We start from the raw sequence: 68,655 nt of genomic DNA, 5'->3' as shown, positions 1-68,655 counted from the left end.
ATCTTCTTGCCCTTTCTGGAAGAATTTACACTTAGACTCCTTGCATTTTGGTCCAGGGAGATGTTTTCAAACAGCTACACTCCTGGGTCATGGCATCAAAAAACCACTTCCTTGTCTGGGGAAGAAAACAGTGTTCAGGCTGGTGTCCTTAAACTTCGTCTCTGCCTCCAGTGTTCCAGCGTGTTCCAGAAAGCTGCTGCTCCTTGGCTCTGCCAGCCCCGCCCCCGATCTTTCTCTCTCTCCTAACTTCTCTCCTCTGAGCAGTTCCGATGCAGAGTTTGGTCCAGGGCCACAGTGGCGGGGCTGTGTCCCCACTGACTGCGCTGCCCGTGGAGTGGGCTCTGTGGCATCACTCAGGATGCCCTGAGGATTAAGGAACTGTGGGGGGCCCTGCGCCCCCTCCTCCCCCGCACCCTCCCACCTCGGTGGCCTGGAGCAGCTCTGTTGCTACTCTCCCTCTGTCCCTCTCTGCTTTCATCCCTGCTGTGATAGGATCTGCCCCGAGCGGGCAGTGCCCAGCCAGCTCGCGGGGCCCATTCTAATGAAGGTAACTGAATGCCCAGGCAGCTGAAACCGGCCGTTTGCAGAACCACATGGGGGGTGGGGGCGGCACTGCCCTGGAGAGTGAGCGTGCCAGCTCTTGTTTGCCCTCGCCTGGCGTGAGAGCTGGTCTGAGCCATGCAGTCCCAAAGGAGGGGCCCAGGAAGGGAAGGGGACAGAGAGCAGGTTTATTTGGGGTGAGCTGGGTGGCCCGTTGCAGTTTGCACTTGGTTCTTTCAGGAGCTAGAAAAGGCAGACGATAGATTTGGGTCACGAGAGGCGGTGGGGTGGGGGAGGGGGCAGACTTAGCATGTTTCTGATGCCAAGTGGCTGGTGCTCGTGGCACCAGACTCTGGACGTGGGACCCTCCTGACCACGGCTTCTCTTTCCTTCCTCTCTCCCTGACTGTTCGGAGTCCACACAGCTGCAGAGCTGCTGGGGCCAGCCACGTGCCACCACTGCCCTAGGCTTCTTTCCCACGATTTGGGAGGCCTAAGCAGGTGGAAGGGGCATTGGAGAGAGGCACACCTGCACCTAAATCCTGGCTCTGAGTGTGCTTGGGCGGTGTTGCCCAGTGAGCACCAAACACGGAGCTGGCAGGTGCCGCACACTTGATACGTTCATTCGTTAGATCCCCTAATGCTCAGTGGATGCGATGGGCCAGGTGCCGTTCCGAGCTAAAGCTCCCAGTCTGGGAGGGAGGTGCAGACAACCAGGGTGGGACAAGTAGGCCATCCCTGGTGGAACAATGACCAGCGCTGTGAGACAGCGAGGCAGTGTCCAGGCAAGAAAAACAAGATCAGTGTGATTTGGGGTGTAAGGAAAGGCCTCCCTGAGACAGTAAGAAAGGGCATGAAAGACTTCTTAGTATTCTAATCTCTGTTCCTGCAGTTGCTGTGTGCCTACCAGTGAGGCAGTTTGGCACAATTATATTAATAGCAATAAATACTTAAAAAAAAATTTATGTACTTATTTGAGAGCCAGACTGACAGAGAAAGGGAGAGAGAGAGCAAGAGCAAGAGTGAGAGCGAGGGACGGAGGGAGGGAGGGAGCTGGTTCAATCTCCAAATGCCTGTAACAGTCAGGCTGGACCAGGCCCAAGCCAGGAGCCAGGAACTCCATCCAGGTCTCCCGCATGGGTGCTAGGAGCCCAGGTAATCGGACCATTCTCTGCTACCTTCTCAGGTGTGTTAGCAGGAAATTGGATCAGAAGCAGAAAACTGGACTCAGCGGCATCCTGATGAAGGATACTGGGGTCACAAGTGGCAGCCTACCCTGCTGTGCCACAATGCCAGCCTTAGTTTTAGTTTTTTAAACCCAGAAATTTCTCATGTTTCTATTAGCCCTTGTTAAAATGGAAGCAAACGCCTTAAAATCCTGTGTAATGAAAGTACGTCTGGGAAATAGCAGCTTAAAAAACATCCAGGGTTCCAGTGGTGGCTCAGGTGGCTCAGTGCTGAGCTGGTAGTACCAGGAGACATAGACTGAGGTCACAGGAGACACTAGCCCACCTAGGACCCCCAGAACCTGGGGGGAGAGTGCTTCACAGATCACAGAACCGAGGCTCGGCTGTTCAACAGGTTGCCCAGGTTCACCCCACTAGTGAGTGGCAGAGCTCAGCTTCCAAGCTGGGTGTGTGGGAGGAGAAGGTGGCCATGTCCTCAGTGCCCCTCGGGCAGGCCTCAGCAGGAGCTGGCGAGCCAGGCTGGAGGCGCTCGGTGACAGCTGGTGCTGACAGACGCAAGCTCCAGCGCCAGGCGTGAACAAACTCCCCAGCTCCACTGCCGTCCACCTGGCGCCCAAGCTGATGGCAAGCTCCAGACTGGGCTGGGACTGGTGTGGGAAAGCAAGGGGCACTGTCAAGGCATCATGGGAGTGGACGGTAGGAAGGCGAGGACCAGGGACAGGTTCTTGTGAGCATCAGCCAATGAATTGGACGAAGCTCACACAGGCGATCAGTAGATCAGCAAGAGCTTATAACAGGAGAAGGGACTTTCTTAGGAGGGTAGCAGCAGGCCAAGAATCCGAGCTCAGACTGAGCTGAGACTCGAGGCCCCAAATGTGAAAAACCCTGTATTTTTCTACAGGCGAGGGGCCCTTGGAGTGGCTGTGAGGACGCCCGGGGTATAGGTCCTCTGGCTGTCATCATATTTACACGCAGCCTCTAAGCGAAGGTATTTCAAGCGTGCAATTCCTTTTGCTCATCTTCATCAGCCCTTTTTGTCTCCTGCCTCAAGGTCTTGGATCAGGGAGGCAGAGACCGAGAGAAAGAGACAAACTATGACAGAGTTCTGGAATTTGCTTTTCTCAGCTTCCCCAGTTAACCCTTAGCTGGCTCCAGCCTCAAGGGGGTGAGGCAGTTTGGCTTCAGGCCCCAAACATCATCACGAGGCAGGAAAGGTCGACTCCCCCAACCTCAGCTGAGCACTCCCCGGGGCAGGCCAGAGCCTGTACCACCCCGCGATGTGCATTCCCGGGGTACCTGATGAGGGAGCAGCAGGCACCCTGGGCGTCGAAAGCTCGGTCGTGGTCGTCATTTGTTCAGAAAGGTGACCTCACGTGGATGTGGAACCTAAAGTCAGGCCTGGTGCAGAATAAAGCAGGCATTACCAGGGCCAAGGTCAGGCTGTGGGGAGGGGAGGCTGGGTGGGGTGAGGTGTACCGAAGGATGCAAAGTTGTAAATGGGGTGAACAAGTAGAAGGAGCCGGTGCACACCACGGGGACCACGGTGAGTAGCACTGCCCTGTACTCAGGACTTGCGCTAAATGAGTTGCTACAGCTGCTCTTGGCCACGGTGGGGAGAAAACCGGCTAAGTGTGTGAGATGGTGGACAGGTTCACTTGTTGCACTGTAGCCCTTTTACAGTGCGTCTCCATCTTACAAGGCCGTGTTGTGTACCTTAAATACATGCGATTCCGTTTACTAAATCCAAAACACTCATTCACCAACACCTCCTGGGTGGCTTTCCTTGTGCTGCTTCTGCCTAATGCTTGTGTCCAGCACTTGTCATCTCGGGTCCTTAGGAGCAGCCGGGACAGGTGCCAGGCCCTCGCTGTCCAAGCACAGGTTGGGCACACCTGCCAAGGGAAAGACAAGGTCCCTTCCTTCAAAGAACTGGTGTCCCAGAGAGGAGGGCAAGACCATGATGAGGCAAGCAAGTTAGCACTGTGCGTGAGTGAGACAAAGAGACAAAGCACAGTGCAGGGCAGACCGCGACGGAGTTGGCTCCTCCACAGGAGGAGGTGACCCGAGCCTGGCAGGAGGTGAGGGTCGGAGGTGGGGAGGAGCGTGGCTGGTTTGAGAATTGGCAGGAAGGCCGCTGTGGCTGAGGGAGGGGACGGGAGGCACGGAGGGAGGGGCGGGGCAGAGATGCCTGCGGGCACAGGTGAGGAGCTGCAGTGTGTTCCAGGTGTCCGGAAAGCCAGGTGAGGCTTTGTGCCAGGAAGAGACAAGACCTGCTTAGTGTTCTAAAGTGATCCCTGTCACATGTCCCGGGAGACAGGGCCTGGCTCAAAGGCTGCAGGTGTCCTGGTAAAAGGAAGTAGCTTGGTCTAGGATGGTGGCAGGGATGAGAGGCTGTCGGCTGGGCTGGAGTGGGTGCGACCCGCACACATGGGGTGCAGGAGTCCTGAGGGGCTGCTCCCAGGCTCTCAGTGTTGGTGCTGCTTGCTGGGGGGTGTAGGGGGAGGAACAGCAGGCCTTGGAGGCATACTTGGTGTTCATTCTAGATGCCTCCTGAGCATTCATCTGGAGCCGTCCCCAGGCTGCGGTGTTTAGGGCCCAGGCCCTTGTTCTCCTGCTTGTAGTACTTTGAAGTATTTTCTTTTCTTTCTTTCTTTTTTTTTAAGATTTATTTGTTTATATGAGAGGCAGAGTTATAGACAGAGAGAGGGAGAGACAGAGAGGGTGGTCTTCTATCCATGGTTCACTCCCCAAATGGCTGCAATGGTCAGAGCTGAGCTGATCCAAAGCCAGGAGCCAGGAGCTTCTTCTGGGTGTCCCACATGGGTGCAGGGGCCTAAGTACTTGGGTCATCCTCCACTACTTTCCCAGGCCATTAGCAGGGAGCTGGAACTTGAACCAGCAGCCCATATGGGATGCCGGTGCCACAGGTGGAGGCTTAACCTGTTATGCCACAGCGCCGGCCCCTTACTGGAGTATTAGCTGTAGCACAGCCTTCGCCGGAGCCAAGGGGAACGCCTCGCCCAGGATTGCAGGCCCTTCCTGGGGCAGTCTGCATCTCAGAGTTGATCCACGAGGGAACAGAGGGTTTTGCCCCCGGCCTCCTTCGAGGACACCTTTGAAAGACACAGCCTTGGAGCCTCGGTGGAATCAGCACTTCTCCCACCTCTGCCCCATCCCACCCCCATCGCGTACTACATTTCGTCCTTCAGATTCTCCGCAGCCCGCTTCCTCCTGGGCAGCTGCATACAGTGGTCTGGAGCTCGGGGAGGAGGCCAGCTGGACAGGAGCATGGGGGAGGCATCAGCAAGTCATGGAAGTGAGAGCGAGCTGGGAGACCCAGGGAGGAGGAGAAGAGGGGATGCTTGAAGCACAGGGCAGGCCAACTTCCCGAGCTGGGGTGTGCGGGGAGGCAGGTGCGGCAGCACTAAGGAAGTGCTTATAGGAGAGCCCCACTGCGTGCTGCCCTGGCTGCCACTCAGGTGAGATAACGTTCTGCGCCACTCGAGTTCATTCATCTCAGCTGCTGGGGTGTTTAGGGAGGGAGATGTTTTTATACTGTCAGCTAGTTTACAAGGTAGAGACAGAGAGAGATTGCTTTCTGTCCCTGGTTGACTCTCCAAATGTCCACAATAGCCAGGGCCGGAGCCAGGAACTTAATTCCAGTCTTCCACATGGGTGGCAGGAACCCCATTTCTTGAACCATCACTACTGCCCCCCAGGGTGTGCATTAGCAGGACGCTGGAATTGGGAGCAAAGCCAGAACTCACACCCAGGCACTCCAATGTGGGATGCAAGTGTCTTAACCCATATTCTCTAAATGCCCACCCTAAAGGAGGGATTTTTTTTTTTAAGCCAGACACTTCAAGGAGAGGTAACAGCAAAGGTGTAGAGACATGATAATAGCAACATGAAAATATGTGTTGAGCTGCTGCCATGCTGGGTGAGCTTCATGCACTGTCACTTTAACAACTCCCCCCACCCATCCCTCCATAACCCCGTGACAAACACGGGCCATCCTCATTATTTTCACGTTCTGTATCATCTGCCTACTTGCTGTGTCTGTTTCTGATGCCAAAAATCAAGACTCCCGGCCCTGTCAACATCATCTGTGGACGTGCTCACCGTGGGGAATGTTTGAGTTGCTGTTGAATAAGGTGGCCTTGCTGGCTTGCTTTTTTTTTTTTTTTTCTTTTTTTTAAGATTAATTCATTTGAAAGGCAGAGTTACAGAGAGAGCGCAAGACAGAGAGAAATATCTTCCCCAAATGGCCTCAATGGATAAGGCTGGGCCAGGCGAAAGCCAGAAGCCTGGTACTCCATCCAGATCTCCCACATGGGTGGCAGGGACCTAAGCACTTGAGCCATCCTCTGCTGCTTTCCCAGGCCATTAAGAGGGAGCTGGATCAGAAGTGGAGCAGCCAGGACTGGAACTGGCTAGTGTCACAGGCGATAGCTTAACTCGCTGTGCCACAACATGCCAGCCACAGTCTTATTTCAGCTCTCATACTGCGAACAGGTGTCCCCTTGGTGTTTGATTTGCTGTCACATGTTCTGCATTTTTACGTTTTTCCTTGGTGCAAAACAGCTATGATGGTGCCTTATGGAGAAGATGATGGTGTTAGATAAACTTCACTCAGGCGTGAGTAAGTTACAGTGCAATTGATCGTGTGTTCAGTGTTAGCAAATCAATAACAGGTGTCGGATGTGATGTCTTTAAACAGAGGTACACATCAAACAAACCAGGCTGTGTAGTGATCAGTTGACAAAAATGTGATGATAGGCTCGTGGGACCTGGACCCTGTCTTCCTCCAGGAGCGGTGGTTCAGTATTCACTGGTGCAGTGTTTGTGGCCAAACTATAGACCACAATCCCTGCAGACCGTGAGAGAGGACTGTGCTATTGTTAACCCTGCTGTTCACATGAGAAACTGAGGCCTGGGGGACCAGGCAAAGCTGCAGCTGGGAAGTAGCGAGCAGGGGCTGGAGCCCGGGCTGGCCGGGCGCCAGAGGACTTTGCCCCATGCGCGTGGCCTTGTGGTCTGGTGGGGCTGCCAGGGGACTTGGCCTGGAAGAAAGGTTTCTTTCTGAGGGCACCCGTGAGCAGCCCGTCTCTCCCCCTGCACTGGCCTTCTCTGGCTCCGGCCTCTCCAGTTTCTACCTGAACACAGTGGCTCTTTCAGGCCACCCCAGAGCTGTTGCCAGGCTGTGGTTTGCTTCTAAGCTGGAGGAGCACTGGCTCAGGGTCCCGGGGCCGGCGCCTTTGGTTTTCCTTTGCTGAGCCCAGGGACAGCCGCTGTGTGTGCCAGTCTCCTGCAGAGCCCATCCCATCTGCCCTGGCAGCCTCCTGTTTACCCAGGGAATAAACTTAGGCAGGCCCCAGTGAGCTTGTGGCCTGGGAGCCGCCGCAGGCCCAACTGCACAGCCAGTATCCCTGCCCTCCCCCCCCCCCCCCCGTCTTCCCTACAGGGAAGGCCTGTGGCCTGTGGCCTCACCCGTATTGTTTTTGGGGTGACTTGTTCGTTGTGGGTTGGGTGGCTTTTTTGTTTTGTTCCAGCACCACTAAGGTAACTTGGGAGACAGTTGTGGGGACCACATCTGTATTCGAGGTGGGATTATGAACCCTTCTGTTCGAGTCCTCCTGATATCCACATTCTTTTTGCTGTGAAGTCCCCGGTGCTCGCCATTCTCTTTGCCAAGAGCCGTTCTCCTCTGCACAGTGGCTGAAGCCCCGGAAGTAGTGACCACCTCCCTCAAGTGCAGCCCCCGGAGGGCCCACCTGGGAGCGGAGAACAGAAGTAGGGAAAGGCCCGTGGCAAGGGGTGCCAGAGGGAAGGAGGGTTGCTAGGGAGGGCTTGGGGCTGTCCCAGCCAGAACACGGCCTCAGTGCCCAGCCGTGGGGCTAGGAAGGAGCCTGGGCTTGGAGTGAGAAGAGTGGGGTGCAGGACACCCCTCACCCCGGCCCATTGTACATAGAAGGAGACCGTGGCTGGGCGCACACAAAGCTGGTGGGGGCAGCTGAGGCGGCAGCTGGTGAGCTCACATCCCAGCCACTACACACGTACACGTGCCCAGTGACAGTATATGCACCTGCTGACAGCACAGCACTAGGGGATGCTGCTTGGAGAAGGACAGAGCTCTGGGGCCCTAGAGGCCTGGACAGGGGCTGCAGGTCCACTGAGGCCAGTTCTCGTTCTTTGTCTCCAGGGGCTAGCCCAGTGCCTGATATGCAGGTTCTGCCCAGGGAAGGTTGTCTGAGTAAGTGAATGAACTAGTGAATGAATGAATGGATGGCCTCAGCTCCCCTGTCGATACTTTGGGGGAGTTATTTTACAACTGTGAGCCCCCTCCCCTCTTTTTTCAAGTATAATGGTAAAGTGCACAGCCTTTGGAGTCGGGCTGCCTGGGTTCGAATGCTGGCTTTCTACTTCCTGCCTGTGTGTCCTTGAGTGACCTCTCTCAGCCTCAGTTTCCCCATCTGTGCAGAAGGAATACCGGCCTCTACAACCAGTTGTCAGACTTGGAGGGAGCTCACATCCTGGGGAGTGTTTAGAGCCACGCCGGTGCGTTTGCAGTCCTGTCTCTGGGATACCAGTTGCTTGCATGTGACAGAGGCCTGGGAGCGTGTGCCTCACAGGACACTGAGCCCTTGTGTCGTGGACTGTCACCCAAGGAGGGTCCCGTCCAAAGCCCGCGTGCCTGACAAAACCTGGGGGAATCAAAGTGAGGCAGGCGTCTCCCCTCCGAGGTGTCCCATGACATCCCTGGGGCCATGGAGAATTTCCTCTGAGGTTTCACAGGGGCCTGGGGGTGTCCCTCAGCACAGTTTTGGGATCAACTGACACTGCTTCCCTGGACCCCTGGCCTCACCCAGTGGCACCCTGGGAAAGACAGGATGCATCACCCTGGGCTTGGAACTGGGGCAAAAGACAGCAGCCAAGTCGATAGCTGGGGTGCCCAGCAGGCCAGTCTCACCCCGTCACCTGGGCAGGACGCGCCCCAGGTGGTGTCGCGGAGGTGTGTGTGGGTGGATCACAGAGCCCTGGTGTGGGCTGCGGCTGACTGAGACAACGCCGAGCTAGACAGTGGGCACCTGCGCCCCAAGGATGATGAGCAAGAGCTTGAGGCCCTTAATAGCTCCCAGTGTTTGTCATCCTTATTAACGAGTTTCGGCGGCTTCTCAGTCCGGTTGCTGTCAATAAGCTGACTGTGCAAGCAGAGGGAGTCCTGGGTGCAGACCGCGCCCTCCTGGACTATGCCTGTAGTAACATCTACCACCCCCCCCAAGACTATTGGATTAAAATAAACGAGAAGAGATGAAGTGACAGGTACACAGGTATTCAACAGTTGGCTGCTGCTGTTAATAACAAGTACGGGGAGGTGATCTGTCTCGGCTTTGGGGGCCCCCATCCAGGGCTCCCGTTGGGCAGAGGGGAGTCTGTTCTGTGTGCTGAGAGGGGGAGGGGTGGCTGGATCTCCCAGGAGGCCTTTCTCCCACCCTGGTTGCTCTCCTTTGCCCTGCACATCTCAGGAGAAAAGGACCCTGCTGATTCACAGCTGATCAGGCTGTGAGTGGTGCTTGGCCCCAGCCAGGGCCCCAGACATGCCCAAGTGGGACTGCGAGTCAGACACGCTGGGACCATGGTGGGGCACCTGGCAGGGGCCCATCCTGACAGCACCAGTGTTCCTCTCAGTAGCAGAACTTGTGTTTGGGGCATGGAGATCATGAAACCACAGGATAGTCTGTGATCACCAGAGGAGATGAGGAGGTTGCACCAGAGTGGAGTTTTGAAAGATGAATAGGAGTCTGCCCAGTGGCAAAACAGTTGGTGCTCAAATAGCCTTCCCCAGCCACGCACAGCCGCCTCCCCCTCCTGGGTCACGTGGCTCCTTCTGCACTTAGCTTTGTGACTGTGGGTGGTCATTTCTTTCCTCTACCCGTTCCTACGATGGGATCCCTCTCAGCTTTAGTGCCCTTCGGTGTCATATCTGTACAGGCTGAGATCATCATTTCTAACAAAACACTTTCCAGATGTCCTTGATGTCTCCTCTTCTGATGCATAGCCCCACCTACAGCGTTGGCCGTATCCTGTCCACTGGACCAGCGGGGAAACTGAGGCACAATGCACTGAGGCAGGTGGGGAGGGTGGGGCGAGGGTTTGAGGGAAAGGAGCGTTATTGATGCTCTCAGGCTGCAGTCCCCTGATGTGGCCAAGAGGAAAGAGAAAGGACGTTTGTCTTCCTTGCCCTCACCCAGTCCAAGTCAAAGGGGACCCTGCTCGACTTCCTCCGCTGCTGCCCCTCGTGGGTGACGGGATGAGTCAGAGGAGACGCTTGTTGGGGAGGAGATGGGGTTTCTCACCATCTTCCCCCTCTCCGTGGGTCTCAGTGAGTAAGAAAACCCATTGCTCACGTGTGCACAGGTTACAAAAATAGAGCTTGGCACCGCGGAGGACTCAGCCTGGGCTCCAGAGTCAGCAAGACCTGGCCCCGCCCTGTCTTCATAGCAACCAGCCAGCCTGGGTTGCCAGGGAACCCAGCCCTGGAGACAGACTGCTCCGAGGGCATCCTCAGTCACCTACAGCGAGCTGTCCCACCCACAGCTCCTCCAGGGAAGCAGTCTGGGGCCCAGGGAGCTGGGAGAGCCCCAAACCCAAGCTGCCCACGCCTTCCCAGGGGCGGAGGTGCAGTACAGGCCCAGGACAGGCCCCATGGACGGGTCCCAGCTGGAGAGGGAGTGCTCTGGAACCCGAGCGTCTCTCCTGGTGTTTTAAGTGGGAGGTCAGGATCACTTTCTCCCAGAGGGTCCAGAGGCCTTTGCCGTGCAGGGTTCCCGCCCCTGGCTTAGTGACTGTTCCCCTTTCCTCCACTCCTGCTTAAGTGGTCACACATCCGATTTGTTGCCTGGGGCTGCAAGCTGAGATTGAAGAGTCAGCTGGTACCCTGTGTGAGTGGAGTCACAGGACCATAGCGAGAGAGGACAGGTGTCAAGGCCAAGTCCAGGCCAGCCCCACAGAGGGCTTTTCCATATGGATGTGGGGTGGGCCGGGATACTGCCCAGTGCGTGTGTTGACCACGTTTGCCTGGTGTTGACAGCCAAGGTTAATAACTGATGTCCTCTTTGGAGAGCACTCCACAGAGAGTCACGAGACCTGGCTCCCCCACTCACTGACTGTGCCCTGTGAGGAGAGCAGCCGAGTCCCACATCTGGGGCTCCTTTCCCCGTTGGGGTGACGATCGATTACTCTGGCCTAGTGATTTTGTGCATTTTTAAAACCATAGAACCCTTTGTGGCATGAGTCCCCTGTGGCAGAGTTCCCACAGGCGGAAGTGGGGCAACTTTCCCGTTGGCCTGGGGTGCCCCTTCCCTTTTGCAGGGCCCCACAGAATGCTAAGCACACAAGGAATTCAATTTGAGAGCCCCTGAACCTGATTCTTCCTTGGTTAGCTCGATACCCTTTGTGCTGTCCTCTGTTCCCTTGGCTGCTGCCAATGCCGGGTAACGTTCAGAAGAGCTCTTTTCCCGCCGTGACACTGAAGATGTCACACGTGTTCAGCCAGCCCTTCCACGCAGCCCTGAGCGTGTACAAACACCGCCTCTGTACCATGTGATGCTGAGCTGACTCCGGCAGGGTCACGGAGAGGGGAAGTAGACCGCGGAGCAGGGTGGCACCGACAGAGCTCGCCGTCCCCTCCCCTCAGCCGGGTCACTGCGAGATGTGTTTCCTGCCTCCCGTCATTTTCTGGCGGCTGTGACACCTGCTTCTGTCTGACAGGCGTCTGACACCATGGGAGTGCAGTGTTCTCATATCAGTGGGCAGCTTCCTGACATAACAAGAATTCATTGGAGTGGCGCAGTCTGAAATTTTCTTGGACACAGTCTCTCCAAGGGGCTTTGCATTTTATTATTATTTGAGGGACAGAGCTCCTTTTCCTCTGGCTCACTCCCCAGGTAGCTGCAAGGGCCTGGGCCAGGTGGAAGCTCCCACCTGGGTGGAAGGCCTCCCATGTGGATGGTATGAACACAACTCCTTGAACTGTTACGTGTTGCCTCCCAGGTAAGCTGGAATCAGGTCTGGAGCTATTCAAACCCGGGCACTCTGATGCGGGGTGTGAGCATCTTAACCACCGGCCAAATGCCTGCCCCAGGTTTCGGGGTGGTTCTTTATTTACTTATTTTTAAATGAGATTGTCCTTCCTGTTCTTTCTCCTGAAAGGGCGAGGCAGACCCCTCAGGAGTCTCAAGGCCCTGGACAAGGAGGGTGGAAGGTCAGCTCCCTGCCACTGCTGTCCCCTGCCTCTCTCTGCCCGTCGTCCGTCGTCCTAACCACAGCAGGAAGGAGAGGACCCCGCGCTGGCAGACAGGAGCCTGGGTTTTGGTGCTTGCTCGGCAGACGTCTCGCTGTGTGGCGCTGGGCTAGTTGCCAGCCCTCCCTGGGTCTTGGAGTCCATCTGTGGGTGGGGAGGAGAGGAGCACACGAGATGCGACCTCCTGGGTTTCATTGCAGGACTTCTAAGGCGCAGCTCTGCGAGGAGACCGGGGCGGCTCGCTCCAGCCTCAGAGAGGGCCGTGCTCAGGAGGCTCACTCTGCCTCACTCTGGGCTCCCTCTCGAACCACGCGCACTGAGTCCTAGCCTGAGCTGGTGCCTCCGGTTCCCACAGCCTGTGCAGTGCTAATCCTGGCGACGGTTCTCTCCACCGCCCATTCCCAGCCCCACAACTGTCACTGCTCCAATGACCCCCACTGGAAGATGTCAGGTCCTCCCCAAGGCTAGCACCCTGTTTCTCCGCCAGACCCCTCTAGCTTCTGCCCCTCGCCTCTGTGGCTCCCAGCCTCTCGCCTTGGTGATCAGTGGCTGCTGTCACCTGAGCAGCACCCTGCCTGGCTCTGCGTGTTTCCTGGGCCCTGATTACCTCACTGCTCACAGCCATCCTACAGGGCACACTACTGTCCTCTGCAGTTTGAGATGAGGACACTGGGACTCTGGGAATTAAACTTGCCCGTGGCCATGGAGCGACAAGGTGGAGACCCAGGAAGTGGCGGCCCCCACACACGTAACCGCTGAGTCCGCTGGAGGCTTGTCGATGCTTTTGGAAGGAGCTAGGAGCTGCTGTGTGTGGAGCCCATGCCTGGGCGTTGTACTGGACCCTCATTTGATCATTTCATTTAAGCCGCATAACTAAAAGAGGAAATGTTTTGTTTCTGTTTTATAGAGGTTATGAGTAAGGCTCCAAAACATTAAATGACCTCCTTATGGTAAGCAGGACAGGTCAGGCTCCCAATCCGGGCATGTCCAGTGCATCCGTGGCCGTCCCTCTGCTTTTAGGACAAAACCTGGAGATGCTCCCAACTCCTCTGCTTGTGGGAAAAGTAAAGAGGGGCCTGCTAGCACCACAGCCTCCTTTTTTAATATAAGACTTATTTATTCGAAAAGTCGGGGGGGGGGTAGATCTTCCAGCCACTGGTTCACTCCCCACATGGCCACAATGGCTGAGGCTAGGTCAGGCTGAACTCCATCCAGGTCTCCCCTGTGGGTGACAGGAGCCCAAGGACTGGGGCCATCGTCTGCTTTCCCCAGGCACCTTAGCAGGGAGCTGGATGGAAGCAGAGCAGCTGGGACTCTGGGTCTCTGACAGAGCTTCTGAAATGTTGACCTGGGCAGGGAGGGGCTTAGCAGGTCTGACTTTCTCCTGACCTTGGCTGAGGGAAGCCAGGACCCAGAGTACACATCACCGTAGGTTCCTGTTTCTTCGCCCCAGTTCTGGGCGATCCTGCCGTGCGCCCTGCATTCTGGAGCCCAGTAGTCTTTGGGGACAACATGGGACTTTGAAAAGAAGGGAAACCAAGATAGAACCCCTGGACTCAGCCACACCCTAAGACCTCAGGGAGGCTGTGGGGCTCTGGTCTCAGGGTGGGGCTGGGAAGGCCACGGAGCAGGCCGAGGGTGCGTGGGCTTACTCACATACCACACGAGGTGTTCTCACTGTGCTAGCTACACAAGAGCCCAGGAGGCACGTGCCGATCCATGTCACAGGTGAAGACATCGGGTCTCAGAGAGGTGATACCACTTGTCCCAGATGGACAGCTGGCAGATAGGACTCAGACGCAGGTCTGCCTGGTTGCAAGGCCAGTGCTCCTGTGCTGGGACTGTGGAGTGGACACAAACCAGGGTGCGAATCAGTCTGCAGCCTCTGCACACAGATCTCTGAACTCGGAGCTTCCACCTCATACAGCCCCTGCCCTTCTGGGTAATGTTGTCCCTTCTGAAGAGTTCCTCGCCAGTCTGAGAGCCCCAGTGGGCTGCTCTGCCTAAGAGATGGGCCCTGGGAACCAGAGGGGCTGCTGGGGAGAAGGTAGGGAGCAGACCAGAGAGAGTGTGTGTGGGTGCGTGGGTGTGTGGGTGTGTGTGCATGGGTGTGGGTGTGTGTGGTGGTGCTGGTCCTGCCCATCCTGATGGTGCCACCTTGTTGACTGGTGAGCACTCAGGGGAGGCAAGGGTGGCTTCCAGGGGGACAGTTAGGAAGGCGTCTGCACCCCTCAGGTCAAAGGGAAGCCACATTCACAACATTTGCTCTTTCACACTCATCACATCATTTTTGCCTCTTCTAAAAAAAAAAAAAAAAGACTTTTTATTTGAGAAGCAGAGTTACACATAGAGAGGCAGAGGCAGAAAGAGACAGAGAGAGAGGTCTTCCATCCACTGGTTCGCTCCCCAAATGGCGGCAATGGCCAGGGCTGGGCTAAATGAAGCCAGAAACCAGGAGTGCCCTCTGGGTCTCCCATGCCAGTTTAGGGACCCAAACACGTGGGCCATCTTCTGCTTTCCCAGGCCACTAGCAGGAGCTGGATCGGAAGTGGAGCAGCCGGGACACACAGCGCCGACCCCTTGCTTATTTTTAAAACAGTCCACGGTGAAGACTTATGAGAGGAGCACATAATTGTTTCTTACTATAATTCAGCAGAAGGGATCCTCGTCCTTGTTTGTGTTATTGCGTATCTGTTGCCACTCGCTTCTGTGTGTAGCTGGTCTGGTTACAGGGCTCTGATTTTACATCGAAAAGGCTGGAAGGGTTGTGGGTAGCACACAGGATAAAACTCAGTTCAGCAGCCGCCGGAGGATGGACAAGCAGGTGTGTGTTGCGAGGGGACGTGGAGGGTGGCAGGTCTGGGATCGGGCCCGCGAATGCCAGCCAGGAAATGCCAGCTGGTATACCGCAACGAGTGCGGTGGATGCAAAACAGCGAGGGTCGCGTGGACTTGGCGGCAGCGCGCGCTTCCAATAAGCGGTCCCCTTGGGTCCCAGGGCCAGGCCGGCAGCAGCAACTCTGAGCGCGGGCCCGCCCAAGCGAGCTCCGCCCCCCGAGCACCCGCGCTGCCATTGGTCGGCGCGGCCCGGCCACCTGCCCCTACCTTGGAGGGGCGGGGTTACCTGCGCCCCGCCCCCGCGGCTCGGATTCCCCTGCCGCGCTTCCTCCCCGACCCCGCCCCCGGACGAGGCCCCGCCCCCCGAGTCCCTGAGCCCAGGCGCCTCGTGATGTCACCGCAGCTTTGATACAAAGAGCCCTTCGGCCCACGCGGGTCTCCCGGCAACGGGCGCGGGCGGGGGCGGGGCCGGCGCCTTCAACTGGTGCCGCACGGTGCGCGCGGCGGCGGCGCGGCCGGGGGATTGTTCTGCGCGCGCTGGGCGGCCGGAGCCCGGGTCCCGCCCGCCCGCCCCTCTGCAGCGCGGCCACCCGCAGCTGGGCAGGAGATGCGCACTCCGCCGGCTCCTGGGAGCCAGGTAAGCGGCCGCCGAGGGCCAGACTCGCGGGGCGCACCTGGCCGCGGCGCGCGGCCCCGGGACAAGGAAGTTGGCGGAGCGCGGAACTGTGCCCGCTCCGGCCCCGGAGTGTCCACCCTGGGGCCTGGCCTGGGAGGTCGGGTTACCTGCGCTGGCTCGCTTGGCCGGGCAGGAGAAGCCGCTGTCCCCATGCCCTCTGCGGCCCCCTGGCCAAGTGCGAGGTGGGCAGCAGCAGCTCGGGGCGCCGGCAGGGGTGGCCGCTGTGTCCTCCGCTCAGTTCCACAAAGTATTTTGGTGGGACCTAGTCGATTGGGAAGTTGGTTTACCCGGACACTTCCCCTGGGGCCGGCCCTGCGCCCCACCTCCTCCCCTAGCCGTGTCGCCTAGAGGGCTGTGCGCGGCGAAGTTTTTCCGTAGCTCTTGGCGGCCGGTCCGAGCCGGCTCCCCGGCTTCCCTCGTGCCTCCGCGGGGCTACGCGCAGCCAGCAGAGAGAGCCAGCCCAGTGCGGGCTTTGGGGACAGAGCCTGTCCCGTTCGCGATGTTGCTGTGGGAGGAGCTGTGTGGGTGCCCCCAGCCTCTCGCCCTCGGCTCTGGCCGGGAGGAGGGGGGGAGTTGTTTCTGGCTCTGCGGTTCTCTGCCAGGGACTAGTGGTGCCGGTGGCTCTCGGCCTTCGCACAGCCGTCCGCACTGTGGGGAGCCTGGTCCCTCTTCTCGCCCTTCCCGGTTTCCCCTTCTCCCTGGACCTGCCGTCCCCAGAGGCCTGGCACACACACCAGGGCACTGTATGTGGGTTTCCTCCACTGACTCACTGATAGGCCTCCTTCTCAGGGGAGTGTGGTGGCCTGGGTTCCTGTCTCCACTCAGCCTGCAGGTCTGGCTGGGCTGGCTCCTTCCTGGTGATCTGGGAACCTCTGCCCTTCCAGGAGGCAGGTGGCTTGGCAAGCACAGCCCCTGGGGCAGCCCCTGTTCCTCTCAGGTGAAAGACGGTTACAGGGTTTGCCTGGAGAGGGAGAGAGCAATCTAGGGGGAGGAAGCATTACCACGGGTGTGCAACCAGCCCTGCCTAGGAGATCCCCCCCACACACTGCATGTGTGTAGTGTGTGTCCACCCATGTCCCAACAGCCATCTAACGCATCTTCCTGGAGAGCCTGAGTCACGCTGTTGGCCGAGGTCTGGCTGCCCACCGCCAGCTTCCCCAGATTCCGGCCCTGTGCTACTGGCCAGTCCGGCTGCCCTGCTTAGCTGCCATTGAGGAACTGTGGGTTCCGTGCCCGGGGAATACCAGACCTGGGACGTTTGCTTGTCCCCAGGTATCTGCAGGCTCCACGGAGGCTTTGAATACCTGGTCTCATCTGGCCTTCCGACTCCTCCGAACACTTGGGCAAGTTTATCTCGGCCATCTCGGAGTGCCCTGGCCCGGTGGGGGGGGGGGGCAGCGGAGAGCTTGGCTTTGAGGAGGTCCGTGCAGCTGCACAGCTGGGCAAATGCTTTGGAATTTGGGGAAGGTGGGCTTTGCTGAAGGGGGTGGGGTAAATAGCTAAGGCCAGCGGGAGAGATAAGACCAGGGCCGGCCACCGCGGGGGAGGGGCTGGTTGACTGCCAGGTCAGGTGAGCCTGCTGGGAGGCATGACCTTTGCCCCCAGGGAGATCTCTAAGAGAGACTGCCTGGAGCCTGTCCTTGGAAGGGACTTTCAGGCCAGGGAGGGAAGAAAGTCAGAGTTGGAGGTGCTCCCCTCAAGGGTCCAAGCCATCTCCCCGCCACACTGACACATAGCCTGTGCCCCCGGGAGGGGGTGGGGGCTCCAGACCATGTGTGTTCCTCCCTGGAGCATGCTGGGGCCTGCTAGCTTCCCAGCCCCTTCCCTTGATGGTGGGACCAGCTGCACCACACCCTGGGCTTCTTCGTGGGTGGTGGGCTGTTCACCCAGGGCCCTCACAACTCACCCTTCTCCATTCTCACGCCCACCCCTGGCTGACCTGTTGGGCCGTGGGACTTTGCCCCCCCCCCCATCCTCCTGCTTTGAGGGCCTTTACAGTTTATTTCACTTCCTGTCTCTTGGGGAAGGCTAAGGAGGAGGTGAGGGGGGCAGGGAGAGGCTCCCAGTGAAATAGCAGGTGAGCAGTTCTGGGAAGGCAAGTGGCTCGCGGACAGGGAGGGACAGCCTGGACAGAGGCCCTCCATGCCCCTGTCTGTCTCTGTGGGGCTCCCCGACACGGGGCTGACTGTGGATGAAAAGGAAGCGTCTTTATGTGGCCCTGGTGTTGGCAGAGGGGTGCAGTGCCCTGGCCTTGGCAGGTGTAGGACCCCTCAGGTTGGGCTCCCTTTTCCTCTGGGTCAGCTCTGCTAGCTCTGGACTTGGTAGCCCGGTGTTTATGGCACTGGATCACCGGCCTGGCAAACGCGGAGGACCACTGAGGTCGTGTGTGGCTGAGTGGGTAGTCCTGTCCATGCCAGACAGGCACACTGGCTTGGCAGGCCCACATGGCGTCTGACCGGACACTGTGATCTTTCCTGGACGCTGTGACAGATGGCACCTCGGGGCACCGGCCCTTCGCCTTTCTGTCTGCCCAGCCCCTAGTGTGTGGCCAGCACACGGTGGGAAAGGGACGTGGAGACAAGCTCTGAGAGACAGGGCCGGGGTGGGAGGACACCTTTGCTGTCAGACAGCAGCCAAAAACCCCAAGAAGCTGACAGTAGTGCCGAGGCTGGAAACCACAGACACACAGTGTGCTCGTTGCGCCGCTGTCCCCAGACCCTGGCCGCAAGCATTCATTTCTGGGAGCACAGGTGTCCTGGCCACAGCTGCTATGGACGTCCCTGCTCTCGGCTTGGGTCGGGTCTAACTCGCCTGCCCGTGTGAATGCGCAGACAGCTCTGGGCACACTCTTCTTCCCAGCACACAAATGCCAGTTGGTGAAGCCAGCGCCGTTGTGCACTCTGCACCTCTGAGCAGACAGCGCGCTGGGCCTGTAGGTCAGCTCCTGCCCTAGGGTGACGGCAGTCTGCACTCCCACACACACCTCGGGCCTTGCTTCTTCCTCCTTCCTGACTTTCATGGGCTCCCTGGCCTCCTGTGGCCCCAGTGTGCCCAGGCCCCCACTGCCCTCCCTCTGCACGGGCAGTCGGCTGCGGGGCTCTGTGCTCTGGTCTCCTAAGGGCTGCCCAGGGGGCACTCAGTACCTGGAAGGCAGCCTCGGGTTTCCTCAGTGCAGCTTGGGCCCCAGCTTATCCGTGTGTGCCTGTGCACAAGAGCTGTGCATGTGTGTCAGGTGGACATCCATCCGTCCCTGCTCCGTGGGGTGCGAGCTGAGAGTCAAGGCTGGATGGGGAGTCACTGAGGTGAGTTTGGCCACCTCTCCTAGCCAGCACATGTCCCTTGAGGGCACTTAGCTTTGAGCCTGGCCATAGTCCCAAGCAGGGCGATCTGGAGCCCACACTGGTGGCCGGCAGTCCAGTGTCCCCAAAGCCAGGCAAGACCTGTGTCATGTGTTTCATTCGGAGCTGTCATTTTCCCATGCCAGGTGTCCGACTACACGAGACTGGTGTCCTTGCCCAAGTGTTTGGGGCTCACCCCATTAACTAAATGGAATTTGGCACTGGCCAGTTCACACAGGCCCCGTTCAAGGCTAGATGGGCTCTGGCAGTGCCTGGCCGACCTTGCTCCAAGGCCTCCTGGCTGGATCAGCTTTTAGAGGAGCCGAGCCCTTCACAAAGGCATTTGTGACCCAAAGCTCGGATTCTGGGAACCTTCCTGAGCCCTCAGAGGTTTTGCTGGTCATTTCCTCCTTTTCCCAGTGGCATGGGAGGGAGGAGAGATTGGGCAACCAGGATTATGTGCCTTCCGGAAAGTGGGATGAAGGTGGGGGTGGGTGGCCATGGAGGTCCAGGGCTGTGGGGTCTGGGTCTGCTCCAGCCCCACATCCTGTGGCAGGCAGGTCCCAGTAATGCCCGCATTTCTAACCCCTCCTCTTGACTTCCTTTAAGAAATGGGCGGTTTTCCAGCTAGTGTGCCTATTTTAATTGATTCCACCTGTTTCAGCGTCCAGACAAGTGGGTCCTGTCTCCACAAGGTAAACCTCATTCAGGTGCAGAAGTTCTCATTGGTGTCTGTGGCTCTGCTCACGGGGAGCCTCTCTCTCTTCTCGGGGACCCAAAGAGGAAGGCCTAAGGAGAAGTGGAACGTGGGTGTGGGGTGGGAGCACCCTCTCTGGAGTCCTCTGTGGCTGGCCCCATCCTCTGCACTTGCCCCGAGAGCCTGAGACCATAAGAAGAAGCCACGCTTCAAGTAGCCGGTGCCGTCTGCATGAACTTGGGATACGAGAGCTGAGGGGTGTCTGCTCCCTGCACCAGACCGCACTCCCCCAAGGCCCGATTTCTTAAGGGAGAAAAAAATGTTTTGGAACCTTCTAGAAAACATCTGGATCTAGATCCCGGCTCTGCTGCTTGCTACCTGTGGAATTTTGGACAAGCGACTGCCCCTTTCTGAGCCTCAGTTTCTCCCCCTGCAGAATGGGTTCGATAATGGTCTCTGCCTCACAGGGTGATGATGCAAAGAAAGTGATTCGCTGTGATTTAAAGTACCTGGAGTAGCTTCTGACTTTTAATCGTCGACACGCGTGGGGAGAGATTAGCGGGGCAGGGAGTGTAGTGCCCCAGAGCCGGGACTCCAGCGTCCGGCTGTCTGGGGTCGGATCCTGGCTCTGCCACTTGCTGTTTGTTTCCTCATCTGTAAGACAGGGTGGTTATGTGGGGCCAACGAATAACTGTGTGGAAAGCAGTAAAAACGGTGCCTGTCTGAGTGTGTCTGTCAGTTCCTGCGTCTACAGCTCTGATTCTCCTGACAACCTCAGCACCTAGCAGAACTCGGCACAGGGGGTGTCGGTGCTGAAACAGAAGCTTCCTGGGCTTAACCCCCGTGGCCTCTGCAGATGCACACTGAGTGGGACCAGGTGAAGGCACTGGCGCCTGCGTGGCAAGCCGAGAATGAGATACAGAGCGCATCTCGGGGTGACAGCCTTCTTCCCAGCCTGGGGCGACGCTGCACCTGCTGTGATCTCCCATAGGCTGCCTGCTCTGTCGGGCTGGGGTCGTCTGCCTACCTGCCCTCCATCTCCACCTGTCCGTCCCCCTGTGCCCAGCTGGAAGAGCTGGCTTGGAGCAGCGTAGCCCGTCCACCCTGCTATTGGGCAGTAACGCCTTATTAAGACCTGCAGCTCTGGCTAGCTGTGGGCCGCAGGAGATCTGGAGGAGGGCCAGACAGAAGGTGCAGGCTGTGCAGCCACCCAGCCACGTCAGTGACCGCCCTTGGTAGTTTTCCAAGGAGCAAACCTACCTGCTCTTTCAGCTTGGCTGTGCAGAGGTCTGTAGTCCACTGAGGTGAGCCAGCCGGCCTGGCCTGACCTGGCTGGCTGGGAGGGCGGTGGTCGGGGATGGTCTTGGTGTTAAGTAACCTAAACAATGGCCTCCTGGCGAAATGAGGATTCTTGGTGGCAAGGCAGCTCTGGCCAGCACGTGTCTGTGTGCTTGTCCACCTGCTTGCCCAGAAGGATCTTGCAACAGCAGGTGCATGGACACGTGCAGGTGCAAGCGTGGAGTTGACTGCGCTTCCTGGGGCACTCACACAGCCCAAAGAGCGACGTGGCTGCATCCCACTCCCCATTTTCCTCACACCTTGCAGTGCCGTGCCGCACCATGCCGTACAGCCTTGGGCCCCTCTCTTTCTCCTTCACATCACATTGGGACGTGTTATATGCTTGCTATGACTGCGCCTTCTCTTTCTTGGTGTCCTTGAAACAATGGTGCATCTTCAAATCAGAGGCGTCTTGGATTGAAAGAAACACAGGTAGAAGGTAACCTCTTGAGTATTTCAGAACTAGCCCAGTTGCTTCATGGAAGGCGATCGGGCCACCTTGTAGTGGTGGCAGCGTTCTAGGAGGGGACACTGTGGTGTGGTTCAAGGGGACAGGCGTGGACACTGGGCACACGGGGCCCAGAGTCCCACTTTATGGCTCACCAGCAGTGTGGCCTCGGGAAAGCAGAGCGGCCCCTGTGGACCTCGGGTTGTTTCCCCATTGCCTGTGGCTGTGGCGGGTGTGCAGCGCACCTTTCCCTGTTTCTGTCTCGCTGGGTGTTGTCCAAGGTCACTTGGGCTTGCTCCACCTGGCTTAGGGCAGATGAGGGCAGGCAGAGGTCGTTGGCCTTCCCGAGGGGAACGGGTGTCGCCAGAGCCTCTAGACTCCGGTTTTAATCCTCGGACATCGCTCTTCCTTCTCTCTTCCTCCGATTTTGCCTGTTTTCGTTTTCACATGTGTTTCCCTTTACCAGTTTTCTTCCCAGTCTCTCTCCTTTCCCTTTCTGTAAAATCTTCCCACATGTAGCCTCTTTGAAGCTCCCTGTTGTGGTGGGAAAGAGGAGGAGGGTTACATCCCAGGGCTCGTCTGGCCCAGAACTCAGAAGCCCAGTGTGCAGGGTCCCCGCACCCTTCAGCTCCCTAGGAGTTCCGGTGCCACCAGCATTGCTGACTGCTCTGCGCGGACCTGCAGGGCTCAGCCAGCCCGAGGCTGCCCCCGTGCAGCGCTGGCTCTCCAGGAAGCGCTGGACGTTGCATCACCGAGAGGGAGCGTTTGGTGTTCTCTGCACTCTGCCTGGGGCATTAAAGTCACACCTGGTCCAGCCCCAGCCCTGCCAGCTCTGTGGCCCTTGCTGATGGACCTTTGTGATCTGAGTTTTCTCACTGAAACACTGGCGGCTGCACCGGAGCATCTGGTGCGTGATAGGAGCTGGATCCGTGTGCTTTTTCTCAATCCTCCTCAGTGGTTGCGGCCGAGGGCCCGTGGATCTCAGGGCGTGGCTGTCAGTGCTGATGCTCCAGGTGGATGCCCTGAGACAGGTGGAGGAGCTCTGGGCAGGGAGCAGCAGTGTGAGCAGGAGGTGCCGGGCGCCGTCACTCAGGGTGGCTGGGCTGCAGGGCAGAGGGTCAGGACAGAGAGCAGAGAGGAGAATGGTGGCGAGGGTGACCCATGGGCACCGACGGAGCAAGGGTGACGCGGTTGCCTTGCGTCTGGCTTCAACAGTGCAGAGATTTGGGCGAGGGCTGCCCACGGAGGCAGGAGCAGGACTGCGCCCTGGGAGACAGCCCCATGGGGATGTCCAGCTGTTCCTAGGCCACACCAAGTAGGGCCTCGGCCTGAGCCGCTGGCTGGAGGGAGACTTCAGCAGGTGGCGGCGTCACACCTTGTCCCTGCCCCCTCCCTCGAGTGTCTGATGAAAGCTGGGCTTCCCCAATTTTCTCTACGCGGCCCTCCCTTTAATAAGGAGCAGTGTGCGCTGTGGACGAACGGTTGGGGGGAGGGCAAGGATGCACAAGAGCCTGGGCTGTGGGGGAGGGGCAGCACGTCCTGAGACCCAGGCCTGGGGGAAAGGGCTTCCCGAGGGTCTGAGCGCCAGGAGCTGGCCTGCAGGCAAGCGGGGTGCTCAAGGCTCTCTGAGGGCCTTCCTGATGGCGTTCCCTGGGACTTCTACCTTCTGAGCCTGCAGCCATGGCTTGTGGTCAGACCCAGTGCCCTCTCGCCTATCCCCCGTGGGAGAGCTGGGAAGGCCCCTGGCCTGCTCTGGCCAGCTTTGCCCTCATGACCCCACCGCAAGATGGCAGCTCCTGGTTATGCAGCCTGGGTGGCTGGGCCCACTGAAGGCACTGGGCGGAAAGGGACGCTTGCGCCGAGCCTGCCCGGAGGCTGTGGGGGCTTAGGAGGTGGTGGGGTCATCAACACAGAGGCTCTGGCATGAGACTGTGGGAAGAGGAGGGTCAGTGACCCAGCCTGGTGCTGACTGTCCACTCCAGGGGACAGTTCAGATGGAGCCTTGGTCCTGGGTTGTAGGGGGGGTAGCCTTCTGGGCCCTGAGGGCGTCTGCAACCAAGGGGGACGGGGTGGGCCTGGCCCGGGTGCAAATCATGCTCACTCCAGCCAGGTGTGCACCTGGAAACTGCAGCCCCTCCCTGGGAAGCTCCAGGGGCCCCCTGTGGGGACACCCCGAGGGGATGCTGCCCAGCCCACCTGGTAGGACCCTGGGTGGGCAAGGAGCTGGCCTGAGCCTCTGCCTCCCCACCCCCACGCCTTCACCTTGAGTCCTTAAGCTCCTCTTTATCACGACGATAAAATCTGGAGCCCCCAAAGCAAGCACTGTAAGCCCTTGGCTGTGTGAATAATTAAGCCCTGGCTTCAAACAGTCACATTTAAAAGCTATAATTTGTAGCCCAAAATAGTTGCCTGCTCCAGGAGCCGGGGAGAGCCCTTGATGTGCACCCCCGTCCACTCACAGCCTGTGGGTCCTCGCCTGACACCTGGCCCAAGCTTCCTCCCGGGCACCGGCTGCCTGGGCACCGGCACCCGCGGCTGGTACTGGGAATTTGGATGGGGTCATTGAAGGTAGGGGCTCCTGATTCAAGGTCGTGTGGCTTCCACTTTTTGTGACTACAAAGGAAAGAAAAATCTCAAAGTAGCTGCAGGAAGCCACCACTTGCTCACCTCTAAGGAGGAGACAGTATTTGCGCATGGGGATTTGGGGGAAGAAAACGAGACCCCTCTGTAAGCAGGCCCCGAGGAGACCCTGGCCACGGCAGGGCCACCGGCGTGGTCACTCCCTTTCCTCTCTCGGAGGGCGGCTCCCCCAGCACTTGCTGCGGACGAGTGCTATGTGAGGGTTCAGGAAGGTGGATGGGGGACTGGGAGCCCACAGGAAGCGCCGCCCTGGACCAGCAGAGCTGGCTGGCATGCCAGGAATTCTTGGGGCTGGCTGCTGGATTTGGTTCCAGATGTGGAAGCAATTTCAGTCCTGTTTTCACAGTCCCCAACAGTGTGCCTCCAAAGTCCGCGCTCCCAATTTAAAAGCAAGGCCATCGGCTCTCTTTAGGGGGGTCGGGGCAGACCACATGGCTTCTTTGAGTCTTGTTGGTTCAGGAAATGAGTTTGCTGGGGCACTGTGATCTGGGTCGTGGGGCTTCGAAGAGATGGTCACAGCCCACCCCTGGCCTGGTCGGAAGGTGGGTTCACCCTGGGCACACCACCCCTGTGGGTTTCTTTGGAGCTGAGTCACTTAGCGCCTTCCGTCACTGTCATGGACTGGGACAGCCGTGGAGTGAGGGCGGGCACTCAGATTCTGTCCGAAGGGGCTGGGTCACAGTGGAACGGGGGGCTCCTCCTTCCCACTCTGACCACAACAGAGAACAGAAATCTGCTCTGGGTTTCAAGTAGCCAGAAATACCGTCTGGCACGGAGGACCTGGTAATATCTTGTTCAATTACTGGGCCCTCCTGGCCACAGGGGCGGCCTGCCCCAGGATTGGAGGGTCTGCGTGCAGGGCCTGCGGCTCCAAGGCTGGCCGCCCATCCCTTCTCTTGCAAGCCAGTGGCTATTTAGGTAGACTAGCTTTTACATCTGCCTTACAACTACTCTAAGTACAGCTCTGGGCAGCAGGAATTGTCCTTGCAATTCTGTCGCGGCTGAGCTGCACATGTGTTGCTCTAAAATTAAAATACAGTAGCGGTACTGTTGAGAGAAGGCAGGAAAATGGAGCTAACCTTGTTAGAGCCTTATACAAAAAGTGTTCACGGAACGTCTTCCTGGCCCTCAGAGAGGCAGCGGGCTTTGGGTTCCCCCGCACCGCAGGCTGTGCAGCGGCTGGGTGGGAGAGAGTTTCGTGGTTCCTTTGAGGAACTACCAATGATAAATAAGCAGATACATGGGGAGGTTCTCTTAGAAGCTGAGCTGACTGACCGTGGAGGAGTTCGCTTTTATGTCAGCAAGCTGGGCTGAAATGGCAGCCCAGGCTCTGGTGGGGGTGTCCGCGTAGGCTTCCTAAGGGGGACAGGGAAGCGACACTGGCTTGCTGGGGCTGCCATGGCAAAGCGCCACGCCGTGGGGGCCTTACACGACCGAGAGGCTTCTCGGCAGAGCGCCGGAAGCTGCAGCCTGATGTCCAGGGGCGGGCAGAGCTGGCGGCTCCTGAGGCCTCTCCGGGTCCCGGCCTTCCTGATGCGCGCTCTCCCTGTGTCTTCACTTGGTCCTCCCCCCAGGTGAGCCTGGGTCCCGACTCCTCCTCTGACGAGGGCACCGGTCGCCTTGGGTGGCAGCCCACCCTGATGACCTCATCTTAACGTAATTGATCCTATCTCTAAAAACAGGCAGCTCTGAGGTGCTGGGGGTTTTGACTTCAACATGGAAATTTGGGAGGGACATAGCTCAGCCCGTAACAGAAAAGGATCTCAGGAGGCTTCTTCCAAGGGGCAGAAGACTAGGGTGAGCAGAGCCTGGGTGGGAGGAAGGCAGCTCCACGCTGAGACCAGAGCCCGCTGCTGGTGAGGGCCCCTGGGTGGGGCTCGCGGCCAGTGGTTTACCTGGAGGTTTTCTAGCAGGGCTTGGCGCACGAGTCCTTTTGTAGAAACCAGAAGCTTCTCACAGCCTTGGCCGCCATTGCTTGTGACCTCATGGTTCGGCACCTGGGCCGCCTGGAGCTGAGTTCTCATCCCGTGGTCCCCTGGGCTCTCTGGGACCCTGCTTCTTTAAGCCTGGCTTTTCTCTTAAATGAAGCCGCACTTCTCAGGGTTTTGTGCTTCTTTTTTAATTTCCTTTTTCAGCAAGTTTAGCGCAGGCTTCTACTCATGTCGTCATACAGTGTTTACTTCTAACGGAGAAAGTGAAACCTGTGCAGATGGCTTATGGCTGTGGAGAGCGCTGTCTGCCCTGGACAGTTGGTGAGGGTAGGACCTGGCTGTCATTCTCTAGGGAGCTCCCCAAGGCTTTGCAAGAAGCACAGCTCTGTGGGGGCTCACAGGGCCCCCTCCCCAGCCCCCAGCTCCCATGCCCACCCTAGGCTTCTCCAGTAGCCATGGCTCCATCAGTCGTACCAGCTACAAAGACCCCACAGTGTTTTACCACGAACCCAAGCCAGGCCCTGGCAGCCTGGTGCTGACAGAGGGGATGCTGGTGTGGTTAGGAGCATGTCCCCATGCTCTCTCACCCCACAGCCACATTTGCATGGTCTGTCTAGGAGATTTTTTTTTCTGAGTCATTTGGAAGGAAATCAGACAAAATAGAATCAAAACTAAAGATTGTCTCTTTCTTAACTCTATGCCATTTTAAAATTAAAAAAAAAATTTAAGGATTTATTTATTTACTTGAGAGATAGAGTTACACATAGAGAGAGGGAGAGACAGAGGAAGAAGTCTTCCATCCACTGGTTCACTCCCCAAATGGCTACAGCGGCCAGAGCTGAGCCAATACGAAGCCAGGAGCCAGGAGCTTCTTCCGGGTCTCCCACGTGGGTGCAGGGGCCCAAGCACTTGGGCTGTCTTCTACTGCCTTCCCAGGCCATCAGCAGGGAGCTGGATTGGGAGTGGAACAGCTGGGACTCAAACCAGCACGGCAGGCGGATGCTTAACCTACTACACCACAGCACCAACCCCTAAAATTTATTTTAGAACTAATTTTTATTTGAAGGGCAGAAAGAGACAGAGACAGAGATCTTTCATCCAGTGGTTCACTCCCCAGATGCCTACAAACAGCCAGAGCAAGATCAGGCTGAAGCCAGGATCCTTGAACTCCATCCTGGTCTCCCCATGGGTGACTGGGACTTGAGTCATCACCTGCTGCCTCCCATTTGTAGGAAGCTGGAGTCAGCAATGGAGCCGGGACTTGAACCCAGGCAATCCAGTGTGGGATATGGGTATCTCAAGTGACATCTTCACCACTGCCACATGCCCACCCCTAATTTTGATTTGCTTACTGAGAGAGAAGTATTCCCATTTGCTGGTTCATTTCTCAGATGACTGCAACCTAATCCAGGCTCCCCATGTTGGTGGCCAGAACCCAACCCCTTGACCCATCACCCGTGCCTCCCAGGGGCCACATTAGCGAGGAACTGGAGTCAGGAGCAGAGCCAGAAACTGAATCCAGGCACTCTGATACAGGACACGAGCGGCCTATTGGGTAGCTTAACTCGGTTCGAATGCCTGCTTCAACATCCTTTTTTAAATAGAAAAAGTCAGGTGTATTTACATCATCTTCGGGTAGAACATCACACATACTTTTCTTTGCCTGATTTTTTTTTTTTTTTTTTTTTTTTTTTTTTTTTTTTTTTTTGCCCCGTGATGCTATGGAACTTGTTCCTGTATTCCCCTGAAGCTTGGATAACATTGCATTACATTTTTGTTAGGACTGCAAGATAGGTGTTGCCGTGTACCTCAAACTGTGTCATCCGGAGGCCAGTGGCTGGTTCCATCAGTTAGTGAGGCCGAGTGTGATCTCTGCACTGAAGGGCCAGTAGCCCATTTCCTCCGGGGCAGAGGCAGGCGGGGTTTATGGTGTGTGCAGGCATCCAGCTGCCGTCACCCCGGGAGCCCGCGGTTTCCATGTGCAGTTGCCGGATGTAGTGTTGTGTGTGTCAGGACAAGTCCATGTCCCTCCTGTCTTCTGTAGTTCCTTTAAGTCTCCCGTTTGCTTGTTCCATCAGTTCCTGAGTGAGACAAGCTAACTGCTCCAACTCTGCATTCTATGAAGTTTTCCTTTATGTATTTTGAGACTGTTGTTAGGTGCGTACATGTGTAGGAGTGTTTCATCTTGTTAAATTGAGCCCTTATCATTTTTAAATGTCCCTCTATCCCTTGCCTTAAAGTCTGCTTCATCCAATGTAAATGCAGCCCTACCAACTCTTTCTGGTTTAATTCTTTCGCTTTCAACCTACCCACGTTCTTATGTTTAAATTGTGCCTATTGGAAATGGCACATAGTTACTTTTCTAAATGCAGCCTAATATTTGCCTTTGAATAGAATTGTTTCTTGCATCTTCACTTAATGCATAGTTGATATGACTGCATTGTCCCTTGTTAATTTATTCGACCCATCTGATTGTTGAGCCTCTTTTCCTCTTTTTGGATGAGTCCCACATTTTTATTTATTTATTTATTTATTTTTTTGACAGGCAGAGTGGACAGTGAGAGAGAGACAGAGAGAAAGGTCTTCCTTTTTGCCGTTGGTTCACCCTCCAATGGCCGCCGCAGTAGCGTGCTGCGGCCGGCACACTGCGCTGATCCAATGGCAGGAGCCAGGTGCTTCTCCTGGTCTCCCATGGGGTGCAGGGCCCAAGGACTTGGGCCATCCTCCACCGCACTCCCTGGCCACAGCAGAGAGCTGGCCTGGAAGAGGGGCAACCGGGACAGAATCCGGTGCCCCGACCGGGACTAGAACCCGGTGTGCCGGCGCCACAAGGCAGAGGATTAGCCTAGTGAGCCACGGCGCCGGAGTCCCACATTTTTAAAATTATATTTTTAGCAATACTTTTTTTTAAGATTTATTTTATTTATTTGAAAGGCAGAGTTAGAGAGGGAGAGACAGAGAGATCTTCCATCCATGGTTCACTCCCCAATAGGCCACATTGTCTAGGGCTGGGCTAGGCTAAAGACAGCAGCCAGGAGCTTCATCTGGGTCTCCCACATAGGTGCAGGGGCCTAAGGACTTGAGCCATCCTCTACTGCTTTCCCAGGTGCATTAGCAGGGAGCTGGATTGGAAGTGGAGCAGCCGGGACTCGAACTGGTGCCCACACGGGATGCCAGCATCCACAGGCTTTACCTGCTATGCCACAACACTGGCCCCAAGCAATACATTTTTTTTCCTTTATATGCTAACTTCTGACATTCTCCTGTGTTATTGGGGCAGAAGTGGCACCGTAGGGATAGAGGGTCAGAGCCTTCCCCTGGGCCTCTCCACACCCCCAGAACTTGGGTCTGTTCACGGCCACACATTGTCCCTAGGTGGACATGCAGGACCAAAGTGCCGGTTGCTTCCTGTGCAGTGAGAAATGAGCCCTGGCTTCCAGCTGGGGCCGCCCTGCCCCCTCCCAGGGGGCCGTGAACTTAGCTGTGGGCTCGCATTGCAAGTTGTGATAGTCGTTAAGTGGTCTGCAGCCCCAGTTCCTCGGGCTGGGCCAGAGGTCCCGGGAGCTGTGCAGTACATCTCTGGCCACTGCATGGGTGGGTGCTGCCCAGGTCTGCCTGAGCCCCTCCCTCTTGATGTACCCAGGAGACCACCCAGCTCAGCCTCCACCAGGACCTGCTCCTTCAATCCCTTGACACTCCCAGCCCCCGCCCTCAGCTGTGCGTTGGGAAGCTTGCCCATCTGTGGTTTTAGTTTAGCTCCCTGGGGCTCTCTTGACATCCCTTGTGTAAAGTTTATCTGGAAGATACAGTCCGTCCCGCCCACCCCCTGACACAGCCTTCTCCGTGTTGGGGGTGGGGTTGGAGAGAGAGGCAGCTCAAGAGCAGCCATGGAAGCAGGCGTGCAGGGGTTCCTGTTGGGGTGTTCTTGAGCCATGGTGATACCTTCACTGGGGGGTGGTTCGGGAGGCAGACCTCAGGGCGCCTGACTGGGAGGGGGGAACCTGGAAGCTGGCTTGGCTGCCCTCCCCAGGAGGGAGGCCAGCTAGAGGGACGGGCCCCTGGCCCCTCTCTCCCAAGCACTCTGGACCTCTGCTCTGGCCCTGGGGTAACTGGGGACACAGGTGCTTGAGCTGTGACCTGCTGCCTCCCAGGGTGCACATTGGCAGGAAGCTGGAATTGGAGACCTTGCTGGGAGTTGAACCCAGGTGCTCCAGTACGGCATGTGGGGATGTGGGCATCTCAAGTGGCATCTTACCCACTGCACCTGTGCCCACACTTCCTTTGCAGTGAGAAGAGAAGGCGTGGCCATCTGTCCTGCCTGCCTGTCCTAGGCCTCTGCAGCCAGAGCTCAGTGTCACATGTCCAGGTTTGAGGCCGCCCCTGGCACTGGCTGAGATGTGGGACAGACCCTCCTGGCTTGGTGACTGGTGCTCTCGCAAACCCAAGCTGAGGTTATTTACCCTCCAAGGGCAAAGCTGAGGCAGCCGCCTCCTGTGGGGAGGAGCCGCCTCCTTTGTCCCACCCTGGTGCCTTGACTGGCACCCTCGTCGCTGACGGGCGGTGGATGGTCCGCCTGACTGCAGGGCCGAGTGGCAGCCCCTGTGTTAGCAGTTACAGTCTGCACGGCTTCTGGCCTCTGCCTCCACCAGCCTGGTGTGGCGAGGGCAGCCAGGCCTCGGTGGGCTGCAGGGGATCCCAGCCCAAGCGACCCCTCCCCCCTTCCCACGGACCTGTCCCTGCTCCCCTGCAGTGGAGGACTTGGCCACCAGTCCCGCCAGGCCGCAGATGAGCTTCTTCCCCACACAAGGCTCGGTTCGTGTTCACTCCCCCACCCGTGCCCTGCAGTGGTGATCCACGTGTGCCGTGCTGCGAGGGAAGCTGGGACGTGCCCACCCAGGCTATTTTTACCCAGCCTTGGCCCACAGAGCTGTTCCCTGGCTCCGAGTCACTGCCTGGGGAGCAGAGCTGCTGCCAGGACTGGGGGTGGAGGAGCCGGAGCGCAGAGCCTGCTGGACTCCCATCCCAGCACTCATTAAAGGGTGTAATTAATGAACAAGACCTTCCGCGGCTGTGGGCAGGAGAGGCACCTGGCATGCGAGGGGCAGCTGGGGAACTTGCACATTTCTGGCTTCCTGAGGTGGAGCCCAATGCACCTCCAGCCCTGCGTGTCACCCCGGGGGCTGGGGAGAAGCCAGGAGGCCCCCCTGGGTGTCTTCAACACAACGACGACATTAATAGCTCAGATGTGTTGAGCCCTTGCCGCGTGCGTTGATTGCTAAAGTGCTTAGAGCGTGTGCTAACTCCTTCAGTTCTAATCATAGTTAACTCTGCTTTATAGACGGGGAAACGGAGGCCCTGGGAGGTCCGAGGCTACAGAGCTTGGTAGTTGGGGAGCAGGGCTTGTCCCTGGGGCTGTCGGTCCCTCTGCCAAGCCTTCAGCACCCTCCAGGTGTAGGACATGCAGGACACTATCCCAGATTCTCCACGGCCATCCAGCCAGGTGGGTGCTTGTATCCCTGTTTCTAGGTGAGGCTCAGAAACCAAACAGTGCTTCAAATAGGGGCCACTGCAGGACTGGCCCCAGACTCCCACGGGCGGGCTCCTCCCAGCTCACCTGCCACAAGTGCTTGTGTGTGCCTCCCAGGTGCTCCTGCGATGCTCACCACTGGGCTCTGACACAGGAATCCCCGTGGCTACCTCTGTCGGGATGTAGAGACGCAGTCAATGGCCTCCATGTTCCCTGTGCAGCAGCTGCCCACAGAATGCTCCGTGCCTGCCTGCAGGGTTTCCGGGCAGCTCCCAGTGGGGTGGGAGGGAAGAGACCAAATGAAGCCATTGAAGTGTGGCACCAGTGCACCTGGTTCTTAACATCTTCCAATATAGAAATAAGAAAAGAATCTGAGATGTGAAGTGAGTATCAGGCGAGTGAGAGAACAAAAGAAAGCAGGACAATGGAATGGCAGAGCCGTCCAGTCGGAGACGGAGAGGGGACCCCAGAGCGGGTGTCCAGTGCTTGGTCACCTGGTGTGGCTGCAGGGACATGGGGTATGGGGTCCATCCTTTAGCTGGGAGGGAGTTGGGGCTGGAGGGGTCTAGCTGTCCTCCAGCGCACAGAAGCGGGCTCGATTGGCCGGGTCCTGGCAGGTGTGTGAAATGAGGGAGAAGGGGGATGTTTGCTGTCTCCCCAGAGCCTACCTGTCCCTGCCTGCGTCCCCCATCCCTAGACGACCTTGCATCCTCTTGCCCCTCAAGGAGGCAGGGAGCCCTGTGGACCTCCCAGCAAGCATGACACTCTAGAAGTGGGGTGAGGTTGCCCTCCCCACCCCAGGAGCTGCGACAGCCTGGATTCCTAGTGCTGGTGTCTTCCCGCAGCCTGGTGTGTGCCTGGGGAAAAGCTGGCGTCCTGCAGAAGCAGCCACAACTTTGCCTGACCGCCCCCAGGCCTTGGGGCCTCCTTGGTCCCCTGAGATTGCCTGTGTGTGCAGGCCCTGACCCACATGTGGCCCAGCTGCAGGGCTGCTCACTGCCTCGGGAAGCCGGCGTCCCCTGGCTGCCTGGAAGCTCTGTGAGGGACAGTATTTTTATCATGCACAAGTTCTCCCTCCCCTTCTGCAGCTTTATCTAAAAACACAAAACCCCTAGCTCAGATGGCTTCTCTCTCTCTCTCTCTCTCTCTCTCTCTTAAGATTTATTTATTTGAAAGGCAGAGTTACAGAGAGGCAGGGGCAGAAAGAGAGAGATCTTCCATCTGCTGGTTCACTCCCCAAATGGCCACAATTGCCCAGAGCTGGGCCATTCTGAAGCCAGGAGCTTCCTCTGGGTCTCCCACGTGAGTGCAGGGGCCCAAGGACTTGAGCCATCTTGTACTGCTTTCCCAGGCCACAGCAGAGAGCTGGATCAGAAGTGGAACAGTGGGACTTGAACCGGTGCCCATAAGGATGTCGGCACTGCAGGCACTATGCTACAGTGCTGGCCCCCTCAGTTTCTAACATGACTGTGCTCTCCCAGCCAGTGAGAATAGAGGGAGGGGTCAACGACCTGCTTTCTGGCACCTTCCAGCCACTGTCCCTGCCCTGTCTCCCCCCCCACCCCCCAGGTGTATGGGATCAGATCAGGCTGCCCACCCCACCCCAGCCCAGCCCAGCAGCTCCCCTGGACATAGTGGGAGGAGGGGCTGTTGGCTCCTCCAAGGCCCCTCCCCAGAGGGCCCGCTGGGAGGAGCAAGCGTGGTGAGAGCTGTTTTTTTCTGGACAAATACCAAACCAAGTGGGTCTAGGACAGGCCCAGACCACTGTGTCCTGGACTCCCCAAGGTGCACGGTTACCTAGCTTAGAGCTGCTTTGCACTGTTTGGACTGGGCAGGGCAGGGGCTGGGGAAGGGATACTGGGAGTGGCTTTGAATAAGTATGTATCTCGGTGTTAGTGTAGGGAGTGGCAGAGAGGAGAGATCTGCTGGTTCACTCCCCTACCTCCTGCAACAGCCAGGGCGGGGCCGGGCCAAAGCCCCGAGGCAGCGGCTCCATCATCTGGAGTCTGGATCTGTGTGAGTGGCAGGGATGCAAGTCCTTGAGCCATCGTCACCTGCTGCCTCTCAGGGTGCACGTTAGCACAAAGCTGCATCTCAACCAGGAACGAATGATTTTAGGACAAATGGTTGGAGAGGAAGGGGACGGGGTGAGGGCTGGCGAGGGAGTGGATGTGGGGCCTTGGACTTGGCGTGTCTGGGCCTGGCTGTCGGTGTCCGCCGGGCCCTCCAACCTGGGAGTTCCAGGGCAGCCACCCTCCCCCCGGCATCAGAGGAGACACGAATCCTGCATCCCACCTTGTACACCCCCTGGTGCTCTCGCAGGGCTGCTGTGAGGTTGGAGGGATCAAGTTAGACGGGACGTCTGGGCAGAGACGTCGGGCAGGCCGATGTGGACTCCGCTCAGTCAGGGGCTGACAGTCTGCCACGGAGGGGGAGGTCCGCTTCTGCTGCCGCCAGCTGACACCCGCCGCTCAGGGCCCCTCCCCCCGCCCTGCACAAGGTCAGGGGCCTTGTGCACTGCCGTGGCCGTCAGGTGAGGACACTGGTGGCCCCCACCTGCCTGCCTCAGTTGCCTGACCTGAACTCTGTGTCTCGATGTCCAGGGAACCAAAGGCGGGCTGGCTGGAGCGCAGGCCAGTCACGGGAGGAGCCCGGATGCCGGTCATTCACCAGGCACTCAGTGGGCCTTCTAGGTCACTACAACCTCCAAGGACCCGCTGCAGGGAGAGGGTGGGCATTGGCCACAGCCAGGTCCAGTCCCTATCCTGACACCAGCTCGTCCACGGCCCCAGGTGAGGCCCTCCACCTACAGAACAGGGACTGGAAACCAGGTGAGAGGGAGAAGCGCACTTGCCCCATGGCCAGGCTGTCAGTGAGCTGGCCAGGGAGGTGGAGCGGGCATGGTTCTTCCTGGCAGATGAGGGTGAGGACCGCACCACTGCCCCTCCACAAGGTTGGCTCCCTCCTTCCTTCCCCCCATGGACCCAGAGCCTGCGGTGGGCTTGGGCAGTGGTGCATGTGGGCATCATGATTTGTCTTTTGTCCCTGTGTGCTGTCCTTGTCATCATCTACGCAGTGTGGGGGCATCAGCCACAGTGGAGCCAATGTGCGGCAGCTGGATGCAGGGGGTCCCCTGCCTGTGGCTGGAGGCTCCCCCAGAACCCCACGGCTGCATTAGCAGAATGGGGGTAGCGATGGTATCGAGAAGCCAGAGCTTGGTGCTTCCTGGGTCCTGTCGCGTTCCTCCTGTCCGTGTGGGGTGCAGCTTGAGGCGTGTGGATGAAGAGCTTGCTTGGGGTGCACTATCTGACGGGCTGGGAGCCAGTGGGCTTGGATTAGTGACAATCAGCCAATTTTCATCCCAGAGCCTCTTGGTCACGGGCCTGGCTGTTCGGAACTCACTTTCTTGGTCCAACTTGTGCTCACTGATGGCCTGGGCGTCTCCTGGAGGGACCAGCCCCCTAGGCGGGCTGCTGCTCACCCATGGCTGCCCACAGCAGCATGGGTCCTGGCGCCCAGCGACTTCCTCGGCTGTCCCAGAGCCTGTTCTCATCTGAGACCTCTGGGGGCTTTCCCCTGCCCTTGTCCCCGCTCCCCTTCTTGTAGCCTGGCCGAGGGGAGAGTGCGTGCCACAGGGTGCTCTGCCAGCCCCAGCAGCTTGGGGTAGGCTGGCCCCGGGAGTGAGGCGGGTGGAAGCACCTGCATCTCACATCACAGTGCCTGGGTTCAACCTCTGGCTCCAGCTCCTGCCTGCAGCTTCACACTTGGTGCCAATGTGGATAGACCCTGGGAGACAGTGATGGCTGAAGTACCTGGGTCCCTGGCCTAGGTGGAGGGCCTGGCCCAGTCCCAGCTGTTGGGGACATTTGGGGAGCTGTTGGAGGATGGGAGCTGTCTCTGTCTCTCTCAAATAAATACTTTTTTTTTTCTTTAGGATTTTATTTATTTGAAAGGCAGAGTTACAGAGAGAGGGAGAGACAGAATGGTCCTCCATCTACTGGTTCACTCCTCAGTTGCTGGAACTGGGCTGATCCAAATTTAGGAGCCAGGAGCTTCCTCTGGGTCTCCCACATGAGTGCAGGGACCCAAGCACTTAGGCCATCTTTGGCTGCTTTCCCAGGCCATTAGCAAGAAGCTGGATCGGAAGTGGAGCAGCCGGGACTCCAAACGGCGCCCACATGGGATGCCGGTGCCACAGTGGAGGCTTAGCCTACTATGCCACAGTGCTGGCCCCTCAAATAAATACCTTTTTAAAAAGAGAAACATTTTGCAGAGAGCTTCCCCTCAGTGGAGGGTAACTCTGAACCAAGCCAGAGCTCGTTTTCAAGATGATTTTAGCAAGAGGTGCAAGCAGATGTTCACTGCACGCCAACCTTGTGCCAGGCAGCGTGCTGGGCCCTGGCCCCGGTGGGCAAGCCTGGCCCAGGGCCAGCAGTGGGCTTGCTGCCTGCAGGACTGTGGCTGGACCAAGCCAGGGCAGTTTCCTCCCAGGCTGGCATCTCACCCTGTGGCTGGGAGTTACTCACTGAGGTCCTACTGTGTGCCGGCCGCCAGCGTGAATTGGCTCGTTCTGACCACACGGCACTCCTGTGAGTTTCTGTTGCCACCCCTGATTCACAAAGGAGAGGAATGAGGCCGGGAGAGGGTCTGTGAAGCACCTGGGGTCCACGCTGTGCATACTTCCTGTTCCACACTCCATAAACCCCACTGGGGCAGGGCCAGCGTTCTTGGAGGCCACGCAGTGTGGATGCGGCCTTCGTGTGAATCACCAAGAAGCCTTCTGCACTTCCTGGGCAGGCTCCGCCGGCTAGCAGGTGCCCCCCGTGTGACGTGACCAGTCTTGGGAGGTCCAGGGACCCTCATGAATCAGCCCCCGGGCCTGATCCCCTGCTTGGCGTTCTCAGACTCGGGGTCTCGGGGTCTGGGCCTCCCACACCACGGTCCCTGTGGTCCTGGCCCTGCCGCCGGATGTGTCTGTGTGTGGTGGGAGTGTTGAGCGCCGTCGGGCTGCCTTGCTTATCCTGTCCCCCTGTACCTTCCCCAGGGCAGCGAGGTCCCAGGCCCCACCTTTGCTGATGGCGAGCTCATCCCCACGGAGCCCAGCTTCTTTCCCGAGGACGAGGAGGAGGCGATGACGCTGGCCCCTCCCGAGGGCCCTCACGAGTCGGACATGGACAGCCCCATGGAGAGCACCCAGGGCCTGGAGGGCCCCGTCGGGAGTGCCGGCGTGGAGGAGCGGGGCCGGGGGCTCGGGGGCCTGTTTCTGCCAGATGACAAGTGAGTTAACCCCACGGGAAGCTCAGTTGCTACATCGTGAATTCTGGACCCAGAAATGGCTGCGCTCCTCGGAGGGCGTGGCCAGGACGTGGGCGTGAGGCGCCCTCGCGGTGTGCTCTGCTGCCTCGCTTTCCTGAGCTGTCTGAATGGCCAGAAATCCCAAGCAGCCCGAATGCCAGCAGCAGGGATGGTTCACATTGGGAATTTTAGGCAGCTGTGCAAAGTCAAGTTTTAATTGGCTAATTGCTGATCTGGGATATTTTGTCTTGGTTGGTTTTAAACAGCAGGCTACAAGGACGTCAATGAGGCATGATGTTAGCTTTGTTTAAAAAAAAAAAAAAACACATACCTGTGTATTAGGACATGCCTGGGAAAAGTGATGCGAAACAAGTAAGCAGCTATTTCTGAAAGAGGGGTTGGTATTGATCACTGTAACTCCCTCGCGTGCACCCCGTTGATCCTGAGCCCCCGCAATGCTGCTTGCAAGTCGTGGTGAGACGCGAGCGACTTCCCAAGGGAAAAATGCTGTCTGCTTCTGGTGTGGCAGAAGGGATCCCTTCCGGGTTCAGCCCTCGCCAACTCTGGGACGCTGTGCCCTGGGGTCATGGCTAGGGGTGATGCCCCACAGGTCAGAGAAGGTAACAGCTGCAGCTGACCCGGAGCTTTGGAGAGGGGCGAGAGGGGGCTCCCAGCATCGGCTGAGCCATGGGACACTGCCAACTTTTCCTCATTTTCAACCTCAACGAAAGGTTTCGTGTGGGTTCTGCCAAATGCGTTTTCTCAGTCTAGGGCTTGTGGTTCTGGGAACCGTGGTGCTCCTGGGGGCCCTTGGCGTTCTCTCCCTCGGGAGAGTCCCGTGTTGCCTCCAGGGCAGTGGGGTTGTGGACGGCAGCCCTGCTCACCTCATGGCCACTCCCCTGCCACCACTCCCCTTGTTTTCAGGAGCTGATCACCAGGAGGCAAGCCAGCAGTGGGTGTCAAGGGTTTTAGTAAAGTTGTTAAGAGGAAGAGTTGAGGCGTACGATTGATTTACCCTGAAGCGCTAGGGAGCCGGAGGGCAGACAAATAAGAGCATAAGATCCGGCCGGGGTGCTGGCAGCGTGACCCCCGGCACCCTGTCCCCCACTCGGCTTCCTCCCGGCACAGCCCGAGCCTTGCTGCTGCCTCACCCCATCCCACGTGGGTCTCGCTGGTTCAGGTTTCCCAGGTCGGATGGGGAGGACCAGCCCCGGCCTTGGGGAGCAGGTGCTCCTGGCCCAGCGGCTCCCTGTCACTGATTTTCAGGCTTGCTTCCATTATAAAAGGCGTGCGTGCTAATAAGACAAGAACAGTGGGGGATAAGAGAGACCCCACACCCACACCCTTTAGTGTTCTTGGGATTCCTGCTTCTCCATCTCCTGTGCACACCTGTCCCCTACGTTTTACTTATGTCCTCTTTCCCGTGTTAGTGGCCAAGATTTTTACAAACCTCTCAGCAGCGATTTGATTTCTGCAACGTGGCAGTCCCCAGGTTAATCCAGTCACCATCATTCCCCATAGCCAGAGCCAGGCTTTGCTGCCGCTCCGGGGCTGCAGGGGCCTGTGATGAGGCGCGTCCCTCAGGGCAGGGTCCCCGGGGCGTCCTGAGCTCCCAGTGCCTGCAGCGCCCCCTGCCCCCAGGTCTCTGATGCACGCCTCGTCGGTGACGACGCCCGACCTGTCCACGCACTCCACCGCCTCGCTCGTCAGCAACGAGGAGCAGTTTGAAGACTATGGAGAGGGCGACGACGTGGACTGTGCCCCCAGCAGCCCCTGCCCCGACGACGAGACCAGGACCAACGTCTACTCAGACCTGGGGTCCTCCGTGTCTTCCAGGTGGGGGAGGTGGCCGTCCTCCCCGCTCCCCACCTTGTCCTCAGCTGCATGGGTCCTGAGAGCGCTGCCCTCACACCCTTGACTGGGGGCCTGGAGTTCCTCCCCACCCCTTCCATTTTGGGGAAGAAATGGAATTAACTGAGCTAGGAGGCTGCACCAGGGGTGGGGGTGGGGTCTGTGTCATCCCGGAGCCTCAGGGTTAAAGGGTCATTCCAAGTGACCTTCCGTGATTCCTTCTCACCCACCTGAGTCAGTACTTACGACCTTAGGTCTCAGTTTGCCTTGTCTGCTAAATGGGCACAACTTGCTGCTGCTTCTCAGAGCAGCAGAGAAGGGAGGCCCTGTGGCTGTACTATCCTGGTGCCCCAGTACCCAGGAGTGGGCAGGGTCAGGGAGGAGGCGGGCTGGGCTGCGGCTCAGATGACCTCTTTCCCTGCACGAGCCAGTGCGGGGCAGACCCCCAGGAAGATGCGGCACGCCTACAACAGCGAGCTGCTGGACGTGTACTGCTCTCAGTGCTGCAAGAAAATCAACCTGCTCAACGACCTGGAGGCCCGGCTGAAGAACCTCAAGGCCAACAGGTGAGGCCCCGGTACAGGCAGGGCCTGCAGGGAGACGCTAAAGGCGAGGTGGCCGCTCAGGGCCGGGCCGGGCTGGGGCTTCCGCGGCAGGGAGAAGTGGGGCGTTCTCTGGACCAGGCACTGCGCAGGGTGCCCTCAGGGGAGGCGACGCCCTGTCCCTCACTTGGGGTCCAGCAGCCAGGCAGAGGCTAGCCGCTCTGATCAGTGACTGCTTCCTCTCTCCCCCTCTCTAGCCCCAACCGCAAGATCTCGAGCACGGCCTTTGGACGGTAAGGGCCCTGGTGGGGAGGACGGGTGGAGCGCTGTCCCCTTCACCTGCTCCTGCTCCCCGGAGGGGCCAGGGCTCTGTGCCGGCAGCCCTACCCTGCAGTGCCTTGTGTGTGGCTGAGAGAACAGAGGGGCACAGGCTGTCCCAGGGCTGTGCAGCCGGAGGGTCTACTTCTGCAAAGGGCCGCCCTGCCCCCGCCCTGTCCCCCTTGGCAGTGGTGGGCGCACTGGGCAGCCCCGTGGAGCTGCTGGCTGCCGGGTTTCCTGCTGGCAGGCAGGGTCCTGGCGCCAGGGTCCCCACTGGAGCAGGTCACTTTGCCACGGACTTCCTGGGGACCCAAGTTCCCACTGCTTCTCCTGAGGACTGGGCCAAGGTGTTCTGGAGCAGGTGGCAGGACTGTGGGCAGAGCTGCTGCCTGCCAGGGGGTGCAGAAGGGGAGTCCCTGAGGAGGGCGCCCCACCCCCGCCATGGTGGGTCTCCCTCCCTCCTTCCCAAGTCCCCAGAGAGACGGCAGGAGCCCTTGGGGCCTGTGGAGGCAGGCTCTCTCCAGCTGGAAGAAGAGAGGCCCTTACAGGTGGCCTTACCTGGTGGCCTGGTAGCCGCTGGCTGGGATGCCAACGTGGGGGGTGCACAGCTGTGTCTGCCGGGGGCTCAGGGGAGAGTGGAGCAGCCATCTTCCACCCTTCGAGCTGGGTGGTCTGTTGGGGTCAGAGGTCAGGCAGCACGGAGGGAGGGCTGCCTCCTTATAGGGGGTTCCTAGAGGCCCCCTGGGGTCTTGGATGCAGGAGGGGCTCTGCAACCAGGTGCCCCCCCCCCCCCCCCCCCCGCAGGCAGCTCATGCACCACAGCAACTTCAGCAGCAGCAACGGCAGCACCGAGGACCTGTTCCGGGACAGCATCGACTCCTGTGACAACGACATCACAGAGAAGGTGCACCCCGCGTGGGTGGGCAAGGGGCTCCCAGGGGTCGCGGGCAGTGAGAGACCCCATCCCCGCCACCCCCATCCCCACCCTCCCCAGACATGACTGCTGTCCGGCACGTTTGGGGGTGCTAACCCTCGCGGTTGCTAGGTTCTCAGGCCTGTGGCCTCAAAGGTCGTCTGCTACTCCTGCCCCCGGGCTGCAGGTGAGCTTCCTGGAGAAAAAGGTGACGGAGCTGGAGAACGACAGCCTGACCAACGGGGACCTGAAGAGCAAGCTGAAGCAGGAGAACACGCAGCTGGTACACAGGTCGGTCGTGCCTGACGCCGGGCGGGGCAGGGCTGAGGCAGCGGGTCCGCAGCCCCAGGGCAGGCCTCAGGCGGGAGTTGGGACCCCCTGCCTCTCACTGCCATCCAAGGACAAGAGGGAGAGGCCAGCGGGAGTGGCGCGGTGGGCGGGGCCCAGGCAGCACTGTCACGGAGCACTTCCTGCTGCTGCCCGCGAGGGGTGGGGCACGGAGAGGTCTGTTGTCCTCGCCAGGCAGCAGGAAGCTGGCAGATGACCCTGACCTGGGACCGGCTCCTGAGCCTTCTGACGTGGAGGGTCTTACCCTGCCTGGTGTACTGCCGGGCCAGCTGCGGTGGGGCCGGAGTACCTGCGAGGGGCTGGCCCTCTCCCGGGCCTGGCACGCCTGGGGCCACTAAGCCAGGGCGTGCCTGTTTTTGGAGGCAAGGTGCCCAGTAAACTGAGTTCTTGGTCAGAGGGTGCTGGCCAGGAAAGGAATACAGCGAGAAGAGGAGGTAGGCGTGAGGCTGTGTGTCCAGGCGTGGCCAGGCCCACCATACACCTGTGCTGCCCCGAGTGTCCCACCTGCTCAGTGCAACCCCGCTCCCCGCCCTGGGCCTTCTGCCAGGCCCACACCTCTGACAGGTTACTGACGTGTGTCTTTTCTGAGGTCCTGGTGTCTCATGTGCCTGCTGGCTCACCAGCCTGGCAGACACACTGCCACCTCCCTCGGTAGGACATCACTGACTCGGGGCCCAGCGTGAGCTGACGCAGGCCACAGCGGCTTTCCCTGGACTGAGGTTGCATCCCCTCCTCAGGGTGCACGAGCTGGAGGAGATGGTGAAAGATCAGGAGACCACGGCCGCACAGGCGCTGGAGGAGGAGGCCCGGCGACACCGCGAGGCCTGCAGCAAGCTGGAGAGGGAGAAGAGCACGGAGCTGGAGCTGCTGCATAGCAGGTGCGCCCTGTGGACGTGACCTGGGCCTGCCGGCTGGACACAGCACACCCACTGTGTGGGTGGGCAGACTGAGCCAGAGAGGGGCTCATGGCCTCGGGTCTACTTTTTTTTTTTAAAGATGTACTTTATTTATTGGAAAGGCACAGTTCCAGAGAGAGAAAGTAAGAAATGGGGAGAAGGATCTTCCATCCACTGGTTTACTTCCCAGCAGCTGCAGTGGCAAGGCCTGGGCCAGACCAAAGCCAGGAGCCAGGAGCTGCTTCTGAGTCTCCCACGTGGGTGCAGGAACCCAAGCACTTGGGCCATCTCTGCTGCTTTCCCAGGAGCATTAGCAGGGAGCTGGATCAGAAGTGGAACAGCTGGGACTCAAACCAGCGCACATTTGGGATGCTGGCATCACAGGCGGTGGCTTGATCCTCTATGTCACCATGCTGGCCCCAGATAGTTCTACATTTTAGATCTTAGAACACACAGGCAGGTTCTCTAGGAAGGATGTAGAAGAATGTTCACAGTAGCATGGTTCATACGAGGGGACTTCAAAAAGTTCATGGAATCTAGAAGTAAGAGAAAGTTTAGGGGCAGGCCTTGGGCCTGGCAGTTGAGATACTGGTTAGGTTGAGTTGCCTGCATCCCACAGCAGCGTGCCTGGGGTTGATGCCTAGCTGTGCTCCTGGCTCCAGCTTCCTACTACTGGGGACCCTAGGAAGAAGCTAGCACTAATGGCTCAGTAACTGGATTCCTGTCACTCATGTTGGGGACCTGGATTGAGTTCCTGGCTTCCAGCTTCAGCTTGGCCCAGTCCCAGTGACTAGAGGAATTTTGGGAGTGGGCCAGAGGGTGGGAGATCCCTCTGTCATTCTCTCTCTGTGTTTCCTTCTTTCTGTCTCCATCTTTCCTTCTCTCTCTGCCTCTCAAATTGAAAAGCAGAAAAACCAGCATCCCATATGGGCACCAATTGGAGTCCCAGCTACTCTACTTCCAATGCAGCTCCCTGCTAATGCTCCTGGGAAAACACATAAGATGGCCCAAGTGCTTGGGTCCCTGCACCCACGTGGAGAGACCCAATGGCCTAGTGCCAGCCATTATAACCATTTGGGGAGTAAACCAGTGATGGAAGATCTCTGTCTCCCGATATCGCCCTCTCTGTAGCTGCCTTTCAAATAAATAATCTTTTTAAAGTGTATTTTAGTATTAAAAAAAAAAAAAAAAAAACCTGCAATCCATCTGTAGTTTTCATAGTACACATTTTCCTGAAGTTACAGGAGACACAAACGCGTAGATTTCTGGGCTGGGTCTGATGATGTCCAGGCTTGGAGCTCCCCCTGCTGTCTGATCCTGCCATGACACATTACACCTTGGTAGGCTGAGCTGGGCCCCAGGGGCCAAGCGGGAGGGAAAACCAGGGCCCGGCGCTGTGGGCTGCTGAGCCTCAGGTCCACCTGTAGCTTCACCGTTGGAACCCAAGGCAGGCGTTATCTGGTGAAGCCAAGTTGCTCACCCATCAGCTCCACAGCCATGGGCGTGACTGCATCCACCCGTACCCATCTCTCCCCCAGCTCCTGTCTGTCCCACAGAGGCACTGCAGGTTAGGGAGCCGATGCTCGTCAGGATGCTGTACCTGGGGAGGCCAGGCCTGGGAGCCAGTGCTGCCTTCCCTGCCGCCAGAGCTGCCCGGGTCCCTACACACGGGACAGCTGTCTGGGCCTCCTTGGGCCCCCTGTACTGAGTCTCCCTGGAGATGGCTAAGCCCATCCTGGGTGCTGGGGCTGCTGAGAAAGTGGCCGGAAGTTGGGCTCCCTGCCCTACACGGTGAGGCTCTCAGGCAGGCACCTCGCGGCCTGCCAAGGTCAGGACGCCCGGGGGAGGGGTGACCAGGTGCCTGTGCACTTGGCAAGAACTCCCGGCTCCTTTGTCACTAGGGGGTCATTTGAAATGTTAACTTGTGGGGCCGGTGCTGTGGCGGGTAAAGCCACACCTGCGATGCCAGCATCCTATATGGGTGCTAGTTCAAGACCTGGCTGCTCCACTTCCGATCCAGCTCTCTGCTGATGCGCCTGGGAAAGCAGCAGAGGATGGCCCAAGTCCTTGGGCCCCTGCGTGCACATGGGAGACACAGGCAGGTCTCCTGACTTCAGTGTGGCCCCAGCCCTGGCCATTGCGGCCATCTGGGGAGTGAATCAATGGAGGGAAGATCTTTTTCTCTTTCTCTTTCTCTCCTCTCTCTCTAACTCTGCCTTTCAAATAAATTTAAAAGAAATCTTTTTTAAAAAGTTGGCTCATATTCTAGAAGCTTCTGGTTTGCTTCAGTATCTGGAGCTGGTGCTCTGACTCAGGCTGCTTCTGACAGCTGGGTAGTGGGAGGGGACAGTGTGTGGCCGGGGGCACACAGCACAGAAAGCTGGCCCCCAGGAGCTGTCTTGTGTGCTCCTGGCACCACTCCAGGGGGCGCTGCTCACACAGACTGTGCAGAAGGAGTTCTCAGGGTCATAGTGGATTCTTTGTCCTCACTACCTCCCCCAGCTTCTCGCAGGTCTGGATTCTTTGCTGGCACTGGTCTGGGGGGCTGTCCTACTCCAAGCACTGAGGCCCTCCCGAGAGCTGGGGGGCTGTGTCCAGGGCGCTGGCCCACGAGGTGCCTGATCAGATCTCCATGGCCCCGTGCAAGCTCTGCAGGCACCTGTTCCAGAAATGACACTGCCCGTTTCGGTGCCCCGGGCGGCCCAGTTCACCTGCACCTCTTCTTGGCCCATTTAAAGCCACCCCGAGTAGCCAGGCCCTGCGTTCTCATGGGGTCACTGGAGGGCAGCCCTTCATGAAGGCTAACAGAGGTTTATTACCATGTGAGGTCAGAGGCTGCGGCCGTGAATACACAGAGAGAAGCGCCCTGGAAGAGGTGCTGGTAGTGCAGATGGAAAAGCCAGTGAGGCCACTGTCCTCAAACTGCTAGGTTTTTGGTTTTGTTTTGTAATATTTCTTCATTTTCACTTATTTTAGAGGAAGAGAGACAGAGACAGGCAGAGAAAGATCTTTCATCTGCTGGTTCACTCCCCAAATGCTCACAACTGCCAGGACTGGGCCAGGCCAAAGCCAGGAGCCCTGAACTCCATCTGGGTCTCCCCCATGGAGAGACCCAAGTCTCTTGGTAGGGTGTTAGGGACCCAAGTACTGAAGTCATCACCTGCTGTTGCCCACACACAAATTAGCAGGAAGCTGGATCAGAAGCAGAGGTTGGGGGCTGACACTGAGGCATAGCGGGTAAAGCCGCCACCTGCAGTGCCAGCATCCCATATGGGCGCTGGTTCGAGTCCCGGCTGCTCCACTTCCAATCCAGCTCCCTGCTATGACCTGGAAAAGCAGTGGAAGATGGCCCAAGTGCTTTGCTCCTGCATCCTCCTGAAGAAGCTCCAGGCCCCTGCTTTCGGATCAGCTCAGCTCTGGCCGTTGTGGCCATTTGGGGAGTGAACCAGCAGATGGAAGACCTCTCTCTCTCTTTGCCTCTGCCTCTCTGTAACTCTGCCTTTCAAATAAATAAAAATAAATCTTTAAAAACAAAAGCACAGGTGGGGTTGGGACGCACACAGTGCAGCTCCAGTGGCGTCCTCGCCCTTGTGTCCACACGGGAGGGCCGCAGTCACAGCCGGCTCGGGAAGACCATCTCTCCACCAGGCAGAGCACCCCGCCCGTGTGGTCCCAGGGTCCAAAGACTCTTACTTCTTATTCTCAAGTGAACGTTTCCCTTCACTGAAAAAAATAACGAGAACTCAGCGACTTGACTCTCGGCTGACGGGAGGCTCAAGCCTGTTTTACGTTTGGGATGGTTGTCCCCGCTCTGTCTCTCCCGGGGGTTTCTGGAGCGGCTGCGGCTGGTCAGCCTGGGTGAGAGCGCCTGCAGTCGGGGCTCTGAGGTTTCTGTCCTTGTCCTCTCCCCAGGGTGCAGCAGCTGGAGGAAGAAAACACCGAGCTCCGGACGACGGTGACGCGGCTCAAGTCGCAGACGGAGAAGCTCGATGAGGTGAGCAGCAAGCGGGCGGACGCAGCCGAATCAGCCGAAGCCACGCAAGTGCTGTTGGCCCGGGGGGCCTCTGGCTCAGAGTTTCTGAGACTAAAAAGCCGCCCTCCCCTCCACGGGAAATGCAAGGGAAGAAAACACGCGAATGGGGACTCGTGTGCCTGTGGTCGCAGTTTTTCAAGTTTTCTGCAGCGAATGTATTTTCTTGTATGGCGGGGGAAGCGATAGCCTTAAAAGAGCCAAAGAAGTTCACTTCTGTGCAGCTCACACCTCTGTCCCGCCCTGGCTGGCGTCACCGAAGGGCGCAGGCCTGAGACGCTGGGTATTTCCTGAATCGCAGAGGATCTGGCCTTGCCTTTTCTTTACTTTTCTTTTTCTTTCTTCTTTTTTTAATATTTTATTTTTTTAAAAAAAGATTTATTTACTTATTTGAAAGTCAGAATTACACACAGAAAGAAGAGAGGCAGAGAGAGAGATGTCTTCCATCCACTGGTTCACTCCCCAATTGGCCCCAATGGCTGGAGCTGCACCGATCTGAAACCAGGAGCCAGGAGCTTCCTCCGGGTCTCCCACATGCATGCAGGGGCCAAAGGACTTGGGCCATCTTCTACTGCTTTCTCAGGCCATAGCAGAGAGCTGGATTGGAAGAAGAACAGCCGGGACCAGAATTGGTGCCCATATGGGATGCCGGCACTTCAGGCCAGGGTGTTAACCCATTGTGCTATAGCGCCGGCCCCTAAGATTTTAATTTTTTTATTTGAAAGAGTTACAGAGAGAGAGAGAGAGCAAGACCGAGATCTTCCATCTGCTGGTTCACTCCCCAGATGGCCATAGTGGCTAGGGCTGGGTCAGGCCAAAGCCAGAAACCTAGAGCTCCAATCAGGATTCCCGATGGGTGCAGGGGTCCAAGCACTTGGGCCCTCCTCCGCTGCTTTCCCTGGAGCATGAGAGGGAGCTGGTTTGGAAGTGGAGCAGCTGGGGCAGGGACCACTGGCTACTTCCGTGAGCCGTGTCCTGGAGTGCTCTGTCCCTCTGCCACATGGAGGCGGCATCCCAGGGAAGTCCTGGGCCGTGACACGCCCCTCTCTGGGCACTGTGCCCCAACCCACGTCTCCCCGGTTGCAGGAGCGGCAGCGCATGTCCGACCGGCTGGAGGACACCAGCCTGCGGCTCAAGGATGAGATGGACCTGTACAAACGCATGATGGACAAGCTGCGCCAGAACCGCCTCGAGTTCCAGAAGGAGCGGGAGGCCACCCAGGAGGTGAGTCCCAGCCCAGAGGGCCGCAGGGCTGCCACCGGCGTCCCTGTCCCCGCCAACCGGCCTCTCCCCGTCGCAGCTCATCGAGGACTTGCGGAAGGAGCTGGAGCACCTGCAGATGTACAAGCTGGACTGTGAGCGGCCCGGCCGGGGACGCAGCTCGTCGTCCAGCCTGGGCGAGTTCAACGCCAGGGCCCGCGAGGTGGAGCTGGAGCACGAGGTCAAGCGGCTGAAGCAGGTGGGCCCTGGGGCCCCCGCCCAGCGAGCCAAGGGGGTCACGTCCGCCAGGCGGGCTGGCTGGGCAGGGCCCAGGCTAGGGGTGCCGGGAGAGGTGGGAGCACCTGTCCCTGCCTGCTCCTCGCCACAGCCCTCTTGTCAGGCCTGGCCTCCCCTTTCCCAGCTCAGGACCAGCGATTCCTCCCAGCCATCTCTGGTGGAAATCCAGGCATCTTCCCCGTGTGTCCATCAAAAGAGGCAGCCCTGCCCCCAGACTTGGTGCTTGGGGTGTAGGAGGAGGCTGGGCCCAGCTGCACACCAGGGCCTGGCTCTGTGGCTGCCCCCAGAGACCCTGGGCCCAAGGTTCCATTCCGCGTGCACTCCCCCCAGGAGACCTGTCAGGCTGGGAGCAGTAGCAGGAAGGGGCAGTGACCCACAGGGGAGTGGTCCTCCCAGCCAGAGAATCCTCGTCTGTGCCTCCTGCCACCGCCAAGGGGCTCCTAGGCCCCGGGCTGAATGTCAGGAACCTCGAGGCAAGAGCAAGCACATGGGCTGTGAGCAAGATCTGGGTGGTCACCACAGGTCAGCTGTCCTGGGGAGCAGGGGCCCAGGCTAGAGGCGACCTGCCCGCAGGCAGTGTCCCCTCACAGGGCCCTGAGAGGCAGGGACAGCCAGGGGCCACGCTGCTATCCGGAAGCACAGCTTCCCAGGGTGAGGCCGTAACCCTGAACTGCCCCTTTCTGCGCCATCCACCCCCAGCGCCTCCCACACACACCCCTTTGGGGAGGGGCCTCCGGCCGTCGGAAAAAGGCAGGTGCGGTGTAGAGAGATGGGTTCCTGGGTGTTTCCAGGAGTTGACGTTGCCTGCACCCGGCTTCCCATAGGAGAATCACAAGCTTCGGGATCAGAACGACGACCTGAACGGCCAGATCCTGAGCCTCAGCCTCTACGAAGCAAAGAACCTGTTTGCTACGCAGACCAAAGCCCAGTCCCTGGCTGCAGAAATCGACACCGCCTCACGTGACGAGGTAGGCGGGGCCCCCGGCTGGCTCCAGGGCCTGACATTGCCTCTGCCCCCCACTCTCCACAACTGTGATGACAGCCCCAGGCTGCCCAGACCGGCGCTGGCCCTCATCCCTCCTCTGTGTCCCCCGAGGGACAGGGGGAGGTGGCTGTAGGGTGGGTTAGAGCGGCTCTGAGTTCTGCACCTGCTGGAAGCAGCCGGGGTTCAGGACCCAAGCGTGGGTCTCGGCTCCGGCAGCAGCACCCTCATGGCCCGTGGGTCTCCTCGCAGGCAGACCCAGCCAAGGTTTCGTGAGCGAACATTATGCAATCTGTTTTCACTTCAGGCCCCGAGAACTCAGGCTTTCTCCTCCATGGTCTTGGCCTGGGAAGCCAAGACCCAGGCTCAGGCAGCACTGGAGGGCAAGGGACCCGGGTTTCCCCGCACCAAGGCCCAGACTTGCTGCTGACGGCCCAGGCCCTGGAACGCTGCAGCCACATGTTTGATAAAGTTTGAAAGTAGAGGGAGAGACAGAGAGCTTCCATCTGCTGTGTGCTCCCCATGTGGCCAGATTGGTTGAGGCTGGCCCAGGCCAAAGCCCGAAACCCAGAACTCCACCCAGTCTCCCACATGGGTGGCAGGGGCCCAAGCACCTGGGCCATCCCCCGCTGCTTTCCCAGGCCATCAGCAGGGAGCTGGGCCGGAAGCAGAGCAGCTGAGGTTCGGGTGGTGCTCCAGTATGGAATGCGGACATCACAAGTGGCAGCTTAGCCCGCCGTGCCACCACGCTGGCATGCGCAATGGGACACCCTGCCACTGGCCTTTAGCCTGCCTGGAACACAGGCTGACCTCTGGCCTCAAGGATCTACCTGGTGAGCTTGGCACCAGCCCCAGCCCGGGGAAGAGGCTGCGGCTCAGCGCCATCTGGAAGGACACGTGAAGGGTGGCCCTGGAAAAGAGGGGGCTAGGGGACAGCACAGATAGGGCAGTGCTGAGGCCCTGGAACCCTAGGACATTGGTGCAGTCCCGACGGCAAGTGCTTGGGCCAGTTCCCAGCCCTCCTGACAGCTCCTGCTCCTCCACACGCGTTACTCGGGGCTTTCCGAATGGGGCCTGTGCTTCTTGCATGGTTCGCGCTCCCCTGGTGGGGCTGAGCCGCTGCCTTTGCTCTTGTCCTGGCGTCCACGTGCTGAGGTGGGGCCCGGGGTCCCACTGCCGGGGATCTCCTGAGCCCCTCTGTCAAGGGGCACTGGCCCACTGCAAGCTGGGGATCTGGGCCCCGCCCATGCCCCGCCCCAGCCTCTCACCTGTCTGTCCCCTTCCCTTCAGCTCATGGAAGCCCTGAAGGAGCAGGAGGAGATCAACTTCCGGCTGCGGCAGTACATGGACAAGATCATCCTCGCCATCCTGGACCACAACCCCTCCATCCTGGAGATCAAACACTGAGTTCAGGGGGCAGAGCAGCCTCAGGCCCCCGGGGCCACGGGGCGGGCCCTGCCCGAGGCCGCGCGGGCCCACACTGTAAATGTATCTGCGGCCACCACGCGTCCCATGTGCTGGTTTGTACATGGGGAGGCTGTGCACGCTCGAGGCGTGAGCGTGGGGCCGTGGCTGGGGCTGATGTGTGGACGGGTCCTGCCCATGCACTTTAACCCCTCGGCAAGGGGCAGAGGGGACTGGAGGAGGGAGGGGCCAGGTCCACTCGCAGGAGTTGCTGTAATAACAAGGACTGGGTAAATGACTCTACCTCTGGGGATAAGGATTAAAGAGTAATCTAGTGAGATGGTGTGTGCACCCCACCCCACCCCCACGCGTGGGGACATCACAGTCCCTTCCTGGAGTCGGCCCTCGCCAGCCTCTCTGGCACCTTTCAGCCCCCGGTGCTGGACCCCAGAGAGGAGGAAGGGGCCTCTGGGGGCCCTTGTAGCTGGGCCCTCGCTTGCGCCCTGCCCCGGCCAGCACCCTCGGCGAGGCAGGTGCCCAGTGTCCAAGGGTCTTGGGGGTGCCGAGGAGCAGCAGAGTTGTTGGCGTTTTTCAGGTTCTTCCCACAAGCCCCATCCCTGCTTGCCCATCCCCCCCTTTCTGTTCTTGACTTTGAGATGATGTAAAAAGCAGCAGCATTCACTTGGGTGTGACATGGAAGGAGAAACAGAGGGCGAGGGGAAGGTAGAGCAGGTGTCGGCATTGGGCAGCTCCCGGCCGGGTCAGCGTCCTGCCCAGGTGCGGGAGTGGACATCCCGCCTCACCGGCCGTCCCGTGCTCCGGGCAGCGTGCTGAGGGCCGCCCTTGGCTTTGGGCTTCAGAAGCTGAGCTCTGGGCTGCTCTCGGGTGGTAGCCAGGTCCCCTCACTGCAGGTTTTAGAAACAGCGTCCCCGGGGCTCAGCCAGTGGGCGGCCGCAGCGCTGGCTGACACAGGGCCGGCAGGGTCGCAGGGCAGCCGTCTTCCATGCTCCTGAGCCGGAGTGGGATTCACACCACGGGTCTCTGACACCGTCCCGCACTCCCGGTGGCCGGGAGTGGGTGCAGCATTGGCTTCGAGGTTCCTTGTGTGTCTCCCCTTAGTAGCATGCGTGGCGCGTTTCCTTCCTCCACGCACATGTGGGCTGGTTCGCGTCACCTCTCGTGTGAAGAGAAGGTTAGGGCATGTTGGGGAGGGGAGGTCGGTGGGCCAGGGCGTGTGCCATGGCCAGGGCCCGTCTTCAGACCACTGCGGCCGGCTTGGCTTTTACTGGGTGCTGAGCTCCCCCTAGCCGTGTGTGTGGAGTTGGTTCAGGTTGTGTTGATCAGACTCAGGGCTCTGGGGCCACACACCGCTGCCCAGGAGCCTGGGCCAGGGGCTCGGTCCCCGGCAGACTTGGGACACCAGGCTCCACCCCAGGGCCCGAGGACACACAGACAGATGGCGTGAGGAGTGGGTCTGTGGCCACGACCTAGGACGACCCAGGGTGACGGGGCTCTGGGCTGGCTTCCACGCGGGCAGAGGTCCTGCAGGGAGGCCAGAGGGTCCTGGTCCGTCCCCCCGCCCCGGGAGAAGTGTTTGCTGTGCACATGCTCTGAGCTGCGGCTTCACCGCTGTGGGAAGCAGTTCTACGGCAAGGACTGGGAAAGGCACTTCTGCCTGCAGCGTTCTGCCAGTTCCTCCCTCTAGGGGGCGCCATGGGAACAGACCTCCTGTGAAGCAGAGGAGCCTGTTAACTGAGGGGCTGGGTTCCATGGGACACGCACCCCACGTCCAGCCTTCTGGCCTTCACCCGCCATCCGTCTCTTAGAAAACCTCATCTTGTCAACTTGGCGTTTTAAGATCATCTATGTTTTTTATCAACACTGAGCTTGCGAGCTGGGCGGACAGGGGCAGAGGCCCCGGAGTCCACGACCTGGTTCCAGACCATTAGGTGGTGGGGAGGAGCCTGCTCTCCCCATCCCCTGCCTCCTCGCTCCTCTGTCAGCAGTGGCGCTGCCACAGAGTGGACAGATGCCCATGAAGCCTGAGTTCAGACAGACAGCAGACACTTCTTAGGATAAGTACGTTCCCGGCAACACTCGGGAGATACTTTAAATGGGGAGATTTTAAAAGTGCCTGTGACTGGGCTGAATCCCCAGACGTCTGGTTTAATGGGTGTGGGTGCTGGCGTCCCATGATGAGCCTAATCTAACCAGTGACCTCCATGTGTTGGGGGCTGCTAAACCCAGCAGAGCTCAGCACTGCCTGCCCTGAGGCGCTGGGGTGCACTCCCACATACACAGCCATGGGGGACGTGGTCAGCCGAGCTACGGGGAAGGGTACGTTCAGTATCTGGTAGAAATCTAGTGCCCGCATCCAGTGAGGCTGCTCCATGGGTGGGCACAAGGAAGTTCTAGAAAAATCAAGAATATGTATGCATATACACAGACACACGCACACTTCGAATCGGCCAGAGGCAGAGCTCGGTTTTTGTGTGTTAAATTGGTAGATTTCTTTGAGAATTAACAAGAGGGAAGTTCCTTTTCCTTGATTTTATTTCCAACCTATTAAAAAACTCAAAGCTCAACAACCTCCCAAAGCAACTGGCCCCTAAAATGAGGGTTTTCAATCTTGGCTGCCTCAGAACCCCCGGGAAACTTAAAAAGCGTCAGGTTTAGTTTTGGGGGGGCATCTAGGTGTGTAAAGACCACCCCAGGTGACAGCCTGTGCACCCAGAGGCAGGGCCCCGCCCCATGAGGCTGTGGGCCGGAGGTGGAGGAAGCCGGCGGCAATGACCGCCGGGCCCACTGAGCCTGGCACTGAGTGACCCAAGTCCTCAGGCTGGGAGGTCGGACACCTTCCAACGCTGATGGATCCAGCAGTTCATGGCGGCGCTCTGTCCAGGAGCCGGGCGCGTTAGGATATACTCACGTGGGCCATAGGCCCATCCCCGAGTCGGGGAAGAGGGAGTCAGCTGGGAACCGATCAGTGGGGCTGGCCCTGGAAACCAGCAGGAGCGGGAACCGGGCTCGTGGGGTTCGCCTCTGATTTGTTTCCTGCCTGGGTAGATGAGGGATGCCCCAGCTCCTCCCCCGTTAGCAGCCCAAACAGCATCCCTGCTTCGCCTGGAGCTGCAGGGGAGGCCGCTGCAGGTCTGCTTCCTGGCGCAGCAGCTGTGCGTGGCCCAGGAGGACACCTGGCGGGCTCTGTGGTCCAGCAAGGGGCTTCGTGGCTGGACAGAGTCTGTGGGGGACAGCAGGACCCAGTGCAGCAGGCCCCTTTTTGTGGCCTGTGTCTCGGGCACTTGCAAATCTCGGTGAGACTGGGACAGGTGACAGTTCCGGAGGTCACCCCGTGGAGCTCAGTGGCCCCTAGAGGCTTGAGGTGGAGTCTGGATTGAGGAGAGGGTCAGGGAGGACTGCAGGGCTGCTGCCCACCAGCCTTTCCTCCAAGCGCTGACTCTCCCTTGGGGACCCAGGGTCTCCCCTCCCCTCTGGGGCAACACTTCAGGCTGGTAAGACTGAGCTGTGCCCCCACGAGGGTCCTCACGTTGGCGGAGCCATGTCCTTGGGGGCCTCTGGACACTGGGCCCCCAGGTCCTGACTCCCTGCTGAGTGCCTGCTGGCAGGACACCCCTGAGGGTCTTGTGCTGCACCCTCTGCTGCCCACTCTGGGGAAAAATCCGTCCTCCAGAGAGGTTTGTGTGTAGTAAGGTGTGATGCCTACATGCTCACTGGGAGCTCGCCCTCCCGCAGGACCTCGATGATTGGCCTCGTAGGCACCTTCTCTTTCCATTGTGACCGTAACGTAGCAATGTCTGCTCCAGAGCCACCAGTCGGGGGGTAGCATCCCAGGGACCCTGCCTCCCGCTGGGCCCCGGCTGCTTTGCTGTACTGCACAGGCTGTGTTTCGTCTGCATGGTTTGGGGTCTTTGTCCTTGTGCCTTCTCTTCCCTGTCCCCACTGTACAGGATTCCCCGCGTCACCCACTGCCGCCTTTTGTACGTGGTCTAGTCTGCCCTGGCGTTTCCCGAGCCCTCCAGCGAGCGAGGCCTCCCCGCCCACTCAGCCGCGTAGACATGGTGACTTTGTACAGAATCTTCCACTGTTGTCTTAAGCATGGGGGCTAGGACCCCCCGAGTCCCTCAGCCAGCCTGCAGCTAGTTTAGAAGCCTTGCGTCCCAGAGAAGGGGAACTGTATGGAGCAGCTTCTCCCACAAGCCCCTTCCCCTGACCCTGCAGGGGCGGCTCAGGTGTGCAGTGGCCACACCCCTCACCCTATCCCTGGAGGAAGGCCGTGCTGTGGCTCCCAGGGCTTGGCAATGGCCTAGGTTTAGGGTCATGGCATCTGGTGTCTAGGACAGCCGCGAGCCCCAGCTGGGCAGAAGGGCGAGGCTTTTTGCTGCTGTCTCTGCCTGCTGTTAACACCTGCCCAGCCCTTCCTCATCTGCCGATGGTGCTCAGACCAGAGTGCCATTAAACACCCAGCCCACGTCAGGGTCTCCATCAGACAGTGCGACGCGGTGGTCCCTCGGCCCGCTGGCTCCTGTCCTTCCAGCTCTTGCCACTCCATCGTCCGGGTCTCCTGGGGCTTGGTGGACTCGCGTCCAAGGGTTGGTAGATGGCTTCTGAGTCTGTGGGATTCAGCTGCAGTGTTTTGCCCCAGGAGCCTGCGTCTGGGAACAGGCTTAGCTTTAGGGCCAGGGTGGGGCGTCTGCTTGCAGCTTGCAGGAAGGAAAGAGTGGGGTGAGCCCCTGGGCTGCGTCCTGGGGTCCCGAGCTCGAGTCTCCAGCCTGCTTCCAGCCAGAGGGTATGGGCTCCAACCTGCTTCCAGCCAGAGGGTATGGGCTCCAGCCGGCAGGCTCCTTCCAGGGAACTGTAATGTACAAACCAAGGTGTAAATAAACAGTTTGTTTTTCCTGCCTGACTTGACTGAGTTTCTGTGGCTGTAAGAGGAAGGGGGAAGGAGGTCGAGCCTGGCTCTTGTTTCCAGGGCTGAGTGTGACAGTCTCCCTTGGAAGAGTTGGCCCTACAGTGTGCAGTGGAGCAAGGGGCGCCGTGCCTGGGGGAGGAGATGTGGATTCCAGGAGCCCCAGGTACACCACGTTCCAACCACGAGGTTGGAGGCCTGAAAACCTGGTCCTTGGCGCAACCACGTTCCTTCCCAGCCAGAGCCCTGCTTCCCCTGTGGCAACCACCAAGACCCCCAGGGGTCCCAGGCCGGAGTCTTCCGCTCAGGGTTGGTCTCTGCCACACCCAGGAGTAGGGAGGCGGTCCCAGAGGGAGACCCCCAGGCCCCCACACTTCTGCCCTCTCCTGGTCTGTCCCTTTTATTACGGAATTCCAGGTATCAAAAGGACTTCACAGCGCAGCCAGGCCCAGCGTCGGCCTTGGCCCCTGTGCCAGAGCCCTCGGTGTGGGAGACAGCTCCCCACTCGCTGCATTTACACAGCCCCTGGGGCCTTTATTCCCTCCTCCTTCCTGACGGCACCTTCCTTCCACTGAGGGTTGCCAGGCTCAGCAAATAAAAACCCAGAACACCCAGTGCGTGTGACGTTCAGAGAAATAACCAGGTGAGCCCCATCTTGACCCTGTCTGCGAAGACTGCTTCCAAATAGGGCCCCTGTCACAGGTGCAGGGCTTCAGAGCTCAACATAGCCTGGAGGGGGGGCACATCTCAACGCACGGCACCTGTTAGAGGAGGCCAACAGAGTTGCCTGTTGCCGTTCAGGAAGAAGGTGGGGCAAGCGCCACTGCTATACAAGGTGTCTCCTCTGACCTGGTGTGGTCCCCTCGCACCCCAACAGCCCTCGCCAATGTAAACAATGCCATCCCTATGCCCCCGTAGACATCACAACACTCGCAAAGCTGTTTTGCTGTTGGATCTCGACTCAAATTCAAGAGCCTTTAAAAAAAAAAAGCTGGCTGGTTTGAGTCCCAGCTGCTCTACTTCCGATCCAGCTCTCTGCTATGGCCTGGGAAAGCAGAAGATGGCCCAAGTCCTTGGGCTCCTGCACCCACATGGGAGACCTGGAGGAAGCTCCTGGCTCCTGGCTTTGAATCGGTGCAGCTCCAGCCATTGTGGTCATCTGGGGAGTGAACCAGCGGATGGAAGACCTCTCTCTCTGCCTCTCCTTTTCTGTCTGTATAACTCTGACTTTAAAGTAAATAAATAAATCTTAAAAAAAAAAAAAAGCCATTTAGTGTCACCTGCTGGGCTCAGGCCAAAGCCTCCTGAATGGGCCAAAAAGTTGGTGCAGAAATCGCTCAAGTAACCAGCGGAATCTTCTGGGAAGCATGTGCGTGTCCTGGGGGCAGGGAGAAGCAAGGCCTCTGTCCCTGCAGGAGGGGAGAGAGCAGTGAGCAGGTCCAAGGGAAGGCCTCGAGGGATCTGGGGAGCTGGGGGTGCAGGGTGGCTTCCCCAAAGTAAAGGCTTTTCAGCACAGCCCTGAAGGACTGTGGGGTTTAGGGAGTGCACCTGTGTCAACTCCCAGGGTCCTGTGCTGGGAGGCTGCAGCAAGGCGGGCCGGCAGGTGGAGCTGCAGGGCCAAGGTGGTTTTAACAGATGCATTAAGGAGGCCTGGTGTAGGGGTGAGGGCTGGGCTTAGCATGGTAAGCAAAGCATGCACTCCCCACCTGCACGGCACAGGGGGCATCCAGAGAGGTTCTGACAGCCAGAGTGCCCTGGGGTGTTTCATCCACTCACCCCCATCCTGAGCCAGTTACTCAGGGGTGGGGCTCGGCCCCTGGGGCTATCTGAGCACTTCCCAGGTGATGCGGATGTGCGGCCATGTGTGGCCAGGTGAGGTCGCTAAGGCTGGCGGCCAGGGCGCCGGACATCACCAGGAGCATAAGCAGAGACCTGGAGGAGGAGGCGGTGGTGGCCAGGTAAGGGGGCTGGGAGTGGGGCAGGGGGAGCGAAGCCAGAGAGGGCACAGCCGAGCAAAGGCCCTGGAGCGGGAGGCAGGCAGCAGGGCCCCGGGCCAGCTCTGGCGGATTTGAAGCTGGGACTGGCCTGGCTGGGTCGGGAGGGGGTGAGCGCAGTACGCCTTGCGGTGCAGGGGGAGACATTGGGGGCGTGTGGGAAAGCCCCAACAGACTTGAAAGGCAAATACTTTCTGGGCCAAAGGGATCCCTGGTGTTTCTCTTCTTAGAAGGACCACAGCCTCTTGGACTAGGGCGCTACGTGTGTGACTTCATGGAGCCATAATTACGGCTCCCCCCCACACACACACACACAAGGCCTTAGCTCCAAATATAGTCGCGGAGCTTCCACTTAGGGATTTGGGCTGGGCTGGGGCAGGGCGCAATTCAGTCTGTAATAGGCAAAACTTCCTTTCCTTTCCTTTTTACTTATTTTTTTTCTTTTCATATGAATGAGGAGCTGGAATCCCCAGGCTTTGGTGCTGGGGAGCCAGGCTTCTCTGTCTTACTGGGTGGAAGGCTCTAGATCAACAAACCTGTTTATCCAGAAAAATGACTAAACCCAAGGGTGGAAAAAGCCATTTCTGCAACCCCCGACTTCCCAAGCCCAGGCTGTCTGGAGCAGCAGGTGGCAGCACCACCAGCCAGAGGGCCGGTCTCTGGCTGGGGCAGCCATGAGGGCCTCCTCCCTTTGGGTCATGTCCAGCTGGGTGCCTGCTCTTTGGACCCCTGGGGACACTGGAGTAGGATCAGTCTTCACTGTATTCCCTCCCCCTGGGCTTAACACACTGCTTGTTCCACAAGAGGCCCCGGGGTGGGGGTGGGGAGGTTAATAATAGCTCACGTTTACCTGGGGCTTGCTGTGTGTCAGGCCGTGTCCTCCAACACCCAGCAATCCAGCCCGGGCAGCTGGTAAGGATAGGAGACGCACAGAGCAGAACCTGACGGACTCCCTGAGTGGTGGCTTGTGCAGACTGGAAAGGGGCCACGGAAGGTGGGGGGACGTGCTTCAGGGAGAAGGCAGGACACCTGCTGGGCCCTAGGGCAGGATCAGCTCTCGTAAGAGGGCGTGGGAGACAGGGGCTGGTGCTCGGGGCGCTGGCAAGCTGGCACACACTGGGCAGGAGCAGGAGGGGCCTGGGAAGGAAGGCAGTGTCACTGCCCAGGGTGGCCCTCCCATGGGCTGAGCACGTCACCTAGCGAGCCAAGTCCACGGCAGTGAGTCTGTGGCCTTCAGAGCCCAGGAGCCATCAGCCAGCCAGTCCTTCCTGGAGCCCACCAGGTGGCTGGCACAGGGGCTGCAGTGAGTCACCTCACGCTCGTGCCACCCCTGCTTAGGCCCTGGCTCTCACTCCAAACCCAAGCTCCCATCCCCGATGCTGGCTTCTGCCTCGGCCTTGAACTCCACAGCGCTGGTGTGGCCTCGGTGGAGAAGGGCTGGAGTTTCTGAAAGGCTCAAACCCAGAGTGTGGAGGCTCTAAGGCCCTGGCCTCTTCCGACAACCTGGCTGGCGGCACCACGCCTGGCGGAGCAGTGCGGCTCCTCTCCTGCCTCTCTAGCCCAGCGGGGCCCTCTGCAGAGAACGCAGCTCCTCGGGCTCTATGGTGAACTCAGACTTGACCTTCCAGGCTTAGCCAGCCGCCAGGCTACTCCCGACCGGAAGCTGGGTCTGTTCTGCAGCAGGGGGCGGGGTGTTGTGAACCTGGGCTCAGGAGAGGAGAAGGGCTGCAAGGAGCCTGGGCGAGAATCTGGTCCACTTCCCTCCAGGGAAGGCAGCAATGGGAGGCGGGGCTCTGAGGTGGGGGTGGAGACAAAGGAGGCCACGCCTTTCCATCTGCATCCCTGTCTGCACTCAGCAAAAGGCCCCACCCCCCACGGGGCTCGGCTAGTGCATATGCACACAGTCTGAGCTAGAAGCAACAAGGCATTTATTTTGGGTTGACCAAACCAGGAGCAAGATTGTGTTATAACCAAAAACCAGGCGTCTCAAGCATGCAGTTAGAAGTTGCATAGTTTGCTCTGAGGAGGGTCATACGTATTCATTAAGCTTCCGGAAAGTTCTGAAAAGGGCTGTGAATCTTTCAAAGGGGGCAGGTAGTGCAGGCATTGGGCCTAGCAGCTGCCATCCCCTGTCGAAGTGCCTGGGTTTCAGTTCCAGCCCCGGCTCCTCATTCAAGCTTCCTGCTAACGTACTCTGGGAAGCTCAAGGGCTGGGGTCCCTGCCACCCACATGGGAGACGCGCGTGGAGTTCCTGGCTCTGTCGGTTTCAGCCTGGCCTGGTCCTGGCCTGGTCCTGGCCTGGTCCTGGCCATCGAAGGCATTTGGGGAGTGACCCAGCGAGCGGGGGAGGCCTCTCCCCATGTCTGTGCATGCCTTCCATGTTCAGTTGGAGATTTAACATTACAATGAGGCGTTTGGGGGATTTCTATGTCAGAAAGGGAAGGCACGGGGTGGGACGGCAGCTTGTGCTCGGGCGCCTCAAAGCAGCCACAGCTGGATGGGGAGAGCAGCTGTGCCAAGAAGTGTGCGCCCCTGAGCTGCAGCTTCATTCCATGGCTTCTGTTTGCAAGGTCACTTGGTTACCTTCCACTCGGTCTGAGTCGACGCTAGGTTATTTTCTTTGGGGTGGGGGGTTTAGGTAGGAGCCAAGCCCAGGGCTGAAACCAAGCAAAGCACAGAGTCGGAGAATAACAGGTGTGATGAAGTCTCCAAAGATCGCTACCCTTGGTCTCTTCCCTCCCTGCGGGCACACGCTCTGCCCCGCCATGCAGGTGCGGTTTGTTTCTCCTCCCCTTGAATCTGGGCTGGTCCGGTGACTGCTTAGATGAACAGACGCAGGCAGGCATCATTGTGGCGGAGGGATATTCCGGGACTTCGGAGGTCTGGCCTTGAGACAGTCAGCAAGGTTGAAACGCACCTTTGGGGCTGCGGACTGTGAGCAGTCTCAGGCAGCCACAGGGAGAACGAAGCCGTGCTCCCCACCACCACCACCCCCACCCCAGAGCGCCTCCCAACCAGAGCTAGTGCACCTCAGTGAGGCCAGGGCAGGCCTTCCTGCCCCAAGACTCCAGCCAACACCAGACGACACACAACCACATAGCAACCAACAGAGGTGTGAAAAAATTAGCTTTTAAGCTCTGAGTGTTGGGATAGCTGGTGACACAGCAACAGATGCCTGAAAGAGCAGGGCCCCAACTCCCTGCCTACATCCAACATCCACCTTTCCCAGAAGGAATCCACCCAAGCAGCAGACCGAATGGAGGAATAACGGGTCCCCTAGTCCCCTGGCCTCGGCCAAGCGGTCTCTTCTGATCTCAGACCCCCCCCTCCCAGCAGAGACCCCGCCTCCACCACAGCAGGATCACGCCCAGGGGATGATGTGGCTGAGACGCTGCTGCCTTTGAGGGGCTCCTGATTCTAGCCCCTGATGCACCTGCCCTGCTCTTTGAGCTTTTTTTTTTTTTTTTTTTTTTTTTTGACAGGCAGAGTGGATAGTGAGAGAGAGACAGAGAGAAAGGTCTTCCTTTTTGCCATTGGTTCACCCTCCAATGGAGGCTGCGGCCGGCGCATCGCGCTGATCTGAAGGCAGGAGCCAGGTGCTTCTCCTGGTCTCCCATGCGGGTGCAGGGCCCAAGCACTTGGGCCATCCTCCACTGCCTTCCCGGGCCATAGCAGAGAGCTGGCCTGGAAGAGGGGCAACCGGGATAGAATCCGGCACCCCAACTGGGACTAGAACCCGGTGTGCCGGCGCCGCAAGGCAGAGGATTAGCCTGTTAATCCACGGCGCCGGCCGAGCATTTTGTTAATGGGGAATTCGCTACCAACAAGTCAAAGTCAGAAAAAGACTGCTGAACCAAATACCACACAGGGGGTGAAGGACAGGAGGAAAAGCAATGCAGACCCTAAGAGCGACAAGCAGCTGCCTTACATGCCTAGGGCTGAATTCTCACACCTGCAAAAGGGTTACTGTTGCACTGACCCCTCCCCTGCCACTGGCGGTTGACAGCAGCCTTAATTTAGCTTTCAGGGTGGCTGTGACCTTGACAGAAGGGGAAAGTGTCAGGTTGCTACGGAGAGGACAAAGAGCCGTGCCGGTCTTAGACTTCCCTGCTAACTTCGGCAGTGAAGAATGAAGCTGTAACAGACCCAGGGCTGTGGCTGTGGGAGGAAGCAGGTTCCGTGCTGGCCGAGGTGACACTGGGAATGCCTCCCCACCCCCCACCCCCACTGACCCAGCATCACTACAGTTGTTAGCTACCCCATGGAAATAGTACCAGCCCACAAACCCTCAGTGCGTGAGCTGCGTGCAGGCCCTTCAGAAAGCTCGTGGGAAGATGGAATTAAAAAGACGACTGTGGAGGTGGGCTTTGTGGCACGGCAGGTTAAGCCCCTGCTTGGGACAACTGCCTCCCACACCAGAGTGCCTGGGATACAGTCCTGCCTCTGCTTCCAACCCAACCCCCCGCTAATGCACCTGGGAGGCAGGAGCTGATGGCCCAAGGACTTGAGTTCCTGCTGCCCACATGGAGACCCGGATGGAGCTCCTGGCTTCTACCTGCTTAGCCCTGCCTGTTGTAGGCATTTGAGGAGTGAACCAGCAGGTAGAAGATTGCTTTTTGTCTCTGCCTTTCAAGTAGATGCAAATTAAAAAAAAAAAAGGTTTTGAGGGATGCATGTTTCAGTGTCAGCTCTTCACCTCCTCCCCCACTTTCTGCTAATGCACACCGCAGAAGGCAGGTGGTGGCTCCAGTTCAGATCTGGGCTCCGGGCCTGACCCTGACCCAGCTCTGGCTGTTCTTGGCATTTGGGAAGTCAATTGGCAGGTGGAAAATCTCTTTTCCTTTCAAATAAATACATATTTTTTGGTGCAAACCTCCCCCCCCCCAAATTCACGCATATGGAGGGAATCTTTCAAACGTTCACGGAAAATGTATATTATAAAACTACAGGTTTCAAAAAATTTTTGCACAATAAACTCTTAATTCAACTTTCCACGGACTTTCTGAAGGGACCCTCTACAGTAACACAAGTAATTACTGCATTAAGTATTGTAAGTAGTCTAGAGATGGATCGCAAGCACAGGGAAGATGTAAGTTATATGCAAACAATACCCGTCTTAAGGGCCCCAGGTGGGGGGTCCTAGCATCTCGGGGCGCGGCCCTGCAGGGCGGCTGTGGCCGCCGCCGATCCCCGGAGCTCTCGGCAGCTCTTCCCGAGCACCAGCCTCGGCCAGGCCTGCGTCGTCCTGGGCCCACTCCACCCGGCCGAGCTCTGGGTGCGGTGAAGGCAACGTCCCCGCCGAGGTCACACGGCCAAGGTCACGCCTCCGGGCCGCTCCTTGGCGGACGCGAGTCTCCACCTCTCGGCCCCCCGCGCGTGGTACCCTTGGAAGCGGCCGGGTCCCGCAGGCCGCAGGGAGCGGGCACCAGGCTTTCGCCCCGAGCGGGGCCCGAACCGCGCCGGGAGAGCGAGGCCGAGCGGCTGGAGGCGGGGCGGGGGGCGGGGCCGGGCGGAACGGGACCGCCCCTCCGCGCCTGCGCCACCTCCCCTCCACTGACAGCTTCCACCGCTCGCTCAGCTGTCAGGCGCGGTGGCCAAGTGGTAAGGCGTCGGTCTCGTAAACCGAAGATCGCGGGTTCGAACCCCGTCCGTGCCTGCGGCTTGGGGTTGGGGCTCGGCTATGTGTGTCAGGGTGTTCCTGCATGCACCGCCCCTCCTCCCCTCCATGTGGCATTTTTTCCTTTTCGGATTCCCTTCAGGCGTCGTCCTCCTCTTCCCCCCTCCCCTCCCAGATTGCCGGGCCGGCCCTCCCACTCTGGACCCGCCTCGATCTGCTTCGCTGCGGGCCCGGCGGCGTCTCCTCTCCCGCACCGCCCTTCAAGGACGAGAGTCGCGGGGCAGGGTGTCGGCAGCGGAGGTTGGGGTCGTGCTGCTTTGGCGTGGGTTGTGGCTCGGGAAGTTGCTAGTAGGGGCGCGTGAGTTTGTCGTTTGCTGGGCAGGCGGGTGCGGCGGGCCGTGCTCTGCACCTGCCTTCCTGTCTGGGAAGCCGGAGGCCGGCCAGAGCCCTCCCAGGCCGTTTCTAGGGTGCAGAGCCCAGGTGGCGTGCGCTCTCCCCGGCCTGCCCCTGCTGCACCCCAGAGCTCCTGCAGCCTTCCCCCACGCCCCACCCCAGGACACCACCTCCCCTGAGGCCAGTCGGGCGGCAAGGATCTCCCGGGGAGCGGGAGCGGCGGCGCTCTGGGCTCCGGCGTTAGAGTCGGCACCAACTTTCGGCGCAGCGCCCCGAGTGCCTTAGCCTGGACAGGGATGCGGGGAGAGAGCCTGGCGCCTTGACCCCCTGCCTTCTGCAGCCCATGGACCTGGGGCGGCACCACAATGCGTGGGATGGGGGGGGCTGGGGGCCAGCAGACCCCACGTCGGTAAAAGGAGCCGCGAGGTCGACGTGCTTGCGAGGTGCTGGGTGGGGGAGGGGGCGCCGCGTCGGGGTCCCGCGCGGACCCCAGGTGGAGGCTGAGGAAGACACGTTAGCCAGGGAAGAGACACCTGCGAATACCCGCGCTCCGGCGAACGCGGGGCAGAGAGAGACACCTGAGTTGAGTTTGTCGCGTGACCTCCATTAAATCACTTACATCCCCTGGATGCTGCGGCCTTCAACTGCAGAATTCTGAAGCTGAAAATCGCGGTTCCGCAATGCCTGTGGCTTTCAGTTCTAAGCTGGGACCTCTGAGCCTGGAACTCGGAGGAGCCTGGGGACCCCAACCTGTCCCGCGGGACCTCCTTGCGGCCAGGCGCCTCTGCGACCTCGTGGTGGGGGCGCGGCGACCCCTGCTCCCCCATCTCCCCCATCCCCGATGGGTGGGCTGCAGCCGCCAAGGCCGCGCCCCTCGCCGATTGCCCCTTGCTCATTTTTCCTTTGGCTCTCGCCAGGGTCTGGAGTAGAAAGTGGGACCTCTGGTAGTGCAGGCTGAGGCCCAGGCGGGCAGCTAAAATCTCCAGGATATGGTTAAAACATCTTTCCGTCAGCCCCGTGGCACAGCAGCTATGCATCCTGCTGTGAGCTATAGTCCAAACCTCCAGCCTGGAGAGATGCAGTTCAAATCTTTTATTGCACACTAAAACACAGACTCAAGAGTATCCACGTCGGATGAGTATCTTGATGAATTGTGAGAACACTACCCAGGTCAGAGAATGGTGCCAGGTACCCCAGCAACCTCTTTGAAGTGCCTGCCCTGCATCACAGTCCCCCAGTGCCGTAAGACCCATACCCTCTGCTTGTACAGTAATCACTTCCTTGCGTTTTTATTGCTCACCTATTGAGCATCTTTGCGTTTTAATTTCCTATAGTGTAACTTTGCTCATTAAAAACAAAAGTTGGCCTAGCCTTTAGGCTTTTTCTTTCCCTCCAAGCCCCACAGGATGCTCTTCCTCCCCTCATTTCAGACCCTGGACTATTTGACCTGCAGAGTTTCCCATCGTCCCTTTGCTGACTGCATCCCTGTAAACTCCTCTGTCCTAGACATCTCCTATGGATTAGCAGCTGCACCCAGGGCCTGCATCAAAGCCAGAGTCGGTGCCTTTGACAAGACTCTGTCTCTTCCTCTGAGGAGGCTCTGATGGCCCAGGGCAGGAGTCACTCCGTTTCTTGTCTGGGACCCCTCTGTGGGCTGGGATGTTGTCCTTAAAAAAAGGACAGCTGTTGAACTTTATTTCTTTTTTATCTGAAAGGCAGACAGTTAAGCAGAGATCCTTCCTTCGCTGATGCACTCCCCAAATGTCCACAGCACCTGGCGCGGAGCCAGGTGAAACCACAGGAGTCCAGAACTCCATCTGGGGCTCCTATGGGGGTGGCAGGGACCCAAGCACTTTGAGCTTCCTCCTAGGCTGCACAGTAGCAGGAAGCTGGAAGCAGAAGCGGAGCTGGGACTGGAACCCAGGCACCCTGGCACGGGATGTGGGCCTTCCGAGCAGTGACTTACCTGCTGCACCAGGCACCTGCCCGTCTCAGTCATTCGGGTGTTCCTAGCACCTGGAAAACAGGCAGAGCTGTAGGGGCACACGAGGCCCCTACCTGAGGGATTAGGGCAGTTTTCACAGGGGCAGAGGTGGCTGGGCTGAGCTCTGCAGGATGGATAGGAGTTCAACAGAGCACCCCCAAGATCTTGGGTATGTGTGCCCTCATTCAGTCATCCAACACGCAAATATCCTGGCCTAGGCTGCATCTAAGCAGGGAGGGGTACATCACACCCCCCCCAGGCTCCTCTAATCTTCAGGTGAAAGTTGATTTTTGACTTAAGAAACAGAGACAACACTCATTCCCTGCAGGGGGTTTATTAGCACATGGTAAAGGTCCAGGTTTTATTAGCCCATGGTAAAGGTCCAGTCTTGGGCTTAGATTCAGAAAGCATCAGCTTGGAGTCCTGCACTGGTGGGAGAGAAAGCCACCGGCCCACCCACTGCCTTCACTGCCCCAGAAACAGGCGGAGCACGGAGGAGGAGCCTTCCAGGTCACACCGCAAGCTCTGCCTGTGTCATAGCTCAGGCCCTGGCAGAGGCTGAGTGTGGATCTGCTGTGAAACGTGGCCGTGGTTAGTACCTTCACATGCACCTGGGAAGTGGCCCAGCTTGGTGCCAGCCGGGCGGCCAGGCGGGCACTTCCCCTGCCTCATGTTCACCCCTGTTCAATAGGAAAAACGGTAGTGCCCCAAATCTTCAGACTCAACCCCTGTATTTGTGCTTGGGGGAAGAAAGGCTCACAGCCAGCCTGTCTCGGGTTCCCCAGGAGGCACAGCTGGAGAGGGAAGTCAGTGTGGACAATGCTTGTTCTGTCCCGGCAGGGCTGGGAGCAGAGGGCGGGCCCCTTCCCAGCACTCCCGCAGGTGGGCTTAGACCAGGCGGCTGTGACAGCAGCTTGTCCCAGCCGTGAAGGGGCTGGGCGGGGAGTCAGGACCATCAAGACTTCCCATGTCTTTCTCCCTGATGACAGGAAGCTGAAAGAACCCAGTCCCATCCTGACCGCACATGCACTATCTGACGGGCTGGAGAGTCCAGAAGAGGAAGCTGGGTGCAGAGGACAAAGGAGAGAGCGGGCCGTGGGCCAGTCATTTCTTTGTCCAAGCCCAGGTTCTGCGTCTGTAACCCCGAGGTGCTGGCTCACGCCTGCCTTCCTCTCCCTGCAGTGCTAGGGAACTGTGATGTGCTCAGCGCGGGCAGAGAGCGATGCTGTCTGTAACATGGGGTTGATATTAAATGCTGGGCCAACCTCCTGCACCAGACTGACCATGGTAAATGTCAAATGCCAGCCCTGCCCTTGGGGGAGGAAACCCGTGCAATCCACACATCAGGGTGGGGCTCTCTCGGGTGTGTATACATGGCTGCAACACGTCCAGCTATGTACTGGGTGTGCACGCTGCACCAGGCCCTGGGATCTGGCAGAGCACCAAAGAGAAGTCCCTGCTCCGCAAAGCTTACAGTCCAGGGGTCAGAGGGAGAAATTGGCAACAGAGAGACACGCTATACCCAAATGAGTGAATTTCAACAGCACTTCAAAAAGCTGGTAAGAAATAGAATTAAACGATGTTTATTTTGGTGCAGAAATAATGAAATCTATGCATAGTTTTTTATTTTTTAAAGATTTATTTATTTATTTGAAAGGCAGAGTTAGAGAGAGAGAGAGCCTCCATCTTTGCTCCATCTGTTAGTTCACTCCCCAAATGGCTGCAACAGCCAGGGCTGGGCCAGGCCAAAACCAGGAGCCTGGAACTCCATCCGGGTCTCCCAAGAGGGTGGCAGGGGCTCAAGTACTTGAGAGTCATCTTCCAGTGCCTTCTCAGGCTCATTAGCAGGGGGCTGGGCTGGAAGCAGAGCATCAGGACACGAACCATCTGGGATGCCCGTATTGCAGGCGGTGGCTTTACTGGCCATGTCACAATGCCAGCCCCATAGTTTCTTCTTAATACACATTTCCATGAACTTAAAGACCCCATGTAGTCATGGTTCTCTAATTTTCTTGCACCAAAATATACATCTTTTCATTCAATTCTCCATCAACTTTTTGAAGTTCCTTCATATGACACGTTAGTAGGGATGAGGGCTGTAGGAGCTGGCTTGGCATTAAAGTGAGAGGGCAGGGAGCTGAAATTTAAAATACAGATGGGCCATTGTCCGGTTCCGTGGTTAGCGTGCCCACGTGCTGTACTGCAAGGAGTGCCGGGTTTTGAATCCCTGCTGAGCTCTCGCTCCCAATTTCAGCATTCCTGCCCATATGCACCCTGGGAGGCAACAGGTGACGGTTCAGGTGCTTGGGTCCCCGCCACCCACAAGGGAGACCTGGCTGGGGCTCCAGGCTCCTGGCTTCCACCTGGCCCAGCCCTGGCTGTTGCAGGCATTTGGGGAGTAGTGAATGGAAGATTTCTCTCTCTCTCTTTCTCTGCTTCTCTCCTCCTGCCTCTCTTCCTCCCTCCCGGACCTTCCCTGCCTCTTAAATAAAAAGAATTGTAACAATAATAGGATGAGTAGGGAAGGTCTAGGGAGGAACCCAAAATGAGAGGAGCCGGAGAACAGGGGCAGTGTCTTCAGCCCTAAGGGCTTGACCCTCCCTACGCGTGCAAATGTATGTGTTCAGCAGGTGGCAGGGATATGAAGACTCTCCAAGTCACACCACACCTGTCACCCCTACCTCGGGGGCAGTGAGGATGGCTTGCCCAGGAGCCCGACTCCTGGGAGTCACTTGTGGAGGTAGAAAGGGCAGAAGCCGTGGAGCAGACTCAAAGGTAGACTGCGTTGTGGGAAGGACTAGGAGGCCCGGCTGCCCCTGGGTGGGGGCTTGGCCGTGGTAGAGGTCAGGTGGGCTGCCACAGCGGAGTGCACCAGGCCAGGGGCTTGTGTGGAAAGGGCTGGCCTCAGGTCTGAGCTTCCTCACCAAGGGACCCTTGACCCTACCAGTGATTCCACTGGTGCAGTGTCCTTACTACACATACCTATGTCCTCAGGGCTTTGTGGCGTTGTCAGAACCTGAGTGCAGTCTCCACCCCTAGTGATTTATTCTTCTTGTTAAGTTTATTTACTTTCATCTACTTAAAGAACAGAGCAAGAGAGAGACAATTTCTTGCATTTGCTGATTTACTCCCCAAATGACCACGACAGGGGAACCTGGAACTCCATCCAGGTCTCCCACATGGCTGGCAGGGCCCCCAAGCACTTGGGCCATCACGTGCTACCTCCCAGGAACTGGAACCGGCCCTCAGACACTGGACACAGGGGTCCCACACGGTGGCCCATGCTTGCCCCACGAGGTGATTTTTCCCTGGGAGCTGTCAGTATTACCCTCAGCATCCAGCTGTGTTGTATATGATGCGGTGTTTCTCCAGCTTTAGAAAGGACCACAGTTAAAATCAGTTCAACAGTTTGCAAATAGCACTTTTAAAAACGGAACAGCATAGAATAACACTAAGTATATATTTGAAGGTGTAAGAATTATTTCATAGGCTATTTTACATGTGTGTGTACCCACATATGGGTGTGTACATATAAACACACACATATGTACACACATATACAAAAACATGGATCTGCTGTCATGGGGCATAACTGAGTTTGAGAGCCACTGTTGGAGGCACTGTTTCTCTAAAGACAGTTGTAAGGAGTGTTTTCCTGACTTTAGTAATCTCGTCACTGTTACCATTGTTGTCCCATCAATCAGAATACCATTTGTGGACGAGGGTTCGGGACCCAGCCATTCCACTTCCCATCCAGCTCCCTGCTAATGAGCCTGGGAAAACAGTGGAATGGGCTGGGCCAGATCAAAGCCAGGAGCTTCTTCCAGGTCTCCCACATGGGTGCAGGGCCCAAGGACTTGGGCCATCCTCGGCTGCTTTCCCAGACGCATTAGCAGAGAGCTGGATCAGAAGTGGAGCAGTCAGGGCACACAGGGGATACCTGCATCACAGGCGGTGGCTTTACTGGCTACACCACAATGCCGGCTTCAAAATACTCATCTTTGAGTTGGCTCCCTCAAACCATGTTAGCCTCGTTAGAATAGCAATGTTCATAAAGTTTACATTTAAAGCTACACATGGCCTTTTTTTTTTTTTTTTCCTATCCAAAACCCATCCCCTAGGGGGATGGCAGATGCTGTTATGCCAAAGTACAGCTTCATGACTCTGTCATCCCGGCCCGCCTCGGGGGCCCCGTCTGCCCC

General features: G+C 58.5%; 1 protein-coding gene and 1 non-coding gene across 2 annotated transcripts; both read left to right on the top strand.

Moving 5' to 3' along the window:
* Positions 1 to 15,432: 15,432 nt before the first annotated feature.
* Positions 15,433 to 54,448, top strand: RAB11FIP4 (RAB11 family interacting protein 4). The gene is made up of 13 exons (XM_062216575.1): positions 15,433 to 15,503; positions 36,506 to 36,738; positions 38,398 to 38,592; positions 39,039 to 39,173; positions 39,407 to 39,442; positions 40,272 to 40,371; positions 40,568 to 40,671; positions 41,466 to 41,606; positions 45,537 to 45,618; positions 46,741 to 46,878; positions 46,955 to 47,113; positions 47,976 to 48,119; positions 49,424 to 54,448. Exons 1-13 carry the CDS (start codon positions 15,474 to 15,476, stop codon positions 49,538 to 49,540), a joined length of 1,614 nt encoding a protein of 537 aa, XP_062072559.1. The 5' UTR covers positions 15,433 to 15,473; the 3' UTR covers positions 49,541 to 54,448.
* A 7,595-nt stretch (positions 54,449 to 62,043) lies between these two features.
* Positions 62,044 to 62,115, top strand: TRNAT-CGU (transfer RNA threonine (anticodon CGU)). The gene has a single exon. It is a non-coding gene; the product is annotated as a tRNA-Thr (tRNA).
* Positions 62,116 to 68,655: the final 6,540 nt, after the last annotated feature.

The sequence above is a fragment of the Lepus europaeus genome, chromosome 18 (genome assembly GCF_033115175.1).
Source record: "Lepus europaeus isolate LE1 chromosome 18, mLepTim1.pri, whole genome shotgun sequence".
Lineage (NCBI taxonomy): Eukaryota > Metazoa > Chordata > Mammalia > Lagomorpha > Leporidae > Lepus > Lepus europaeus.
This window is presented reverse-complemented; position numbering and strand designations above follow the sequence as displayed.

What these genes read in the sequence shown, in the direction of transcription:
- RAB11FIP4 (XM_062216575.1), top strand. Translation starts at nt 15,474, where the DNA reads ATGCGCACTCCGCCGGCTCCTGGGAGCCAG. An exon ending in TCGAGCACGGCCTTTGGACG is followed by an intron (nt 39,443 to 40,271) that starts GTAAGGGCCCTG and finishes CCCCCCCCGCAG; the next exon opens with GCAGCTCATGCACCACAGCA. An exon ending in ACAACGACATCACAGAGAAG is followed by an intron (nt 40,372 to 40,567) that starts GTGCACCCCGCG and finishes CCCGGGCTGCAG; the next exon opens with GTGAGCTTCCTGGAGAAAAA.